The 60,948-nt window shown below is 44.9% G+C and overlaps 1 protein-coding gene across 1 annotated transcript; it reads left to right on the forward strand.

The window, feature by feature from the left end:
• Positions 1-27,831: 27,831 nt before the first annotated feature.
• Positions 27,832-42,015, forward strand: LOC311110302 (uncharacterized protein; the record flags this gene model as incomplete). Its single annotated transcript, XM_084188838.1, has 4 exons — positions 27,832-27,855; positions 27,910-28,336; positions 28,508-28,581; positions 42,001-42,015. The coding sequence occupies 4 exons, from the start codon at positions 27,832-27,834 to the stop codon at positions 42,013-42,015; spliced, it is 540 nt and encodes a 179-aa protein (XP_084044964.1).
• Between the last annotated feature and the right edge of the window lie 18,933 nt (positions 42,016-60,948).

The raw sequence follows: 60,948 nt of genomic DNA on the forward strand, positions 1-60,948 counted from the left end.
ACAATAGCTTAGCCCTTGGTGCAGCCACAGCTCTCGGGCACCTGCGTGAGCACATAGAAACTCACTGTCTAATCAGAGACTTCAACACATTAGTTCCCACAATGAGTTCATCAACCTGCCCATCAACAATAAGCACTGGGACTACATAACAGAAGCCATAAAGTTGAATTTTTAAGTCACACATGCCCACTGGGCTAGTTTGTTCCCACCACAACCCACCAGGATGATGTCTGAAGGAGCTAGAAAGTTCCCCTCTACCACTCCTGCCTCCCTCAACCGAGGTACAATATCTGCGCGCAGAGTAGTAGCCATGGACCCACTATCTAACATCCCCTTCAGCTCAACTTTATCCTGTACTAGCACAGTGGTGTAAAACAAACTGTCATTCTGAGTAATTCTCATTGTGTTCTGAAAAATGACTGTGTTGTTCTTGGGTACTGACTCACAAAAGTAAGAATAAACAGATTGGATATCATCATCAGTGGAGGAAAAATAAGAATGCCCCACATTGCCCTCCTCAGAACGGAGGCTTTCTAGTTTTCCTGAGACCTGCCAGTCTGTCCACATCCAGGGTTCTGTCGCTGCCCAGCCTCACTACAGTCAAAGCTCATGTGGCCCGGAGAAAAGCACTTGACGCACAGCTGGTGCATCTGACAGTGAGCTTTGGTCCAGTGATTAGTGCTTCTACAGTCAGCGCACTCATGCTGACGTTTGTGGAACTGTTTAAGGGGCCCTCTACATTTAACATGTTTAAGTCATCTAGCAGACGCTCTTATCCAGAGCGACTTACAGTTAGTGCATACGTAACTTTTTTTTTTCCATACCCCCCGTGGGAATCGAACCCACAACCCTGGCGTTGCAAACACCATGCTCTACAAACTGAGCCGTCCATTCCCTCCACTACCCTAGGCGACGCTGGTCCAATTGTGCGCCGCCCCATGGGTCTCCCGGTCGCGGCCGGCTACGACAGAGCCTGGATTCGAACCAGGATCTCTAGTGGCACAGCTAACACTGCGATGCAGTGCCTTAGACCACTGCACCACTCACAGACTGAGTATTGCTGACCAGAGCCTTCTCTAACAAAGTCAAAACTTTCTTTAATGTCCCACCCTCAGATACAGATGGTGCCTGGTCTGGTTCACGGCCACATTGAGAAAAAGATGACACATTAGGTCTTTTCACAGGACCCACTCCCTCCCTCCTGAGGGCAGTCAAAAACAGCAGCAACCTGCTGTGAAAGTTGTGTTCTACATGCTTTACGTTCCCTTAACAGTTCATCCAACCGATCCTGTACCTCACTGGCTGTCCAGTCACGAATGGGTTTGCTCTTGAACACTTGGGCCAACTCTTTATCAGGAAAGTTGCGTACAAACATGACTGCCAACTCTGAGCACTGATTGGGTAAGGTCCTGCCCTCACTCACAAGGTACTGTTCGGCTGCCTCTGCAGCTTTGTTAAGCCTAATCCAGAAATCTATTGGACCCTCATTAGCATATGGTTTGATTGAATAGAAATCAGCTAATGGCATACCTGAGCAGACAGTATCCCCAAAGTGTTGCTTGAAAACACTGAACACCGCCTTAACATCTGTGACAACAAGGTTGTTACGCTTCCAGACTTTGGTCACATCCCGTGCCCTCCCCATGAGCCTAGACATCACCTCCCCAACATTCCCAGACCCAGTATAACCCCTCTTCTCTAGGTAGACTTCCATTAACTCCTCCCACTCCAGGACAGAGTACTTATCTGAGCCATCACCCCTAAAAAGAGGTGGAGCACTAACATCTGACTTCACAACCAGATTCAGCTTGGACGCATCAATAAAGGTTGACCCACACTGCTCAGGCAGGGGAAACTGCTGGGGTTGGTGAGGGGGACGGGCAGGAGAAAGACTTGAAACCCCAGGCTGCAGTAAACTCGCTCTGATAGATTCTCCTATCTCTGAACCAATCTGCTTAATAAGGTCACTAAGCTGACTCGGAGGCGTCCCATTATCACCGAGTACTGTGGATGATGGTACATCAAAAGACAGAGGTGGGATACCATGGTCAGGTGGAACAAACAGCCTACCCCTCCCAGTGCTTGCAAACTCAGGACTAGCAAACGCTCTACTCCCAGGAGCTGACTGTACAATTGGTGTAAATGGAAGGACACCCCTCCCTCTACACACATTAAAATCCCCAGCATAACACGTCTTATGGATTTGAGAATCTTCCATGGCTCAACAGAGCACTAAAATACAATGTAATTTAGTGCATTCAAATACCCCAAAAAATAAATGCAATAAACAAATTCATCCAAAACATACAAATAAGCACGAATACCTGTATCTAATGAATATGCTACATTCACTTTCACTGTTTACAGTACATATTCACTTACAGTAAACCATCAACAAATTCACATGCGCAGGTCGTGCACCTCATCCACATGCACAGCTCCGGCGGTCGGCTTGAGCTGACCAGTCGGCAGGTCACGTAATTAGGACACTGCCACAACTGGAATTCTGATGGTTGGATAATTTTTATTCGACCTGCACACGAAGAGACAACACACAATATGTTAGCTCTTGGTGCAGCCACAGCTCTCGGGCACCTTGCTAGTTGAAGGTCAGGCAAAAGAGAACAGGTGCTGCATGCACACATTCAGTGCCTAACAACACACTATACAATACAAGTAAAATGATATACAACATAATTCTGACAAAATAAAAGACATACCTGCACACCACGAGACAACACACAATAGGTTAGCCCTTGGTGCAGCCACAGCTCTCGGGCACCTGCGTGAGCACATAGAAACTCACTCAAACACTGCCCCAAATACTCCCAAATTACAATAGGTACCCAATTAGCGAGCTCGGTGAAAGTTGTTAACATACATCTTTATATTGTCCACATTGTAACAAAACCTGTAGTTGCGTAACAGCACTTTGTGTAACTTTACCACAGTTTCATATTGACAAATTACGGCGCAAAGGACAACATACCTTGCTAGTTGAAGGTCAGGCAAAAGAGAACAATAAGAGGGTACATAAATACAGATAACCCGCGATGGACCAAACCAAAATATACACAACTTTTACAATTAGGTGTATTTGCAATATAGATACATAAAAATGTTTGTACACCAAAAAATAACATTAGCTATGCAGCTGTAATTAAATAAAGAAACCACATTGAATTATTATTATTATTAACTTATTAACATCCCCTCTTGACCTGGCCTACTTGAACTGTCCTTGTGTGCAATTTGGTGCATAATCTAGGGGAACAACATCACACTCCTACACATATAATTCAAGTTATACCTTTATTGTCATTCATGCTCTTATTTTTAACCTAGTAGTTTTGCAAAAGTGTAACCTGCGTCAATTCTAGGAAATATTGGAATAACGTGCTTAAGAGGAGCCCTGACACGCACAACAGGATAACACAACTACCACATTTTCAATTGACAATCATTGATTTAAATGGATGTGGTCAATAGATTTGTATAGGCATATATACTAATTTAATTTAACTTGTAAGCCAAGGTTGGATTAGTAGGTCTATGCAACATGCACCTGGATAACCGCGTCATGAATCGGAACGGGCTCCAACGTCCTCATATACACATTATGACAAAATAAAGATCTTAATATTTCACGAAATAAAGACATAGAAGAAAACAGGTTCTAGAAACTCAATTTCTCCATGGCAATAGAATGTAAACATGTAAATTGCGCCAAACATATCCAAATATCGCCTACAACTCAATTCTCAGCGCAGCATATTGGACGACTCCACAGGCATTGATCATTCGCGACTTTAAGTCATTCCTGTTATCTCTAGAGCATCCCGTATATTTATAGCGCTGCATTTCGTCCCCCTCTGACCATGGATAGGGTTGGGAGCATTCCTGAGTTCACTTATGGTCCCACTAAGGTAATCTTAGGAGATATTCCTTTTGGCATACTGTAAATGCCTGTGCATAATGTACCTAATAAAGCATAATTATTTTAATTATCTTCAAAGGAATTCTGTAGAAGCAGCCTTTATTTTCAGACTCTGCAGGCCTGCTGGGAGGAAGTATATTACAATAAACAGGTAAGATTCATCCCACAAAAACAGTAACCACAGAAAAAATGAGAGAGATTTAATCACAAAACAAGAGTTTTATTTCAAGACAGTTTAGAGAAGATGGTCATAAGAGTTTTTAATATCACTTGCAAATTGTGAGACATGAGCAGTTGTGAAATGTTGCGAGAAGCCCTTCTGAAAGCACATTATATGGTCTTTAGTGGCACGGTCTCACACCTTACCTCATCTTGCAGAAGAAGCTCATGGTCCACTATCTGCTGCTCCAGAGTCGAGGCCAGGTCTCGCCCCATGTCACCATGGAGCACATGAGCGACTGGCTGGTGTCTCAGGGCAAAAAATCCCTTAGGGAGAGGTGAGTACCACGTCAGCTCTCACCTTCACTGCCATTCTCTGTCACCAGCAGCACTCCAGGAGGTGTGGGTAAAATAAACAACAAAAAATAGGAAGCCAGGAAAGTTGAAATGCTTTGTGTTTTATTTGAAGGGTGTGGAAGGAAACCCTGGAGGAGGGGAACGAACTCGCTCGGCTGGTAAGAGAATGAGAGTTAGAGACTTAGACTATCAGTCAGTGAGCTCCTTTCTAGCCTTTCAACAACTAGTCAGTACAGCAGAATATATCTGTTGTGAAATTACACTAATGGGACTTCCTGTTTCCTATGGCAGACCTGGGAAGTAAACACCTGCCTAAAAATGATTGACATGGAGCACAAGGCTGTCTGCAAGCTCCGCCGCTCTATGCACACCACCTCTCCAGCTGGCGCTGACATGTGAGTTCCATGTACTGCCCTGCATACAGCTTGCTCCATTCATCTACACATCTGGAGCTATGCAGTAAATAACTAGGGCAGTGTTCTCTGTGTGAACATTGCACATCGTTTAGCTTTCTCTGCTGCTTTTTGTTGATTTCAGCGACCCCAAGGTCCACATCATCGTGGAGAGAGCTGTGAGGAGCATTCTGGACAAGCTGTCCAATAAGCCCTGTAGCAACCTGCTCAGCCCATCCCAGGTGGTGGTGGAGCTTGTGCCCAGGATCCTCCTGGCCCTGTGGCTTCAGCCAGAGGAAGGCCATTCAGATCACCCCATCCTCCTAAGCGGGATGGCTGTGAGTATGGTGGTGGCCGTAGGGGAGAAGCTCTCCAACACGTTGAAGGCCTCTTCTCCTCACACCCCTTTCTCCCGGGCTGCTGCTTTTGACTCTGTGAGGTCGATCCTCGGGAGAATCAGCCAGTCCTTCTCCCTGGATGACCTCAAGACCCCTTTTTTTATGAGCTCTGTCTGTGCCTTTGTGGCGGACGAGGTGAAAAGCTACTTCCAGCCTACTGCAGACACCCTGCGAGTTCCCCCTGTCCTAGTGGTGGCCTTCTCCGCCACACTACCAGCTGATATCCAAGCAGGTGAGTAGCACTCATAGAAAGCACTCTGACAGATGCCTTTTGTCATGACATCCTGGTGCCTTGTAGTAGTAGAGCCAATCAGGATTTTAATTGTCACCCCTAACACAGATGCAGACCAGGCTTCTTCCCACCTGGAGGTTGTGGAAATCCCCCATAACAAAGAGGCAGACCCAGCTTCTTCCCACCCGGAGGTTGTGGACATCACCCCTAACACAGAGAAAGACCCGGCTTCTGCCCACCTAGAGGTTGAGGGATTCACCCCTAACACAGAGTTTGACCCAGATTCTCCCCACCTAGATGTTGTTGACATCACCCGTAGCAGAGAGGAAGACCCGGCTTATTCCCACATAGTGGTTTTGGACATCACCCCTAACACAGAGGCACACCTGGCTTCTTCCCACCTGGAGGTTGCTGACAAAACCCGTAGCACAGAGGCAGACCCGGTATCTTCCCACCTGGAAGTTGAGGACATCACCCCTAACACAGAGGCACACCTGGCTTCTTCCCATCAGGAGCTTGTGGACATCACCCCAAACACAGAGGCAGACCCGGCTTCTTCCCACCTAGAGATATCGGACATCAACCCTAACAAAGAGGCACACCTGGCTTCTTCCCACCTGGAGCTTGTGAACGTCACCCCTAACACAGAGGCTGAGACGGCTTCTACCCACCTGAAGTTTGTGGACATCACCCCTAACACAGAGTCAGACCCTGCTTCTTCCCACCGTATGGTTGTTGACATCACCCATAACTCAGAGGCAGACCCAGCATCTTCCCACCTGGAGGTTGTGGACATCACCCCTAACACAGAGGCAGACCCGGCTTCTTCTCACCTGGAGGTTGTGGACATCACCCCTAACAAAGAGGCACACCTTGCTTCTTTCCACCTGGAGGTTGTGGACATCACCCCTAACAAAGAGGCACACCTGGCTTCTTCCCACAAGGAGCTTGTGGACATCACCCCTAACACAGAGGCTGAGACAGCTTCTACCCACCTGAAGTTTGTGGTCATCACCCCTAACACAGAGTTAGACCCGGCTTCTTCCTATCAGGAGGTTGTGGAAACCACCCCTAACACAGAGACAGACCCGGCTTCTTCCCACCTGGAGCTTGTGGACATCACCCCAAACACAGAGGCAGACCCGGCTTCTTCCCACCTAGAGATTGCGGACATCAATTCTAACAAAGAGGCACACCTGGCTTCTTCCCACCTGGAGGTTGTGAAAATCACCCCTAACAAAGAGGCAGACCCGGCTTCTTCCCACCTGAAGGTTGTGGACATCAACCCTAACACAGAGGCAGAGCCAGCTTCTTCCCACCTGGAGGTTGTGGACATCATCACTAACACAGAGGCAGACCCAGCATCTTCCCACCTGGAGGTTGTGGACATCACCCCTAACACAGAGGCAGACCCGGCTTCTTCCCACCTGGAGCTTGTGGACATCACCCCAAACACAGAGGCAGATCCTGCTTCTTCCCACCTGGAGCTTGTGGACCTCACCCCTAACACATATGCATACCCTGCTTCTTCACTCTTGGAGGTTGTGGACGTCACACCTGAAGAAAAGCCTCTCATGGTGGCCGTCTACGCCACTCTGCCATCTGACATCCAAGCAGGTGAGTAAGACTTATAGAAAGCACTCTGACAGGTGCCGTTCATCATGATAACATGTAAAGTGTTGGTCCCATGTTTCATGAGCTGAAATAAAAGATCCCATTCAACTGGCCAGTGTTTAGAACCTACGGTTTGCATTTATTTACATTCTGTCCCGCTTTTGTCCCTTTCCAGAGGATGTTGCTGTGGTCACCCTGGACGTCACCCCACACGTCACCAAGGACGTGACCCTGGATGTTCCATGCAGGGCGAGGAGGAAAGGGGCAGTCCAGCGTTTTTTTTGCAGGCTTTGGAGGGCAGTGTGCTGCTGCGCTTGCCACAAGGAAGAGGAGGAACAATATTAATTATTCATTAGACCAGAAACAGGATTGAACCATAGACCATTAAATTCTTTGCATTATAGTTGCCTTCAATTCTGATTTTCTTCTGTTTAATTCTTAATTAATTTCAGAACATTTCTCTAAACTTTGTGGAGTAGGTTGTATAAATAAGTGGGAAACATCCCAATCCCAATTTTAATGCTTTTAATAATTAACTTATTACATTTTTTTAGATGTATTATTTGACAAAAAAGTGGAGGGCGCAACAAAAAAACTTTAATCATCATAGAAAACTCTTGCTCACTATTAAAAATGCATTGTTTTATTTAAGCTAGGTTAAAAGATTAACGTTTCGGCCTAGTCTATGACGATATGCAAGTTGTGTTTGCCCAGTTAAAGGGGGACCCAGACTCACCCTGGTTCTTGAGGGTTGCAGACACTGAATAATTATCATTTGAAATAAATGGCACTTTTCAAGTCTTGACTAAAAATCTTTAATGAATATGAATTTAAATACAATTGACTTGAGGATCAGAGCAGGCAGGCTGACTGGCTTGCCCTGAAGGCCCTCTGCCTCTACCTCTGTGTGGTTAATCTCAGCCAAGAGGTTGTATGGGTTGTCTGTCTCTCTCTGGGTGTGAATCACTATCACTATGACCTCTCGCTCCGCCTGCCCGTTGGCCTGATTAGAAGGCTTCTCCTCTCATTCCTTGTTCACAGGAGCAGGGGTGATGGCATCCGGGGTAACCTCCTCCTCTCCTGTATCTAACCCATCTTTCTGGCTGTGAGTTCGACTGAGGTCACTCGTTCTCTCTCCCAGGGTGTTGGATAGTTTCTCCTCCTCTGTGTCTTGTGTATTTTCTACATTGTAGAATAATAGTGAAGACATCAAAACTATTAAATAACACATATGGCATCAAGTAGTAACCAAAAACGTGTTACACATATCAAAATATATTTCAGATTTGAGATTCTTCAAAGTAGCCACCCTTTGCCTTGATCACAGCTTTGTACATACAGAATAATACGAAATGTTCTGAGACCAGGTTGCGCTTTCACCTCCCCCGGTAAGAGGGGATTAAGGCAATCTCAGAGTTATATTCAAGGATACTTTATTGACACACACGGATGAAATGGACATGGAAAGGTAGTGGAATGATAGTGGTCCTGTAATGGACAGATAACAGCGGTAATGAATATGCACAATAACTGATAGCACAAGTAGAGCAACAACGCTATTAACAAAGGAAGGGCTGTATTAATGGCATAATGCTACCTGCGGAGTATTACACAACACAGTAAAACACAGAGAGGCAACTTACAATAGGCAATGGTAGTAAATATAAAGAACAACAAGTAAGAATGATATACATGTTACAAACTCACTTTGTGCACGTACACTATCCCACGGTATCTCTGTGCATTCAAATTGTCATCGATAAAATGCAATTGCGTTCATTGTCCGTAGCTTATGCCTGCCCATACCATAACCCCACTGCCACCATGGAGCATTCACAACGTTGACATCAGCCAACAGCTCGCCCATACGCTGCTTTACAAGTGGTCTGAAGTCGTGAGGCCAGTTAGAAGTACTGCCAAATTCTCTAAAGCCGCCTTGGCTTATGGTTGAGAAATTAACATAAACGTATCTGTTAACAGCTCTGGTGGACATTCCTGCAGTCCGTAAGCCAATTGCACGCTGCCTCAAAACTTGAAACATCTGTGCATTGTGTTGTGTGACAAAACTGCACATTTTAGAGTGGCATTTTATTGTCCTCAGCACAAGGTGCACCTGTGTAATTATCATGCTGTTTAATCAGCTTCTTGATATGCCATATTTGTCAGGTGGATGGATTATCTTGGCAAAGGAGAAATGCTCGCTTACAGGGATGTAAACAAATTTGTGTACACAATTTGAGAGAAATAAGCTTTTTGTGCGAATGGAACATTTCTGGGATTTTTATTTCAGCTCATGAAACATGGGACCAACACTTTACATGTTGCGTTTATATTTTTGTTCAGTGTAGTTATTAGGTTGGGAGATTGGGATCCTATCTGGGCTAGCTAAAGCCATCTTCATGGTTAGTAGTATGACAGAGAAAATATAACAAGACAAATTTAAACATCACAAATCTGAGGGGGCAAGTGACCCTGTGCCCCCTTTGGGCATGACGTCTCTGCTATCAACCACATCATTCTGTCTCCGTGAATATTCAAAACAGACACATTCATTCAGGTCTGGTACTGGTCCTACCATATAGATCAGGGATGGACAATTCCAGTCCTTGGGGGTCGGAGGGGTGTCACACTTTTTCCCCATCCCTAGCAAACACAGATGATTAAACTTATTGCATTCTAAACTGAAACCCATGAGTACTTGATTATTAGAGTCAAACGTGTTAGCTGGGGCTGGGGAAAAAGTGCAACACCAATCAGGTCCCGAGGACTGGAGTTGCCCATCCCTAATATAGATGCTCTGTTTGCACGCATCGAGGGATGTGGTGAGTGACAGTGGAGACAAGGGAGCACACAGAAACAGCTTTGTCCTTTTAGAAAGTCGTCATAATCCTTAAATAAATATGATATGTATGCAAGAAATGCAGAGCCACTTCCAAAAACATATTGACAGAGTCTAGTATCTAGTAATCTAATCAATTAGTTTTCAACCCCTTTGTTATGGCAAGCCTAAATAAGCTCAGGAGTAAAAATGTGCTTAACAAGTCACATAATCAGTTAGATGGAATCACTATGTGTGCAATAATAGTGATTTTTGAACGACTACATAATCTCTGTACCCCACACATGCAATTATCTATCAGGTCCCTCAGTCGAGCAGTGAATTTCAAACATAGATTCAACCATGAAGACCAGGGAGGTTTTACAATGCCTCGCAAAGAAGGGCACCTTTTGGTAGATGGGTACAAAAAAAGCAGAGATTGAATATTCCTTTGAGCATGGTGAAGGTATTAATTACGCTTTGGATGGTGTATCAATACACCCAGTCACCACAAAAATACAGGTGTCCATCCTAACTCAGCTGCCAGAGAGGAAGGAAAACGCTCAGGGATTTCACCATGAGGCCAATGGTGACTTTAAAACAGCTGCTTTGATAGGAGAAAACTGAGGATGAATCATCAACATTGTAGTTACTCCACAATACTAACCTAATTGACAGAGTATGCACTCACTAACTGTAAGTCGCTCTGGATAAGAGCGTCTGCTAAATGACTAAAATGTAAATGTAAAAGAAGGAAACCTTGTGTTTGCAATCAGGCACTAAAGTAAAACTGCAAATAATGTGGCAAAGAAATGAACTTTATGCCCTGAATACAAAGCGTAATGTTTGGGGCAAATCCAACACAACACATCACTGAGTACAACTCTTCATATTTCCAAGCATGGTGGTGGCTGCATCATGTTATGGGTATGCATGTCATTGGCAAGGACTAGATACTTTTTTAGGATAAAAAGAAACGGCATAGAGCTAAGTACAGGCAGATTCCTAGAGGAAAACCTGGTTCAGTCTGCTTTCCAACAGACACTGGGAGACAAATTCCCTCTTCAGCAGGACAATAACCTAAAACACAAGGCCAAATATTCACTGGAGTTGCTTACCAAGCCGACATTGAATGTTTCTGAGTGGCTTAGTTACAGTTTTGACTTAATTCGGCTTGAAAACCTATGGCAAAAAAAAAATGGCTGTCTATATAATGTATATTGCATATATTTTACAATCCAGTTGTGCAAAGCTCTTGGAGATTTACCCAGAAAGACACAGCTTTAATCGACTCAGGGGTGGGAATAGTTATGTAAATGAGATATTTCTGTATGTAATTTCCAATACATTTGCTAAAATTTCAAAAGCGTGTTTTCACTTTGTCATTATGGGGTATTGTGTGTAGCTGCGTGAGAGAAAATATTATAATTGAATCCATTTTGAATTCAGGCTGTAAGAAAACAACATGTGGAATAAGTTAAGGGGTATGAATACTTTCTGAATGCACTGTATATCTGCAAGAAAGTGATAAATAAGTGACTGTTTGAAAGGGGGTCATATAAACATTGCCTTATTTATATTTTTACACATAACATAAAGTTAATTCTGTCTGAAATAGTCATGCTATAATGGGCGTCGTTTCTCAGACCAAATTTCCATTCTGGCTCAAACAAAGCAATCTGATCATGCTCCAGTCAAAAACAGCTATAGGGAATGCCTATACATTGTCCAATCTCCTTCCACACATTGATTTCATCTTTATTCAGAAAGAAACAAACTTGAAATTAAGTGTTGTTTCAGTGTCTTGTTGCAGGTTGTACAATGTTCAAAAGTGTGTGAGAGAAAAAGCATTAACTTGTGTGTGTGGTGTCAAGTGTGGATGGTCCTATGTATGCAAATAGCCGAGATTGGATATTTCAGCACCATGGACAGCAGCGACATTGGGATAGCGAGATCTGTAATTCAGCAACACATGACACTGGATAGTGGCTGTCTCAGGTGAAGTTGGCATTGGGAAAATCCCATCTAATGGGAAACGAGGCATAGGAGGCAAAAAGACTGAAGGAGAAGACTCCCACAGGAACTCTTGGCTTAACTGTTCTGCCACATTCATTTCAAATGTTACATTTTTCGATTTGTAAATAAAAGGGAACACATTTGCAAATAATGTAAACTGACTTTTCTAACTACACTGTACAGCTTTAGTGTGTCTGTGCGTCATAGGTATAACTGCAAGCAATTCGCTTCTCAAATCCTTCTCAAATGTCTGTTTAATGTGAGAAATAAAATGAAAAACAACTGTTAGACTATTACAATGCGTACTGTCATGAATTATTACTATTCCCAACAAGACAACGAAGTGATGGTCTTTACCCGCCATGGAGACTTATAAAGGCTACTTCCCCCCCACCAAAAGTTCCCACGCTGAGCGATATTGTTTCTACATCATTATGCATATAATTCAAGTCATACCTTTATTGTCATTCATGCTCTTATTTTTAACCGAGTAGCTTTGCAAAAGTGTAACCTGCGTCAATTCAGAGCTAGGAAATAATGAAATAACGTGCTTAAGAGGACCACACCCGTCGCTATGGGCGGGCCATAGGGGGCCGGGCCCGCCCCAAAAAATGCTTGGCACCCCCCACTTGAGGCACAGATCTCTTAAAAAGTGAGGTGGAACTTTCTGAGGTGGAAGTTGGGAGAGTTATATTTCAGTGAAACGTAAGTGAAGGAGGCCCCGCTCTCTCGCTTTCCCAGATGTTTAGTTCATTTCATTCCGATCTCCTTTGCATTATTGTAGCCATTTTCTGTAGCCTGTCAACTATGCGTCTGTCTATCCCTGTTCTCTCCTCTCTGCACAGGCTATACAAACGCCTCACACCGCGTGGCTGCTGCCACTCTAACCTGGTGGTCCCTGCGCGCACGACCCACGTGGAGTTCCAGGTCTCCGGCAGCATCTGGAACTGCCGTTCTGCGGCCAACAAGGCAGAGTTCATCTCAGCCTATGCTACCCTCCAGTCCCTCGACTTCTTGGCGCTGACGGAAACATGGATTACCACTGAAAACACTGCTACTCCTACTGCTCTCTCCTCGTCTGACCATGTGTTCTTGCATACCCCGAGAGCATCTGGTCAGCGGGGTGGTGGCACAGGAATCCTCATCTCTGCCAAGTGGACATTCTCTCTTTTTCCCCTGACCCATCTGTCTATCTCCTCATTTGAATTCCATGCTGTCACAGTCACTAGCCCATTCAAGCTTAACATCCTTATCATTTATCGCCTTCCAGGTTCCCTTGGAGAGTTCATCAATGAGCTTGACGCCTTGATAAGTTCCTTTCCTGAGGATGGCTCACCCCTCACAGTTCTGGGTGACTTTAACCTCCCTACGTCAACCTTTGACGCATTTCTCTCTGCCTCCTTCTTTCCACTCCTCTCCTCTTTTGACCTCACCCTCTCACCGTCCCCCACTACTCACAAGGCAGGCAATACGCTTGACCTCATCTTTACTAGATGCTGTTCTTCTACTAATCTCACTGCAACTCCCCTCCATGTCTCCGACCACTACTTTGTATCCTTTTCTCTCTCGCTCTCCTCCAACACTACTCACTCTGCCCCTACTCAGATGGTAATGCGCCGTCGCAACCTTCGCTCTCTCTCTTCCGCTACTCTCTCCTCCTCCATCCTATCATCTCTTCCCTCTGCTCAATCCTTCTCCCTCCAATCTCCTGATTCTGCCTCCTCAACCCTCCTCTCCTCCCTTTCTGCATCCTTTGACTCTCTATGTCCCCTATCCTCCCGGCCGGCTCGGTCCTCCCCTCCAGCTCCGTGGCTTGATGACTCATTGCGAGCTCACAGAACAGAGCTCCGGGCAGCTGAGCGGAAATGGAGGAAAACTAGACTCCCTGCGGACCTGGCATCTTTTCACTCCCTCCTCTCTACATTTTCTTCATCTGTTTCTGCTGCTAAGGCCACTTTCTACCACTCTAAATTCCAAGCATCTGCCTCTAACCCTAGGAAGCTCTTTGCCACATTCTCCTCCCTGCTGAATCCCCCCCCCCCCCTCCTCCCTCTCTGTGGATGACTTCGTCAACCATTTTGAAAAGAAGGTTGACGACATCCGATCCTCGTTTGTTAAGTCAAATGACACTGCTGGTCCTGCTCACACTGCCCTACCCTATGCTTTGACTTCTTTCTCCCCTCTCTCTCCAGATGAAATCTTGCGACTTGTGACGTCCGGCCGCCCAACAACCTGCCCGCTTGACCCTATCCCCTCCTCTCTTCTCCAGACCATTTCCGGAGACCTTCTCCCTTACCTCACCTCGCTCATCAACTCATCCTTGACCGCTGGCTATGTCCCTTCCGTCTTCAAGAGAGCGAGAGTTACACCCCTTCTCAAAAAACCAACACTCGATCCCTCCGATGTCAACAACTACAGACCAGTATCCCTTCTTTCTTTTCTCTCCAAAACTCTTGAGCGTGCCGTCTTTAGCCAATTCTCTTGCTATCTCTCTCAGAATGACCTTCTTGATCCAAACCAGTCAGGTTTCAAGACTGGTCATTCAACTGAGACTGCTCTTCTCTGTGTCACGGAGGCTCTCCGCACTGCCAAAGCTAACTCTCTCTCCTCTGCTCTTGTCCTTCTAGACCTGTCTGCTGCCTTTGATACTGTGAACCATCAGATCCTCCTCTCCACCCTCTCCGAGTTGGAAATCTCCGGCGCGGCTCACTCTTGGATTGCGTCCTACCTGACAGGTCGCTCCTACCAAGTAGCGTGGCGAGAATCTGTCTCCGCACCACGTGCTCTCACCACTGGTGTCCCCCAGGGCTCAGTTCTAGGCCCTCTTCTATTCTCGCTATACACCAAGTCACTTGGCCCTGTCATATCCTCACATGGCCTCTCCTATCATTGCTATGCAGACGACACAAAACTAATCTTCTCCTTTCCCCCTTCTGATAACCAGGTTGCGAATCGCATCTCTGCATGTCTGGCAGACATATCAGTGTGGATGACGGATCACCACCTCAAGCTGAACCTCCCGGGGAAGGACTGCCTGTTCCATGATCTCGCCATCACGGTTGACAACTCCGTTGTGTCCTCCTCCCAGAGTGCAAAAAGCCTTGGCGTGACCCTGGACAACACCCTGTCGTTCTCCGCTAACATCAAGGCAGTGACCAGATCCTGTAGGTTCATGCTCTACTACATTCGGAGAGTACGACCCTGCCTTACACAGGAAGCGGCACAGGTCCTAATCCAGGCACTTGTCATCTCTCGTCTGGATTACTGCAACTCGCTGTTGGCTGGGCTCCCTGCCTGTGCCATTAAACCCCTACAACTCATCCAGAATGCCGCAGCCCATCTGGTGTTCAACCTTCCCAAGTTCTCTCACGTCACCCCGCTCCTCCGCACACTCCACTGGCTTCCAGTTGAAGCTCGCATCTGCTACAAGACCATGGTGCTTGCCTACGGAGCTGTGAGGGGAACGGCAACTCTGTACCTTCAGGCTCTGATCAGTCCCTACACCCAAACGAGGGCATTGCGTTCATCCACCTCTGGCCTGCTGGCTCCCCTACCTCTGCGGAAGCATAGTTCCCGCTCAGCCCAGTCAAAACTGTCCGCTGCTCTGGCACCCCAATGGTGGAACAAGCTCCCTCACGACGCCAGGACGGCGGAGTCACTCACCACCTTCCGGAGACACTTGAAACCCCAATTCTTTAAGGAATACCTGGGATAGAATAAAGTAATCCTTCTACCCCCCCTTACCTCACCCCACAAAAAAAATAAAAAATAAAAAATGTGTTGTAAAGTGGTTATCCCACTGGCTGTAAGGTGAATGCACCAATTTTGTAAGTCACTCTGGATAAAAGCGTCTGCTAAATGACGTAAATGTAAATGTAAATGTCAAAAAATATATATATATATATTATAATAGTTGCTAATTTTGTGTTGCATTAATGTTGCATTCTTTATCATTAAAACATTAAAAATATAAAGAAACAATGGTGTGATTTTGTTTGATTGATGGGAATCTACACTGCAACAGCCTATCACGGCCTTAATAAAAAGAAAGTTAGGCTACGTACGTGACGTATCCTACGTCAGTGTAGCCGCTCAACAGTTACCGCGCATTTTTGAAAGCTGGATGAGTTTTCGCCGGCTTACTCGCTTCAGTTCGTCATATATATCCGTAAGTGGTTGAAAAGCCCACCAACAGTCTCCTCTGCCAAATTGGATACGACACCGACGCCTCCTGATGTTGTAGTTGGAGAAGGAGACCCTGGACGACAGTCTGAGCCTGATGCTAGTAGCTCCGTGGAGTCCGGGGCAGCATTTGGACCACAACTGCCTGTTGAATCAGTGGGTATGAGTGACCTCGGCATGGACAAACCCAAACAGGTTGTGTTGAGGAAATATTCAGTCAAAATGTTTGGTTAAAAAAAACGATCATTTTCCTCTAGCTGGTATTTGAACAGGGACTGGCTTGAGTACTCGGTGGAAAAGGACTCCGCATTTTGTTATGCGTGCAGGAAATTCAAATCTGTATCATAGGACGCGAACTTCTCCATTAAGGGATTTAATGATTGGAAGCATGCAATTGGAACAGGCAAGGGCTTAAATAAGCATGCAGCTTCAAAAGAACATTTAGCCTGTGAAGCAATGTGGAGAGATTCAGAAAAACGTAGAGAGACAGGAAAAGAGATTTCAGGCAAGGGCTTAAATAAGCATGCAGCTTCAAAATAACATTTAGCCTGTGAAGCAATGTGGAGAGATTCAGAAAAACGTAGAGCAGGGGTGTCAAACGTCCGGCCCGCGGGCCGGATCAGGCCCGCAAACGGGTTTAATCTGGCCCGCGAGATGATTTTGTAAAGTATAACAATGAGCTGCAATTTTTCAATAAAATAAACTGCTGCTCCAATTGTGTCCACTGGATGGCGCAATAGCAATTGTGTTAAGCAAGCAAACTGTTTATACCGGGGCAGAGCAAATAGGTCAAGCAAGTGCAGCCAGTCCGGATGAGCTACTTTGTTTTGCCCGCGATATTTATTACGGCTTCTACTTTTAACATTATGTGCTTTGGCACCCTCATTGCCCCAATATGTCTCTGTCAAAAAAGAGAAAAGTGGACGCAGAATGCAGAGTGTTCCAAGAAAAATTGTCATCCTTCTATTTATTCACGGAATTGAATGGGAAAGCTGTATGTTTGGTGTGTTCACAGCATGTTGCAGTGCTGAAAGAATATAACCTTCGTCGCCACTATGTGAGTCTTCATGCCGACAAATATGACAACTTTCAAGGACAGCGGAGAAGAGAGAAGGTGAATGAACTGTTGGTGGGTCTGAAGAAACAGCAGTCTGTGTTTACTCACAGCCGAGACATCAGTGACGCTGCAGTGAAAGCTAGCTACCTCATTGCTAATGAAATCGCAGTGGCTTCAAAACCATTTAGTGAGGCTGAATTTGTAAAAACATGCATGATGAAGGCAGCAGAGATTGTGTGCCCTGAAAAGCACCAGGCTTTTGCAAATATCAGCCTGACAAGAAACACAGTTGCAGACAGGATTTCCGATCTTTCAGTGGATTTGGACAGCCAGTTGAAGCAAAAAGTAAAGTCATTTATTGCGTTTTCAGTTGCAATTGATGAAAGCACGGACATTACAGATGTTGCACAACTGGCCATTTTCATCCGCGGAGTTGATGACACATTGACCGTCACCGAGGAGTTTGTGGAGTTGGTGCCGATGACAGATACAACGACAGCAGCTGATATTTTCACTGCACTCGTCGGCGCGCTGGACAGGGTCGGAGTGGACTGGTCCCGCGCTGTCAGCCTGGCTACAGATGGTGCGCCCTCAATTATCGGGAAAAAAGCAGGCGTTGTGACAAAGTTCAGAGAGAAAGTGCAATCTGCAAATGGAGGACGTGATTTTTGGACTTTTCACTGTATTTTGCACCAGGAGGCTTTGTGTTGCAAGTCATTAAAGATGGATAACGTCATGAAGGTGGTCATCCAAACTGTTAATTTCATCCGATCCAGAAGCCTGAATCACCGTCAGTTTGACAGCCTTCTCAGAGAGAAAGACCACATCTATGGCCTGCCATACCACACTGAGGTAAGATGGTTAAGCCGAGGTGCTGTGCTGAGGCGTTTCTTTGATTTACGAGAAGAAATTGAACAGTTCATGGAAGAAAAGGGCAAACCATTGTTAGAATTTAATTCCGCAGAATGGATGCAGGACCTTGCATTTATGGTGGATGTTACAGAGCACCTGAATAACTTGAACAAACAGCTGCAAGGGCGCAACAAAGTTGCCACGCAGTATTATGACAGCATACGTTCTTTCAAGTTGAAGCTGTCATTGTGGGAGACGCAACTCGCCGGTGGTGATGCAGCTCACTTCCCCTGTCTGAAAAATGTGTGCGCGACCCAACATGTGGCAGACATAAAGCGGTTCAAAGATAAAATAACGGGACTGTTAAGGGAGTTTGAGCAACGCTTTCAGATTTTTGGTGAACTGGAGAAAGACTTCAACGTTTTTTGTTCGCCATTCACCGTGAATCCCTCTGATCTGCCCGTCAGCATCCAACTTGAAATAATAGACTTGCAGTGTGACTCGGATTTGAAGGGCAAATTTGCCGCAGCTGGCTTGGACACATTTTATCAGAATCTCTTGCCAGGTTACCCCAACTTGACAGCCCTCGCTGCAAAACTGTTGTGCATGTTTGGAACCACATATCTTTGTGAGCAAGTTCTCTGTAATGAGCATAAATAAAACAAAGCTGCGCTCAAGGCTCACGCACAAGCACTTGAATCACATCCTGAAGTTGGCTGCCACTCAGGATGTGACGCCTGATATTGATGCGCTGGTGAAAGCTAAAAGATGCCAGGTATCAGGAGTCAAATAAACTATGCAACCCCACTTAAAGTGCTGCATGAGACACCCTGATATAGTTCTGTGATCTGTGATATACTTCTGTGAATCACTGAGGCATTGTGTGTTTGTGTGTTGTTTGTCCTCAGAATTTCAAATAACTTGAGGTGTTTTATGATTAATAGTGATGTCGGGCTTTTGGACACACTGTCCTCAGGTTCCAGCTTTATGTTTATATGTTTTTATGTTGATGTGCTATTGTTTTTAATTGATTTTATTTTATTTGTATATTTAACCTATTCTTGACTCTGTGGTTCTTGCACTTGTTTGGGGAACAGGATTTCATTATTTGTATCTACATTTCTGCCTGAGAAATGACACCCTGATATAGTTCTGTGATCTGTGAAACAGTTATGTGAATCACTGAGGCATTGTGTGTTTGTGTGTTCTTTTTCTTTAGAATTTTCAAATAAACTTCAGGTGTTTTATGATTAATAGTGATGTTGTGCTTGTACTATTTTGGACACACTGTCCTCAGGCTCCAGCTTTATGTTTTATGTTGATAGTATTAAAACAAAGAAAACAATCTGAAGTTGTTGTTTTTAAGTTATATATACCATGATTTTACCGGTCCGGCCCACTTGGGAATAGATTTTCCTCCATGTGGCCCCTGAGCTAAAATGAGTTTGACACCCCTGACGTAGAGAGACAGGAAAATAGATTTCCACTCTTAAATTTAGAGCAACTGGCTCGCAACAGATACTACATGTCAGCTGTAATTTATATGCTGGAGTTTTTAGTGGTGAATCAATTGCCGTTACGTGGAGATAATGCTGGTTTTGCCAGTGTGCTAGATGATAATAGCTCAATGGGGCTGTTTTTGTCTCTCTTTGAATACACCATGCGCAAAGATCCTGAACTGACACGGATTACAAAAACAATCCCACAGAATGCACGCTATACCAGCCCACAGATACAAAACGAGATTCTCGAAATGATGAGCAAACTCGTGACAGAGGAGATAGTGAGACATGTCGGCGATAGCTGGTATTTAATTAAAGTGGATGGCAAACGGGATCCTTTAAGCCAAGAAAACATATCTGTAGTTGTGCGTTTTGTTGACAAAAACTATGGTCTGTGTGAGCGCCTCTTGGTAATACCACATCTGAGAAAAGTGATGCAGAGGCTCTGACAGGTGTCATCATTGATGAGCTCACCAGCGCCGGACTCAGCACGGACAAAATCCTGAGTCAAGTTTATGATGGCGCATCACTCATGTCTGGCAGGCATGGTGGTGTGCAGAAATTGCTCCAAAACAAGCTGGATCGTAACATACCATATATTCACTGCTTTAATCACCAACTTCATCTGGTTGTGATTCATGCCATGTCCAGTGAAGCAGCTGTCGATGATTATTTTGGAGTATGCAACATACTGTACAACTTCATCAGGAAGCCAACTGTGGCTATTCTGTACAAAGGCGATACCCTGAAACGTCTCTTGAACCAGAGATGGACTGGCCACTTGGCAACGGTCAAAGTTGTGGTGAAGAGTTTTCACGACATATCCACATTACCAGGGGCGGTGTGTTCATTAGGGCGATATGGGCGACGCACTGCCAAACGGGAAAAGGAAGGGATTTTTTTTCTAATCAATTATCACGGCAACAGTAGTTATCAGTGTTCTAATCTAGACGTCTGATCTGCCACTAAATGTCCAATCAGGCTAAAGTCGTGCTTCAAATGGCCCCGCCCGTTTTGGGGCGATTTCAGTCAGGTTGAAAATCGCCCCAGAAGTCTCTCATAGACTCTCATGTAAAATATATTTTTTTTCAAATATCAGAGCTTTCAATACAATCTCTATGGGTTCCGGGAGGGCTTGCACTTACGCGCTTTCGTCATACGTAACATAACCATGAACATAACTAAGAAAAGAGCGGGTAGCAGCGTCAATCAATTCACGTACTACTGTCAAGATGGCTAGCGTTCAGTGCAACTCGATTGTCTCTTTGAAAGAAGTTCCTTTTTGTCGGCGAACAAATCAAGATAAATTGGCAACGAAACAATTAGGACCTCCCAGACCAAATTTAATAATTCAACAGGTTTCTACTAAAGGGGGAAAGTCCTACACCCGAGGATTTTCCAAAAATTGGTACGAACGAAAAACCTGGCTAGCAGGCTGCGATGTAGCTAATGCAGTCTTCTGCTACCCCTGCTTACTCTTTCACCCTGAAGGCGGCACGGCAGACAGCACCGCTTGGACAGCGACTGGTGTAACGGACATGCACCATCTTTCAGAAAAGATTAAGAAACATGAGCTGTCAAAGACCCACATGGATAGCTGTTTGAGATTGTCTGCTTTGGGGAGAGTGAACATTGCCACTCAACTGGATGAGGGATACAGGCTAGCTGTCCGCCGCCACAACGATGAGGTTAGCAAGAACCGCCACATCCTCAGCCGGCTAATCCAGTGTGTGAAGTTTTGCGGAGTGTTTGACTTAGCTTTGCGAGGCAAAGATGAAACTGAGGGCTCCACCAACCCTGGTATTTTTCTTGGACTTGTCAACTTTGTGGCACAATTAGATGAGGTGTTTGATGACCATCTTAAAAATGCTAAAGTTTTCAAGGGCACATCAAAGACCATTCAAAACGAGCTACTGGAGTGTATGCTAGCGGTCATGAGGGAACATATTGTGGAGGAGGTGAAGTCGGCGAACTTCGTAGCTATCCAAGCTGACGAGACCACGGACGTTTCTACACAGACACAGCTGGTGCTTGTGCTGAGGTACATAGATAGCAACCACAAAGTGCAGGAGCGCTTTTTTGAGTTCCTTCCCATCTCGGAATCAACCTCAGTCTCAATCGCCAGTGTGCTTTTGGAGAGACTGAACGGTCTTTTTGCCGACGACGAGAAAGTCAAACTCATTGCGCAAGCTTACGATGGAGCCAGGGTGATGAGGGGAGAGAAGGCTGGTGTGCAGCAAAAGGTGCGTGAGCATTTCAAGAATGCCCATTACGTGCATTGCTATGCGCATCAGCTGAATTTGATCATGCAGCAAGCTACTTCTCGCATCAAAAAAGTGAACATTTTCTTTTCCGATCTGAGCGGGATTGCAACTTTTTTTTCCCGGTCACCCAAACGCACCAGCATTCTTGACCAGACTGTTGCACGAAGACTGCCCAGACCTTCATCCACATGGTGGAACTTCAACAGCAGAGTCGTGAACACTGTCTACGAGAATCGAGACGACCTCATAGAATGTTTTGAAGCCATCCGGACGGGTTCATTGGGTTCATTTGACCAGCCCACCGTGAGAGAGGCATCTGGCTACGTGAGGATGCTACATGATGAAGATTTTATTTTTTTCCTGGGGCTTTTTCACAAAATCATGCCCCACGTCGACATTCTGTACCAGAAGCTACAGAAGAAGGACATCGATGCTGTCTTCATCAAACGTGCCCTCGACAGCTTCACAAGCAGTGTGCAGGCCATAAGGTAAGATTAAACAATATCATTCGATCTTTCTCAAAGCAGAGCTTTATTTGAAAATGTATGCATGAAAGGAGACTGCATTTGTGTTTGAAATTACATTATTCTCATTATATATGGCCAGTGGTGTAATCTAGCTTATTTTATATACTATGTGTACTGTACAGTGGTGCTCATAAGTGTATGAACACATTCTAAAGTTGACTAAAAAGAGGAATACAAAAATAAAAAAATCATCTTTTGGAAATTGATCTTAATGACTTAATTAAAAAAGTTGGAAAATCCAACCTTTAAGGACACCAATTTTCTTTTCTTTTTTATTCCTCTTTTTAGTCAACTTTAGCATGGGCTCATAAGCTTATGAGCACCACTGTATACTGTGCTGAACATCCAGGCTATGTGAGACACAAAGGCTAACTTAAACACTAAAGACTTTATGCATCCCTGCCCATTTTAAGTGGAACTGAAGTATTTGTACTATACATGGATACATTGCATATACCTGTGCATCACATAGACAACAATACTGTACAAAGCCAACAAACACATTGGTCTGTTTGCCTTCAGGGACTCCTCTCAACAGCAGCTACAAGAAGCAACAGGAGCCAAAAGACCCAGAACAGCTTTGAGAGAAGAGGAGAAGCAGAGGCTGTCTGAAGAGGTCTGCAACACCATCCTGGATCACACCAAAGAAAGGTTCTCTTTCTCTGGCCACCTTGTGAGTGCTACCTTACTGCAAGCAGACATGTTTGAAAGGTACTGCCATTCATTTCCTGATGAGGCTCTGAATGCCACTGTGAATGCATACCCCATGCTGAGCAAGGCAAAGCTCAAGACATAACTATCTCTGATCTATGAGAATCCTGAATTCAAGGGCTGCTGTGGTGCACTGGCACTGTACCAGGTTCTCATGAGCTACAACCTCCAGGAGACGTTCTCTAAGACTGTGACTCTGTTGAACATCCTCATAACTACTCCCATGACAACAGCTGAAGCTGAGAGATGTTTCTCAACTTTGACACGAGTTAAGACATTCCTGCGAAATTCAATGGGCCAGGAACGTCTGAATGCACTGGCCATGCTTTCCATGGAGAGGGAACTAGTCCTCAGCATGCCTGATTTCAATGAGAAAGTCATTGACCGCTTTGCTGCATTGAAAGAGAGAAGAGAACAGTTTCAGTACAAGTAATGTAGCCTCTCTCTCTCTTTGTCCCTCCCTGTCTGTCTCTTTAACACACACACGCCCAAATCAGTTCAGAGTTGATGTTGTTTAAAATAGTTATTTTTCATTAAAAACAAAGTAAAAAAAAAAAAAAAATCTGTTCATGTTCATTTTTACAAATCTATACAATTGGCCAGAATATGGTTGTTCATATTTACAAATCTATACAATTGGCCAGAATATGGTTGTTCATTTTTACAAAGCCATACAGATAGCTGTGTTTACCTTTTCTATAAATTATTTTCAAATTCTGTTTTCAGGCAAAATGTCTATCACTGTTCATTTTCACAAATCTATACAAGAGGGCAGAATATGGAAGTCTATAAAAATTTATTATTACCAATAACTTGCATCAATGTTTTCAGTAGCCTCTATCAAAAGCTCCTGCTTGCTTGTTGTGAATTATGCTCAGGTGCACATATTTCCAATTCAACCATGAGGCCTTTTTGAAGCAAGTAATGTGTATATCAGTATTGACTTATATGCTGCCCCTGTCTTCATGTTGTTGCTGGACATATCTTTTTTAAAATGTGTGTAGGTCACCTAAATCATCAGAAAAATTGCCCCCCCTGAGAATTTTTTCAGGAGCCGCCACTGCACATTACTGACCGAGGTGGAAAACACACGAGGCCTTGGAGCGGAGGTGCGCGTCGAGGCTACGGGGCTGCTTCGTGCCATTACGCAGCGCAGTTTTCTTTTCATTGCGCACCTTGTTATGAAACTGTTGTCACTTTTCGAGCCGCCTAACAGACTACTACAGGCCGAAGATATGGACTTGTTCACTGCGGTGACACTTGTGAACAGCGCTTCTGACTGCGTGAAGACAATGCGCGCAGAAAACGAGTTTTCTGCACTGTGGGATCTCTGCGCTCCTCCAGCATCGGCCACCGAGGCTGTGTCGGTGACCGACCCTGGTCCAAGCAAGAGAAGACGCACAATTAATAAGAACCTCCGCGGATTTGCAGTTGAAGAAACAGTTGGTCAGCCACAAAGTGACACAGATGAAAAGACTGAGTTCATGAGATTGTTTTACAGTGTTGTCGATGCTGTGCAAGGAGAGATGAATGCGCATTTTGGAGAGCGCAGTAGCGAGCTCATTGGCGCACTGGCTGCTTTGAACCCAGAGGCCGAGGATAATTTCCTGGACCCATCAAAGGTAACCCCTCTCCTGGTATTAGCTGGAACTGATGTGGTTGAATCTGAATATACTGTGGCTCATTAGTGCCTGGTGAAGAAAATAACTGACACCCCGGTTCCCCCCGAAGATGGAAAATGGACAATAGCCAACATCCTCAGCACATTCAACTGTTGACTCCAGGCTATGTCGACTGTTTTCACAGCCTACACACTTGCCCTAACCTTAGGAGCTTCCACAGCAATGTGTGAAAACTCATTTTCCACGCTCAAAAGCGTCTTCTCAGCGCATCGGCGCAGTATGCTGCACAGACGCAAGGCCCAGCTGATTCAGCTTGCTTTTGAAAAGGACCTCACTCACAAGTTTAAGTCCGAGTGGAAGGATACTTTGATGAGGAGGTTCTGCTCGGAGAAACGCCGCCTCCCGCTGTACTGACAGGAGGGACTGGAGAGAGGACAGCGCTGCCTCCACTCAAAGTACCGGTAGGTTCAAAGTCTCTGTGTGTGTGTGTATATGTGTGTGTGTGTGTGTCTCATGGCAATGCATATCCCTCTGTTGACTGCTTTAAAATGCAATGTTTGAGAGATGCTTCTGGTGTTACATCTAATATGTTGTATAGTCAAGTGTTTTATGGATATTCATAACATTGCTTCTATGTAATGTGGTGTAGGCTATAGGCTACCTGGTCATATTGCTTTTGGTTATGTTTAATGTGATGATTAGGTGTTGCGCAAATAGAGTATACGATTATTATAAATATACGTACTGTAGGCTAATAATAATTGTGCCCTGCCCTCCCATGCATTTCATATGCCCCCCTTAAGACTTAGGTCTGGCGACGGGTCTGAAGAGGACCCCTGACACGCACAACAAGATAACACAACAACCACATTTTCAATTGACAATCATTGATTTAAATGGATGTGGTCAATAGATTTGTATAGGCATATATACTCATTTAATTTAACTTGTAAGCCAAGGTTGGATTAGTAGGTCTATGTAACATGCACCTGGATAACCGCGTCATGAATCGGAACGGGCTCCAACGTCCTCATATACACATTATGACAAAATAAAGAGCTTAATCTTTCACGAAATAAAGACATAGAAGAAAACAGGTTCTAGAAACTCAATTTCTCCATGGCAATAGAATGTAAACATGTATGTTGCGCCAAACATAACCAAATATCGCCTACAACTCAATTCTCAGTGCAGCATATTGGACGACTCCACAGACATTGATCATTCGCGACTTTAAGTAATTCCTGTTATCTCTAGAGCATCCCGTATATTTATAGCGCTGCATTTCGTCCCCCTCTGACCATGGATAGGGTTGGGAGCATTCCTGAGTTCACTTATGGTCCCACTAAGGTAATGTTAGGAGATATTCCTTTTGGCATACTGTAAATGCCTGTGCATAATGTACCTAATAAAGCATAATTATTTTAATTATCTTCAAAGGAATTCTGTAGAAGCAGCCTTTATTTTCAGACTCTGCAGGCCTGCTGGGAGGAAGTATATTACAATAAACAGGTAAGATTCATCCCACAAAAACAGTAACCACAGAAAAAAAGAGAGAGATTTAATCCCAAAACAAGAGTTTTATTTCAAGATAGTTTAGAGAAGATGGTCATAAGATCACTTGCAAATTGTGAGACATGAGCAGTTGTGAAATGTTGCGAGAAGCCCTTCTGAAAGCACATTATATGGTCTTTAGTGGCACGGTCTCACACCTTACCTCATCTTGCAGAAGAAGCTCATGGTCCACTATCTGCTGCTCCAGAGTCGAGGCCAGGTCTCGCCCCATGTCACCATGGAGCACATGAGCGACTGGCTGGTGTCTCAGGGCAAAAAATCCCTTAGGGAGAGGTGAGTACCACGTCAGCTCTCACCTTCACTGCCATTCTCTGTCACCAGCAGCACTCCAGGAGGTGTGGGTAAAATAAACAACAAAAAATAGGAAGCCAGGAAAGTTGAAATGCTTTGTGTTTTATTTGAAGGGTGTGGAAGGAAACCCTGGAGGAGGGGAACGAACTCGCTCGGCTGGTAAGAGAATGAGAGTTAGAGACTTAGACTATCAGTCAGTGAGCTCTTTTCTAGCCTTTCAACAACTAGTTAGTACAGCAGAATATATCTGTTGTGAAATTACACTAATGGGACTTCCTGTTTCCTACGGCAGACCTGGGAAGTAAACACCTGCCTAAAAATGATTGACATGGAGCACGAGGCTGTCTGCAAGCTCCGCCGCTCTATGCACCCCACCTCTCCAGCTGGCGCTGACATGTGAGTTCCATGTACTGCCCTGCATACAGCTTGCTCCATTCATCTACACATCTGGAGCTATGCAGAAAGAAACTAGGGCAGTGTTCTCTGAGTGAACATTGCACATCGTTTAGCTTTCTCTAATGCTTTTTGTTGATTTCAGCGACCCTAAGGTCCACAGCATCGTGGAGAGAGCTGTGAGGAGCATTCTGGACAAGCTGTCCAATAAGCCCTGTAGCAACCAGCTCAGCCCATCCCAGGTGGTGGTGGAGCTGGTGCCCAGGATCCTCCTGGCCCTGTGGCTTCAGCCAGAGGAAGGCCATTCAGATCACCCCATCCTCCTAAGGGGGATGGCTGTGAGTATGGTGGTGGCCGTAGGGGAGAAGCTCTCCAGCATGTTGAAGGCCTCTTCTCCTCACACCCCTTTATCCCGTGCTGCTGCTTTTGACTCTGTGAGGTCGATCCTCGGGAGAATCAGCCAGTCCTTCTCCCTGGATGACCTCACAACCCCTTTTTTTATGAGCTCTGTCTGTGCCTTTGTGGCGGACGAGGTGAAAAGCTACTTCCAGCCTACTGCAGACACCCTGCCAGTCCCCCCTGTCCTAGTGGTGGCCGTCTCCGCCACACTACCAGCTGACATCCAAGCAGGTGAGTAGCACTCATAGAGAGCACTCTGACAGATGCCTTTTGTCATGACATCCTGGTGCCTTGTAGTAGTAAAGCCAATCAGGATTTTAATTGTCACCCCAAACACAGATGCAGACCTGGCTTCTTCGCACCTGGAGGTTGTGGACATCACCCCTAACAAAGAGGCTCACCTGGCTTCTTCCCACCTGGAGCTTGTGGACATCACCCCTAACACAGAGTTAGACCCGGCTTCTTCCTATCAGAAGGTTGTGGAAACCACCCCTAACACAGAGGCAGACCCGGCTTCTTCCCACCTGGAGCTTATGGACATCCCCCCTAACACAGAGGCAGACCGGGCTTCTTCTCACCTGAAGGTTGTGGACATCACCCTTTACACAGAGGCAGACCGGGCTTCTATCCACCTAGAGGTTGAGGACATCACTCCTAACACAGAGGCAGACCTGGCTTCTTTCCACCTAGTTGTTGTGGACATCACTTTTGACACAGAGGCAGACCCGGCTTATTCCCAGCTGGAGGTTGTGGAAGTCACCCCTAATATAGAGGTAGAACCTGTCTCTTCCCACTTGGAAGTTGTGGACATCACACCTTACACAGAGGCAGACCCGGCTTCTACCCACCTGAAGGTTGTGGACATCACCCCTAACACAGAGGCAGACCCGGCTTGTTCTCAGCTGGAGGTTTTGGACCTCTCCCCTAACACAAATGCATACCCGGCTTCTTCACTCTTGGAGGTTGTGGACGTCACACTTGAAGAAAAGCCTCTCATGGTGGCCGTCTCCGCCACTCTGCCATCTGCCATCCAAGCAGGTGAGTAAGACTTATAGAAAGCACTCTGACAGGTGCCATTTGTCATGATAACATGTAAAGTGTTGGTCCCATGTTTCATGAGCTGAAATAAAAGATCCCATTCAACTGGCCAGTGTTTAGAACCTACGGTTTGCATTTATTTACATTCTGTCCCGCTTTGTCCTTTTCCAGAGGATGTTGCTGTGGTCACCCCGGACGTCACCCCACACGTCACCAAGGACGTGACCCTGGATGTTCCATGCAGGGCGAGGAGGAAAGGGGCAGTCCAGCGTTTTTTTTGCAGGCTTTGGAGGGCAGTGTGCTGCTGCGCTTGCCACAAGGAAGAGGAGGAACAATATTAACTATTCATTAGACCAGAAACAGGATTGAACCATAGACCATTAAATTATTTGCATTATAGTTGCCTTCAATTCTGATTTTCTTCTGTTTAATTCTTAATTAATTTCAGAACATTTCTCTAAACTTTGTGGAGTAGGTTGTATAAATAAGTGGGAAACATCCCAATCCCAATTTTAATGCTTTTAATAATTTACCTATGACATTTTTTTTAGATGTATTATTTGACAAAAAAGTGGAGGGCGCTCAACCAACGTTGAGTCGAGGTGCAACCAAAAACCTTAATCATAATCTAAAAGGAAAAGCGCAACTCTTTCTCACTATTAAAAATGCATTGTTTTATTCAAGCAAGGTTAAAAGATTAACGTTTAGGCCTAGTCTATGACGATATGCAAGTTGTGTTTGCCCAGTTAAAGGGGGACCCAGACTCACCCTGGTTCTTGAGGGTTGCAGACACTGAATAATTATCATTTGAAATAAATGGCACTTTTCAAGTCTTGACTAAATATCTTTAATGAATATGAATTAAACATTTTATTTCATTTTTTTATTTAACCTTTATTTAACCAGGTAGGCCAGTTTAGAACAAGTTCTCATTTACAACTGCGACCTGGCCAAGATAAAGCAAAGTAGTGCGATAAAAACAACAACAACACAGAGTTACACATGAGATAAACAAAACATACAGTCAATAACACAATAGAAAATCTATATACAGTGTTTGCAAATGTAATAAGTTATGGAGGTAAGGCAATAAATAGGCCATAGTGCAAAATAATTACAATTTAGTATTAACACTGGAGTGATAGATGTGCAGAAGATGATGTACAAATAGAGATACTGCGGTGCAAATGAGCAAAATAAATAACAATATGGGGATGAGGTAGTTGGGTGGGCTAATTACAGATGGGCTGTGTACAGGTGCAGTGATCGGTAAGCTGCTCTGACAACTGATGCTTAAAGTTAGTGAGGGAGATAAGAGTCTCCAGCTTCAGAGATTTTTGCAGTTCTTTCCAGTCATTAGCAGCAGAGAACTGGAAGGAATGGTGGCCAAAGGAGGGGTGATATACCTGCTGGAGCACATACCACGGGTGGGTGTTGCTATGGTGACCAATGACTTCAGATAAGGCTGGGATTGATGACCTGGAGCCAGTGGGATTGGCGACGAATATGTAGTGAGGGCCAACCAACGAAAGCGTACAGGTCACAATGGTGGGTAGTATATGGGGCTTTGGTGACAAAACGGATGGCACTGTGATAGACTACATCCAATTTGCTGAGTAGAGTGTTGGAGGCTATTTTGTAAATGACATCGCCGAAGTCAAGGATCGGTAGGATAGTCAGTTTTACGAGGGCATGTTTGGCAGCATGAGTGAAGGAGGCTTTGTTGTGAAATAAGAAGTTGATTCTAGATTTAACATTGGATTGGAGATGCTTAATGTGAGTCTGGAAGGAGAATTTACGGTCTAACCAGACACCTAGGTATTTGTAGTTGACCACATATTCTAAGTCAGACCCGCCAAGAGTAGTGATTCTAGTTGGGCGGGCTGGTGCATGCAGCGTTCGATTGAAGAGCATGCATTTCGTTTTAATAGCGTTTAAGAGCAGTTGGAGGCTACGGAAGGAGTGTTGTATGGCATTGAAGCTGGTTTGGAGGTTTGTTAACACAGTGTCCAATGAAGGGCCAGATGTATACAAAATGGTGTCGTCTGCGTAGAGGTGGATCTGAGAGTCACCAGCAGCAAGAGCGACATCATTGATAAACACAGAGGACAGAGTCGGCCGAGAATTGAACCCTGTGGCACCCCCATAGAGACTGCCAGAGGTCCAGACAACAGGCCCTCCGATTTGACTCATTGAACTCTATCTGAGAAGTAGTTGTTTGAGAAACCAAGGCTATTTAGTCTGCCAATAAGAATGCGGTGATTGACAGAGTCGAAAGCCTTGGCCAGGTCGATAAAAGACAGTACTGTCTTTTATCGATCGCGGTTATAATATCGTTTAGGACATTGAGCGTGGCTGAGGTGCACCCATGACCAGCTCGGAAACCAGATTGCATAGCGGAGAAGGTACGGTGCGTTTCGAAATGGTCGGTGATCTGTTTGTGAACCTGGCTTTCAAATACTTTCGAAAGACAGGGCAGGATGGATATAGGTCTGTAACAGTTTGGATCTAGAGTGTCACCCCCTTTGAAGAGGGGGATGACTGCGGCAGCTTTCCAATCTCTGGGGATCTCAGATGATACGAAAGAGAGGTTGAACAGGCTAGTAACAGGGGTTGCTACAATTTCGGCGGCTAATTTTAGAAAGAAAGGGTCCAGATTGTCTAGCCCAGCTGATTTGTAGGGGTCCATATTTGGGGGGGGGGTTCATGAGCAAGTTGCAGAGCTGGTGGCCGGGGTAGGGATAGCCAGGTGGACAGCATGGCCAGCCGTAGCAAAATTCTTATTGAATTTCTCGATTATCGTAGATTTATCGGTGGTGACAGTGTTTCCTAGCCTCAGTGCAGTGGGTAGCTGGGAGGAGGTGCTCTTATTCTCCATGGACTTTACAGTGTCCCACATTTTTTTGGAGTTAGTGCTACAGGATGCAAATTTCTGTTTGAAAAAGCTAGCCTTTGCTTTCCTAACTGATTGTGTATATTTGTTCCTGACTTCCCTGAAAAGTCGCATATCGCGGGTGCTGTTCGATGCTAATGCAGTACGCCACAGGATGTTTTTGTGCCTGTCAAGGGCAGTCAAGTCTGGGATGAACCAGGGGCTATATCTGTTCTTAGTTCAGAATTGTTTGAATGGGGCATGCTTATTTAAGATGGAGAGGAAAGCACTTTTAAAGAACAACCAGGCATCCTCTACTGACGGAATGAGGTCAACTACAATTGACTTGAGGATCAGAGCAGGAAGGCTGACTGGCTAGCCCTGAAGGCCCTCTGCCTCTACCTCTGTGTGGTTCATCTCAGCCAAGAGGTTGTATGGGTTGTCTGTCTCTCACTGGGTGTGAATCACTATCCCTATGACCTCTCGCTCCGCCTGCCCGTTGGCCTGATCACAGGAGCAGGGGTGATGGCATCCAGGGTAACCTCTTCCTCTCCTGTATCTAACGCATCTTTCTGGCTGTGAGTTCGACTGAGGTCACTCGTTCTCTCTCCCAGGGTGTTGGATAGTTTCTCCTCCTCTGTGTCTTGTGTATTTTCTAAATTGTAGAATAATAGTGAAGACATCAAAACTATTAAATAACACATATGGCATCATGTAGTAACCAAAAACGTGTTACACATATCAAAATATGTTTGAGATGTGAGATTCTTCAAAGTAGCCACCCTTTGCCTTGATCACAGCTTTGTACATACAGAATAATACGAAATGTTCTGAGACCAGGTTGCGCTTTCACCTCCCTCGGTAAGAGGGGAATAAGGCAACCTCAGAGTTACATTCAAGGATACTTTATTGACACACACGGATGAAATGGACATGGAAAGGTAGTGGAATGATAGTGGTCCTGTAATGGACAGATAACAGGGCTAATGAATATGCACAATAACTGATAGCACAAGTAGAGCAACAACACTATTAACAAAGGAAGGGCTGTATTAATGGCATAATGCTACCTGCAGAGTATTACACAACACAGTAAACACAGAGAGGCAACTTACAATAGGCAATGGTAGTAACTATAAAGAACAACAAGCAAGAATGATATACATGTTACACAAACTCACTTTGTGCACGTACACTATCCCACGGTATCTCTGTGCATTCAAATTGTCATCGATAAAATGCAATTGGGTTCATTGTCCGTAGCTTATGCCTGCCCATACCATAACCCCACTGCCACCATGGGGCATTCAAAACGTTGACGTCAGCAAACAGCTCGCCCATATGCTGCTTTACAAGTGGTCTGAAGTCGTGAGGCCAGTTAGAAGTACTGCCAAATTCTCTAAAGCCGCCTTGGATTATGGTTGAGAAATTAACATAAACTTATCTGGCAACAGCTCTGGTGGACATTCCGGCAGTCAGTAAGCCAATTGCACGCTGCCTCATAACTTGAAACATCTGTGGCATTGTGTTGTGTGACAAAACTGCACATTTTAGAGTGGCCTTTTATTGTCCTCAGCACAAGGTGCACCTGTCTAATTATCATGCTGTTTAATCAGTTTCTTGATATGCCACATTTGTCAGGTGGATGGATTATCTTGGCAAAGGAGAAATGCTCGCTTACAGGGATGTAAACAAATTTGTGCACAAAATTTGAGAGAAATAAGCTTTTTGTGCGAACGAAATATTTCACGCTTTTATTTCAGCTCATAAAACATGGGACCAACACTTTACATATTGCGTTAATATTTTTGTTCAGTGTAGTTATTAGGTTGGGAGAATGGGATCCTATCTGGGCTAGCTAAAGCCAACTTCATGGTTAGTAGTATGACAGAGAAAAAATAACAAGACAAATTTAAACATCACAAATCTGAGGGGGCAAGTGACCCTGTGCCCCCTTTGGGCATGACGTCTCTGCTATCAACCACATCATTCTGTCTCCGTGAATATTCAAAACAGACACATTCATTCAGGTCTGGTACTGTTCCTACCATATAGATCAGGGATGGACAATTCCTGTCCTTGGGGGCCGGAGTGGTGTCACACTTTTTCCGCACACTCTAGGAGCTCAGATGCAATAATTTAATAACCTAATAACCAAAGTTTCGACAGACAAGCTGTCTTCATCAGGGTATCCTGACGTTGGTTATTAAGTTATTAAATTATTGCATCTGAGCTCCTAGAGTGTGCGGCTCTCCTTTTCTTTTTCAAGTGTTCTACTCCGATAGCCAGCACCTCGCCTAAATAGGTGTGCGTTTCTTTCGCCTCCATATTAATCTGGTACTGGTCCTACCATATAGATCAGGGATGGACAATTCCAGTCCTTGGGGGTCGGAGTGGTGTCACACTTTTTCCCCATCCCTAGCAAACACTGCTGATTAAACTTATTGCATTCTAAACTGAAGCCCATGAGTACTTGATTATTAGAGTCAAATGTGTTAGCTGGGGCTGGGGAACAAGTGTAACACCAATCAGGTCCCGAGGACTGGAGTTGCCCATCCCTGATATAGATGCTCTGTTTGCACACATCGAGGGATGTGGTGACAGTGGAGACAAGGGAACACACATAAACAGCTTTGTCCTTTTAGAAGGTCGTCATAATCCTTACATAAATATGATGTGTATGCAAGAAATGCAGAGCCACTTCCAAAACATATTGACAGAGTCTATTATCTAGTAATCTAATCAATTAGTTTTCAACCCCTTTGTTATGGCAAGCCTAAATAATCTCAGGAGTAAAAATGTGCTTAACAAGTCACATAATCAGTTAGATGGACTCACTATGTGTGCAATAATAGTGATTTTCAAACGACTACATAATCTCTGTACCCCACACATACAATTATCTATAAGGTCCCTCAGTCCAGCAGTGAATTTGAAACATAGATTCAACCACAAAGACCAGGGAGGTTTTCCAATGCCTCGCAAAGTAGGGCACCTTTTGGTAGATGGGTACAATTAAAGCAGACATTGAATATTCCTTTGAGCATGGTGAAGGTATTAATTACGCTTTGGATGGTGTATTAATACACCCAGTCACTACAAAAATACAGGCGTCCTTCCTAACTCAGCTGCCGGAGAGGAAGGAAAACTATCAGGGATTTCACCATGAGGCCAATGGTGGCTTTAAAACAGTTAGAAAGTTTAATGGCTTTGATAGGAGAAAACTGAGGATGAATCATCAACATTGTAGTTACTCCACAATACTAACCTAATTGACAGAGTATGCACTCACTAACTGTAAGTCGCTCTGGATAAGAGCGTCTGCTAAATGACTAAAATGTAAATGTAAAAGAAGGAAACCTGTACATGCATTGTGTTTGCAATAAGGCACTAAAGTAAAACTGCAAATAATGTGGCAAAGAAATTAACTTTATGTCCTGAATACAAAGTGTAATGTTTGGGGCAAATCCAACACAACACATCACTGAGTACCACTCTTCATATTTCCAAGCATGGTGGTGGCTGCATCATGTTATGGGTATGCATGTCATTGGCAAGGACTAGAGACTTTTTTAGGATAAAAAGAAACGGAATAGAGCTAAGTACAGTCAGAATCCTAGAGGAAAACCTGGTTCAGTCTGCTTTCCAACAGACACTGGGAGACAAATTCCCTCTTCAGCAGGACAATAACCTAAAACACAAGGCCAAATATTCACTGGAGTTGCTTACCAAGATGACATTGAATGTTCCTGAGTGGCTTAGTTACAGTTTTGACTTAATTCGGCTTGAAAACTTATGGCAAAAAAAAAAAAATGGCTGTCTATATAATGTATATTGCATATATTTTACAATCCAGTTGTGCAAAGCTCTTGGAGACTTACCCAGAAAGACACAGCTTTAATCGACTCAGGGGTGTGAATACTTATGTAAATGAGATATTTCTGTATTTCATTTCCAATACATTTGCAAAAATTTCAAAAACGTGTTTTCACTTTGTCATTATGGGGTATTGTATGTAGCTGCGTGAGAGAAAATATTATAATTGAATCCATTTTGAATTCAGGCTGTAAGAAAACAACATGTGGAATAAGTTAAGGGGTATGAATACTTTCTGAATGCACTGTATATCTGCAAGAAAATGATAAATATGTGAATGTTTGAAAGGGGGTCATATAAACATTGCCTTATTTATATTTTTACAGACAATATTAAGTGAATTCTGTCTGAAATAGTCATGCTATAATGGGCATAGTTTCTCAGACCAAATTTCCATTCTGGCTCAAACAAAGCAATCTGATCATGCTCCAGTCAAAAACAGCTATAGGGAATGCCTATACATTGTCCAATCTCCTTCCACACATTGATTTCATTATTCGCATCTTTATTCAGAAACAAACAAACTTGAAATTAAGTGCTGTTTCAGTGTCTTGTTGCAGGTTGTGCAATGTTCAAAAGTGTGTGTGATATTAGCATTAACTTGTGTGTGTGGTGTCAAGTGTGGATGGTCCTATGTATGCAAATAGCCGAGATTGGATATTTCAGCACCATGGACAGCAGCGACATTGGGATAGCGAGATCTGTAATTCAGCAACACATGACACTGGATAGCGGCTGTCTCAGGTGAACTTGGCATTGGGAAAATCCCATCTAATAGGAAACGAGGCATAGGAGGCAAAAAGACTGAAGGAGAAGACTCCCACAGGAACTCTATGCTTAACTGTTCTGCCACATTCATTTCAAATGTTACATTTTTCGATTTGTAAATAAAAGGGAACACATCTGCAAATAATGTAAACTGACTTTTCTAACTACACTGTACAGCTTTAGTGTGTCTGTGCGTCATAGGTACAACTGCAAGCAATTCGCTTCTCAAATCCTTCTCAAATGTCTGTTTAATGTGAGAAATAAAATGAAAAACAACTGTTAGACTATTACAATGCGTACTGTCACAAATTATTACTATTCCCAACAAGACAACGAAGTGATGGTCTTTACCCACCATGGAGACTTATAAAGGCTACTTCCCCCCCACCAAAAGTTCCCACGCAGAGCGATGTTGTTTACTACATCATTATGCATATGTAGCGTGGTTCGTTCTGCGTTGTGTACTTTTAATTAGGACACTGCCACAACTGGAATTCTGATGGTTGGATAATTTTTATTCGACCTAAACACGAAGAGACAAAAAAAAGATGTTAGCCCTTGGTGCAGCCACAGCTCTCGGGCACCTGCGTGAGCACATAGAAACTCACTCAAACACTGACCCAAATAATCCCGAGTTACAATAGGTACCCAAATTAGCGAGCTTGGTGAAAGTTGTTAACATAAATCTTTATATTGTCCACATTGTAACAAAACCTATAGTTGCGTAACAGCACTTTGTGTAACTTTACCACAGTTTTATATTGACAAATTACGGCGCCAAGGACAACATACCTTGCTAGTTGAAGGTCAGGCAAAAGAGAACAATAAGAGGGTACATAAATACAGATAACCCGCGATGGACCAAACCAAAATATACAAAACTTTTACAATTAGGTGTATTTACAATATAGATATATAAAAATGTTTGTACACCAAAAAATAACATTAGCTATGCAGCTGTAATTAAATAAAAACCACATTGAATTATTATTATTATTAACTTATTAACATCCCCTCTTGACCTGGCCTACTTGAACTGTCCTTGTGTGCAACTTGGTGCATAATCTAGGGGAACAACATCACACTACTACATTCACCCCTACTGTTTTACACTAGATTATAAACACAAAACAAAACACATTACCTCGAAGGTAACAAAGCAAAGAAAGAAAAAAAACATTTCACACCCACAGGGCGACAGAGTAACCCAGTGTAGTCCCTTAATTCTAGACCCACAAATGGTCGATCAGCTGGAAAGCTATCCCGTGAAGGATTAGGAAAAATAAGAGGTAGCTAATCCCTTATTCAACCCTATACAAAAAATGCCAAATACATTTTATGCTGATGAACTACACACAAAGTTACATGAATTGTCAAAAATATTAGACAAACCCACAAATCACTCTAAGACCCACTTAGATTACCACATACACACAACAAAGAAAAGGTAGGCAATATCCTACCGTCACTGAGAAACCAAGAATTGTTTCATTTCCTGTGTAGACATAGTTTGGATTAGCCTATTCACTGGCTTAATAAATCTACCTAGTCTAGTCCGAACACCCTCACCCAAAAACCTAGCAGGAATGTCACGGACAGCACCAACCGTGCTCAAAGGTCTAACCTCAGGTTGGGGAGTACTACAGATCGGCATATCCGGAGCCAGCACACTTTCAATTTCCGACTCAACACTAGTAGTGTCAGACGACTGATCAGAATCCTGGTAGATTGTCACAGACCAGACTGACAAAGCATCTTCAACCAAGTTAACAACATCAGGCACAGCACCATCCCAGCTGAGTGGAGTTTCACTATCAGAATTCTTGTAGGCTTTGGGGATCTCAGCCCCGAAACCTGAAGGATCTGGAGAAGGTCTGTATGGAGGAGCGGGCCAAAATCCCTGCTGCAGTGTGTGCAAACCTGGTCAAGACCTACAGGAAACGTATGATCTCTGTAATTGCAAACAAAGGTTTCTGTACCAAATAATAAGTTCTGCTTTTCTGATGTATCAAATACTTATGTCATGCAATAAAATGCAAATTAATTACTTAAAAATCATACAATGTGATTTTCTGGATTTTTGTTTTACATTCCGTCTCTCACAGTTGAAGTGTACGTATGATAAAAATTACAGACCTCTACATGCTTTGTAAGTAGGAAAACCTGCAAAATCGGCAGTGTATCAAATACTTGTTCTCCCCACTGTATGTACTGGATATCATTTTTATTTTACATTTTTAGTCATTTAGCAGACGCTCTTATCCAGAGCGACTTACAGTTAGTGAGTGCATACATCATTTTTATTTTTCATACTGGCCCCCCGTGGGAATCGAACCCACAACCCTGGCGTTGCAAACGCCATGCTCTACCAACTGAGCAACATCCCTGCCGGCCATTCCCTCCCCTACCCTGGACAACGCTGGGCCAATTGTGCGGCGCCCCATGGGTCTCCCGGTCGCGGCCGGCTACGACAGAGCCTGGATTCGAACCAGAATCTCTAGTGGCACAGCTAGCACTGCGATGCAGTGCCTTAGACCACTGCGCCACTCAAAGGGTGCCAGCTTTGCAACCCATCTCTGCTCGCATGCATCGTCTCGGCTTTGTAAGAATATATTTGAGTGGATTGTTGTCGGTCCACACAGTAAACTTATGCCCTCGCAGCCAATGGCTGAATTTATCATGAATGGCCCATTTCATGGCTAGAAATTCCAGCCGGTGAGCAGGATACTTGGATTGTGCATGATTAAGAGATTTACTAGCAAAAGCTATCGGCCTGGCTATGTCCTTCCCATCTTGCACTTGTGATAGTACAGCTCCCAAACCACTAGTAGATGCATCCACGGAAAGTAGAAATGGCTGAGAAAAATCTGGATGAACCAGCAGTGCCTGGTCAACTAGTGCTGATTTCAAAGCTTCAAAAGCGAGTCGACATTCGGCAGTCCAGTCTGCAGCAGTGAGCCTGCGAGGGGGACCAGGCCTCTTCCTACCCTTGCCTCTCCTAGGCTTCTTCTGACCTGTAGTTAGCTGAAACAATGGCCTAGCAACCATGGAACAATTCTCAATATAGTGCTGATAGTATACTACCATACCAAGGATATAACCTATTTTGATAGGAGACGGTGTGACACCATCAGCTTCCATTATCTCACTCTCAGTCACATTCAAAATGGTTTGAACTTTAGCAGGGTCAGTGGCTACACCCTCCTGAGAAATGATGTGGCCCAAAAACTTTACAGACCTCCTCAGAAACTTGCACTTAGACGGAGACAGTTTAAGGTTGTGCTCCTGCAACCGCTGAAAAACCATCTCAAGTCTCTGCAGACTATCTTCCTCCGTCTTAGCAAAAACCATCAGATCATCCAAGTAACAAAGGAGACTTAGAACGTTTTGGTCACCAAAGATGGTCAGCATCATTCTCATAAAAGTAGCCGGGCTGTTGCAGAGGCCCTGAGGTAACCGATTGTACTCGTGCAGACCTAAAGGGGAGGAAAAGGCAGTGTATTTCTTGTCCTCTTCATGCAGTGGCACGTTGTAATACCCTGACGTCAAATCCATTGTGCTGAAGAAGGCATTACCTCCCAGCGCGGCCAGTACATCAGCCTGATGAGGCAGGGGATGAGCATCCTTTACTGTGCGGGCATTTAACCACCTGAAGTCAGTACATAGGCGCAAGTCCCCATTCTTTTTCCATACCAGCACCAATGGTGAGGCATACTCGCTGCTGGATTTTCTGACGATTTCCTTTTCCTCCATATCATCCAGTGTTTCCCTGAGTTTTTGGTAATGAGCTGGAGACAGCCTACGATAAGGTCATCGAAATGGGCGGTCATCAGTCAGCCGTATGCGAAGGCAGAACTCCTTTGCCTCGCCACAATCTAGGCTATGTCTAGAGAACACTGTGTCATACTTCCCAATTAAGTTGACAAGTTTATCTTTCCAGAACTGTGAAACTGGACACTCCTCAACAGACAGGCCTTGAAGTCCAAGATTCCTCAGTGTACTGTTGCCATTATCTACACTGCCACCAACTGAACTCTTAGCTGTCAGACTGCCATGTGATCTGTCACATTGAGCCTTTGCCACATTCTGATGAGCTGCTTGCTGCTTGACATCATTAAAATACTCCAATGCAATGCAAGGGTACACATCCGCCACTTTAGCATTTCGTCTCAGGGTAACTGGCGATGTTGTTGGATTCACAGGGAGCCATCCATCCCCCCACAGAGGCGTAACTACTCTCCCCACTAGTATGTGTCGATTCACACAACGAGACGTGCTGGGCTCGACAACAACAGTACTGCCCACAGAGAGTTTTGTCTTTGGGGGTAGGCGGCCCCACACCAGATGCTCACTCATGGGTTGGAGCGTTACTGCTCTCTTCAACTTAATGGTGCCCACTTTATCTGGGATGGAGTCTCCTCTCCATCTCTCCAGATTTGACATCACACTGGCTAGAGGAACCTGGTGTACCCGCCACCCGCCAGTAGCTGTCATTTGATTTGAACTGTCTAATCAGAGACTTCAACACATTAGTGCCCACAATGAGTTCATCAACCTGCCCATCAACAATAAGCACTGGGACTACATAACAGAAGCCATAAAGTTGAATTTTTAAGTCACACATGCCCACTGGGCTAGTTTGTTCCCACCACAACCCACCAGGATGATGTCTGAAGGAGCTAGAAAGTTCCCCTCTACCACTCCTGCCTCCCTCAACCGAGGTACAATATCTGCGCGCAGAGTAGTAGCCATGGACCCACTATCTAACATCCCCTTCAGCTCAACTTTATCCTGTACTAGCACAGTGGTGTAAAACAAACTGTCATTCTGAGTAATTCTCATTGTGTTCTGAAAAATGACTGTGTTGTTCTTGGGTACTGACTCACAAAAGTAAGAATAAACAGATTGGATATCATCATCAGTGGAGGAAAAATAAGAATGCCCCACATTGCCCTCCTCAGAACGGAGGCTTTTTAGTTTTCCTGAGACCTGCCAGTCTGTCCACATCCAGGGTTCTGTCGCTGCCCAGCCTCACTACAGTCAAAGCTCATGTGGCCCGGAGAAAAGCACTTGACGCACAGCTGGTGCATCTGACAGTGAGCTTTGGTCCAGTGATTAGTGCTTCCACAGTCAGCGCACTCATGCTGACGTTTGTGGAACTGTTTACGGGGCCCTCTACATTTAACATGTTTAAGTCATCTAGCAGACGCTCTTATCCAGAGCGACTTACAGTTAGTGCATACATTACTTTTTTTTTTTCATACCCCCCGTGGGAATCGAACCCACAACCCTGGCGTTGCAAACACCATGCTCTACGAACTGAGCCGGCCATTCCCTCCACTACCCTAGGCGACGCTGGTCCAATTGTGCGCCGCCCCATGGGTCTCCCGGTCGCGGCCGGCTACGACAGAGCCTGGATTCGAACCAGGATCTCTAGTGGCACAGCTAGCACTGCAACGTAGTGCCTTAGACCACTGCGCCACTCACAGACTGAGTATTGCTGAGTATTGCTGACCAGAGCCTTCTCTAACAAAGTCAAAACTTTCTTTAATGTCCCACCCTCAGATACAGATGGTGCCTGGTCTGGTTCACGGCCACATTGAGAAAAAGATGACACATTAGGTCTTTTCACAGGACCCACTCCCTCCTGAGGGCAGTCAAAAACAGCAGCAACCTGCTGTGAAAGTTGTGTTCTACATGCTTTACGTTCCCTTAACAGTTCATCCAACCGATCCTGTACCTCACTGGCTGTCCAGTCACGAATGGGTTTGCTCTTGAACACTTGGGCCAACTCTTTATCAGGACAGTTGCATACAAACATGACTGCCAACTCTGAGCACTGATTGGGTAAGGTCCTGCCCTCACTCACAAGGTACTGTTCGGCTGCCTCTGCAGCTTTGTTAAGCCTAATCCAGAAATCTATTGGACCCTCATTAGCATATGGTTTGATTGAATAGAAATCAGCTAATGGCATACCTGAGCAGACAGTATCCCCAAAGTGTTGCTTGAAAACACTGAACACCGCCTTAACATCTGTGACAACAAGGTTGTTACGCTTCCAGACTTTGGTCACATCCCGTGCCCTCCCCATGAGCCTAGACATCACCTCCCCAACATTCCCAGACCCAGTGTAACCCCTCTTCTCTAGGTAGACTTCCATTAACACCTCCCACTCCAGGGCAGAGTACTTATCTGAGCCATCACCCCTAAAAAGAGGTGGAGCACTAACATCTGACTTCACAACCAGATTCAGCTTGGACGCATCAATAAAGGTTGACCCACACTGCTCAGGCAGGGGAAACTGCTGGGGTTGGTGAGGGGGACGGGCAGGAGAAAGACTTGAAACCCCAGGCTGCAGTAAACTCGCTCTGATAGATTCTCCTATCTCTGAACCAATCTGCTTAATAAGGTCACTAAGCTGACTCGGAGGCATCCCATTATCACCGAGTACTGTGGATGATGGTACATCAAAAGACAGAGGTGGGATACCCTGGTCAGGTGGAACAAACAGCCTACCCCTCCCAGTGCTTGCAAACTCAGGACTAGCAAACGCTCTACTCCCAGGAGCTGACTGTACAATTGGTGTAAATGGAAGGACACCCCTCCCTCTACCCACACTAAAATCCCCAGCATAACACGTCTTATGGATTTGAGAATCTTCCATGGCTCAACAGAGCACTAAAATACAATGTAATTTAGTGCATTCAAATACCAAAAAAAATTAATGCAATAAACAAATTCATCCAAAACATACAAATAAGCACGAATACCTGTATCTAATGAATATGCTACATTCACTTTCACTGTTTACAGTATGTATTCACTTACAGTAAGCCATCAACAAATTCACATGCGCAGGTCGTGCACCTCATCCACATGCACAGCTCCGGCGGTCGGCTTGAGCTTACCAGTCGGCAGGTCACGTAATTAGGACACTGCCACAACTGGAATTCTGATGGTTGGATAATTTTTATTCGACCTGCACACGAAGAGACAACACACAATATGTTAGCTCTTGGTGCAGCCACAGCTCTCGGGCACCTTGCTAGTTGAAGGTCAGGCAAAAGAGAACAGGTGCTGCATGCACACATTCAGTGCCTAACAACACACTATACAATACAATAAAATGATATACAACATAATTCTGACAAAATAAATGACATACCTGTACACGAAGAGACAACGCACAATAGCTTAGCCCTTGGTGCAGCCACAGCTCTCGGGCACCTGCGTGAGCACATAGAAACTCACTGTCTAATCAGAGACTTCAACACATTAGTTCCCACAATGAGTTCATCAACCTGCCCATCAACAATAAGCACTGGGACTACATAACAGAAGCCATAAAGTTGAATTTTTAAGTCACACATGCCCACTGGGCTAGTTTGTTCCCACCACAACCCACCAGGATGATGTCTGAAGGAGCTAGAAAGTTCCCCTCTACCACTCCTGCCTCCCTCAACCGAGGTACAATATCTGCGCGCAGAGTAGTAGCCATGGACCCACTATCTAACATCCCCTTCAGCTCAACTTTATCCTGTACTAGCACAGTGGTGTAAAACAAACTGTCATTCTGAGTAATTCTCATTGTGTTCTGAAAAATGACTGTGTTGTTCTTGGGTACTGACTCACAAAAGTAAGAATAAACAGATTGGATATCATCATCAGTGGAGGAAAAATAAGAATGCCCCACATTGCCCTCCTCAGAACGGAGGCTTTTTAGTTTTCCTGAGACCTGCCAGTCTGTCCACATCCAGGGTTCTGTCGCTGCCCAGCCTCACTACAGTCAAAGCTCATGTGGCCCGGAGAAAAGCACTTGACGCACAGCTGGTGCATCTGACAGTGAGCTTTGGTCCAGTGATTAGTGCTTCCACAGTCAGCGCACTCATGCTGACGTTTGTGGAACTGTTTAAGGGGCCCTCTACATTTAACATGTTTAAGTCATCTAGCAGACGCTCTTATCCAGAGCGACTTACAGTTAGTGCATACGTAACTTTTTTTTCTTCCATACCCCCCGTGGGAATCGAACCCACAACCCTGGCGTTGCAAACACCATGCTCTACAAACTGAGCCGGCCATTCCCTCCACTACCCTAGGCGACGCTGGTCCAATTGTGCGCCGCCCCATGGGTCTCCCGGTCGCGGCCGGCTACGACAGAGCCTGGATTCGAACCAGGATCTCTAGTGGCACAGCTAACACTGCGATGCAGTGCCTTAGACCACTGCACCACTCACAGACTGAGTATTGCTGACCAGAGCCTTCTCTAACAAAGTCAAAACTTTCTTTAATGTCCCACCCTCAGATACAGATGGTGCCTGGTCTGGTTCACGGCCACATTGAGAAAAAGATGACACATTAGGTCTTTTCACAGGACCCACTCCCTCCCTCCTGAGGGCAGTCAAAAACAGCAGCAACCTGCTGTGAAAGTTGTGTTCTACATGCTTTACGTTCCCTTAACAGTTCATCCAACCGATCCTGTACCTCACTGGCTGTCCAGTCACGAATGGGTTTGCTCTTGAACACTTGGGCCAACTCTTTATCAGGAAAGTTGCGTACAAACATGACTGCCAACTCTGAGCACTGATTGGGTAAGGTCCTGCCCTCACTCACAAGGTACTGTTCGGCTGCCTCTGCAGCTTTGTTAAGCCTAATCCAGAAATCTATTGGACCCTCATTAGCATATGGTTTGATTGAATAGAAATCAGCTAATGGCATACCTGAGCAGACAGTATCCCCAAAGTGTTGCTTGAAAACACTGAACACCGCCTTAACATCTGTGACAACAAGGTTGTTACGCTTCCAGACTTTGGTCACATCCCGTGCCCTCCCCATGAGCCTAGACATCACCTCCCCAACATTCCCAGACCCAGTATAACCCCTCTTCTCTAGGTAGACTTCCATTAACTCCTCCCACTCCAGGACAGAGTACTTATCTGAGCCATCACCCCTAAAAAGAGGTGGAGCACTAACATCTGACTTCACAACCAGATTCAGCTTGGACGCATCAATAAAGGTTGACCCACACTGCTCAGGCAGGGGAAACTGCTGGGGTTGGTGAGGGGGACGGGCAGGAGAAAGACTTGAAACCCCAGGCTGCAGTAAACTCGCTCTGATAGATTCTCCTATCTCTGAACCAATCTGCTTAATAAGGTCACTAAGCTGACTCGGAGGCGTCCCATTATCACCGAGTACTGTGGATGATGGTACATCAAAAGACAGAGGTGGGATACCATGGTCAGGTGGAACAAACAGCCTACCCCTCCCAGTGCTTGCAAACTCAGGACTAGCAAACGCTCTACTCCCAGGAGCTGACTGTACAATTGGTGTAAATGGAAGGACACCCCTCCCTCTACACACATTAAAATCCCCAGCATAACACGTCTTATGGATTTGAGAATCTTCCATGGCTCAACAGAGCACTAAAATACAATGTAATTTAGTGCATTCAAATACCCCAAAAAATAAATGCAATAAACAAATTCATCCAAAACATACAAATAAGCACGAATACCTGTATCTAATGAATATGCTACATTCACTTTCACTGTTTACAGTACATATTCACTTACAGTAAACCATCAACAAATTCACATGCGCAGGTCGTGCACCTCATCCACATGCACAGCTCCGGCGGTCGGCTTGAGCTGACCAGTCGGCAGGTCACGTAATTAGGACACTGCCACAACTGGAATTCTGATGGTTGGATAATTTTTATTCGACCTGCACACGAAGAGACAACACACAATATGTTAGCTCTTGGTGCAGCCACAGCTCTCGGGCACCTTGCTAGTTGAAGGTCAGGCAAAAGAGAACAGGTGCTGCATGCACACATTCAGTGCCTAACAACACACTATACAATACAAGTAAAATGATATACAACATAATTCTGACAAAATAAAAGACATACCTGCACACCACGAGACTACACACAATAGGTTAGCCCTTGGTGCAGCCACAGCTCTCGGGCACCTGCGTGAGCACATAGAAACTCACTCAAACACTGCCCCAAATACTCCCGAGTTACAATAGGTACCCAATTAGCGAGCTCGGTGAAAGTTGTTAACATACATCTTTATATTGTCCACATTGTAACAAAACCTGTAGTTGCGTAACAGCACTTTGTGTAACTTTACCACAGTTTCATATTGACAAATTACGGCGCAAAGGACAACATACCTTGCTAGTTGAAGGTCAGGCAAAAGAGAACAATAAGAGGGTACATAAATACAGATAACCCGCGATGGACCAAACCAAAATATACACAACTTTTACAATTAGGTGTATTTGCAATATAGATACATAAAAATGTTTGTACACCAAAAAATAACATTAGCTATGCAGCTGTAATTAAATAAAGAAACCACATTGAATTATTATTATTATTAACTTATTAACATCCCCTCTTGACCTGGCCTACTTGAACTGTCCTTGTGTGCAATTTGGTGCATAATCTAGGGGAACAACATCACACTCCTACACATATAATTCAAGTTATACCTTTATTGTCATTCATGCTCTTATTTTTAACCTAGTAGTTTTGCAAAAGTGTAACCTGCGTCAATTCTAGGAAATATTGGAATAACGTGCTTAAGAGGAGCCCTGACACGCACAACAGGATAACACAACTACCACATTTTCAATTGACAATCATTGATTTAAATGGATGTGGTCAATAGATTTGTATAGGCATATATACTAATTTAATTTAACTTGTAAGCCAAGGTTGGATTAGTAGGTCTATGCAACATGCACCTGGATAACCGCGTCATGAATCGGAACGGGCTCCAACGTCCTCATATACACATTATGACAAAATAAAGATCTTAATATTTCACGAAATAAAGACATAGAAGAAAACAGGTTCTAGAAACTCAATTTCTCCATGGCAATAGAATGTAAACATGTAAATTGCGCCAAACATATCCAAATATCGCCTACAACTCAATTCTCAGCGCAGCATATTGGACGACTCCACAGGCATTGATCATTCGCGACTTTAAGTCATTCCTGTTATCTCTAGAGCATCCCGTATATTTATAGCGCTGCATTTCGTCCCCCTCTGACCATGGATAGGGTTGGGAGCATTCCTGAGTTCACTTATGGTCCCACTAAGGTAATCTTAGGAGATATTCCTTTTGGCATACTGTAAATGCCTGTGCATAATGTACCTAATAAAGCATAATTATTTTAATTATCTTCAAAGGAATTCTGTAGAAGCAGCCTTTATTTTCAGACTCTGCAGGCCTGCTGGGAGGAAGTATATTACAATAAACAGGTACGATTCATCCCACAAAAACAGTAACCACAGAAAAAAAGAGAGAGATTTAATCACAAAACAAGAGTTTTATTTCAAGACAGTTTAGAGAAGATGGTCATAAGAGTTTTTAATATCACTTGCAAATTGTGAGACATGAGCAGTTGTGAAATGTTGCGAGAAGCCCTTCTGAAAGCACATTATATGGTCTTTAGTGGCACGGTCTCACACCTTACCTCATCTTGCAGAAGAAGCTCATGGTCCACTATCTGCTGCTCCAGAGTCGAGGCCAGGTCTCGCCCCATGTCACCATGGAGCACATGAGCGACTGGCTGGTGTCTCAGGGCAAAAAATCCCTTAGGGAGAGGTGAGTACCACGTCAGCTCTCACCTTCACTGCCATTCTCTGTCACCAGCAGCACTCCAGGAGGTGTGGGTAAAATAAACAACAAAAAATAGGAAGCCAGGAAAGTTGAAATGCTTTGTGTTTTATTTGAAGGGTGTGGAAGGAAACCCTGGAGGAGGGGAACGAACTCGCTCGGCTGGTAAGAGAATGAGAGTTAGAGACTTAGACTATCAGTCAGTGAGCTCCTTTCTAGCCTTTCAACAACTAGTCAGTACAGCAGAATATATCTGTTGTGAAATTACACTAATGGGACTTCCTGTTTCCTACGGCAGACCTGGGAAGTAAACACCTGCCTAAAAATGATTGACATGGAGCACAAGGCTGTCTGCAAGCTCCGCCGCTCTATGCACACCACCTCTCCAGCTGGCGCTGACATGTGAGTTCCATGTACTGCCCTGCATACAGCTTGCTCCATTCATCTACACATCTGGAGCTATGCAGTAAATAACTAGGGCAGTGTTCTCTGTGTGAACATTGCACATCGTTTAGCTTTCTCTGCTGCTTTTTGTTGATTTCAGCGACCCCAAGGTCCACATCATCGTGGAGAGAGCTGTGAGGAGCATTCTGGACAAGCTGTCCAATAAGCCCTGTAGCAACCTGCTCAGCCCATCCCAGGTGGTGGTGGAGCTGGTGCCCAGGATCCTCCTGGCCCTGTGGCTTCAGCCAGAGGAAGGCCATTCAGATCACCCCATCCTCCTAAGCGGGATGGCTGTGAGTATGGTGGTGGCCGTAGGGGAGAAGCTCTCCAACACGTTGAAGGCCTCTTCTCCTCACACCCCTTTCTCCCGGGCTGCTGCTTTTGACTCTGTGAGGTCGATCCTCGGGAGAATCAGCCAGTCCTTCTCCCTGGATGACCTCAAGACCCCTTTTTTTATGAGCTCTGTCTGTGCCTTTGTGGCGGACGAGGTGAAAAGCTACCTCCAGCCTACTGCAGACACCCTGCGAGTTCCCCCTGTCCTAGTGGTGGCCTTCTCCGCCACACTACCAGCTGATATCCAAGCAGGTGAGTAGCACTCATAGAAAGCACTCTGACAGATGCCTTTTGTCATGACATCCTGGTGCCTTGTAGTAGTAGAGCCAATCAGGATTTTAATTGTCACCCCTAACACAGATGCAGACCAGGCTTCTTCCCACCTGGAGGTTGTGGAAATCCCCCATAACAAAGAGGCAGACCCAGCTTCTTCCCACCCGGAGGTTGTGGACATCACCCCTAACACAGAGAAAGACCCGGCTTCTGCCCACCTAGAGGTTGAGGGATTCACCCCTAACACAGAGTTTGACCCAGCTTCTCCCCACCTAGATGTTGTTGACATCACCCGTAGCAGAGAGGAAGACCCGGCTTCTTCCCACATAGTGGTTTTGGACATCACCCCTAACACAGAGGCACACCTGGCTTCTTCCCACCTGGAGGTTGCTGACAAAACCCGTAGCACAGAGGCAGACCCGGTATCTTCACACCTGGAAGTTGAGGACATCACCCCTAACACAGAGGCACACCTGGCTTCTTCCCATCAGGAGCTTGTGGACATCACCCCAAACACAGAGGCAGACCCGGCTTCTTCCCACCTAGAGATATCGGACATCAACCCTAACAAAGAGGCACACCTGGCTTCTTCCCACCTGGAGCTTGTGAACGTCACCCCTAACACAGAGGCTGAGACGGCTTCTACCCACCTGAAGTTTGTGGACATCACCCCTAACACAGAGTCAGACCCTGCTTCTTCCCACCGTATGGTTGTTGACATCACCCATAACTCAGAGGCAGACCCAGCATCTTCCCACCTGGAGGTTGTGGACATCACCCCTAACACAGAGGCAGACCCGGCTTCTTCTCACCTGGAGGTTGTGGACATCACCCCTAACAAAGAGGCACACCTTGCTTCTTCCCACCTGGAGGTTGTGGACATCACCCCTAACAAAGAGGCACACCTGGCTTCTTCCCACAAGGAGCTTGTGGACATCACCCCTAACACAGAGGCTGAGACAGCTTCTACCCACCTGAAGTTTGTGGTCATCACCCCTAACACAGAGTTAGACCCGGCTTCTTCCTATCAGGAGGTTGTGGAAACCACCCCTAACACAGAGACAGACCCGGCTTCTTCCCACCTGGAGCTTGTGGACATCACCCCAAACACAGAGGCAGACCCGGCTTCTTCCCACCTAGAGATTGCGGACATCAATTCTAACAAAGAGGCACACCTGGCTTCTTCCCACCTGGAGGTTGTGAAAATCACCCCTAACAAAGAGGCAGAACCGGCTTCTTCCCACCTGAAGGTTGTGGACATCAACCCTAACACAGAGGCAGAGCCAGCTTCTTCCCACCTGGAGGTTGTGGACATCATCACTAACACAGAGGCAGACCCAGCATCTTCCCACCTGGAGGTTGTGGACATCACCCCTAACACAGAGGCAGACCCGGCTTCTTCCCACCTGGAGCTTGTGGACATCACCCCAAACACAGAGGCAGATCCTGCTTCTTCCCACCTGGAGTTTGTGGACATCACCCCTAACACAGATGCAGACCCGGCTTCTTTCCACCTAGAGGTTGTGGACATCACCCCAAACACAGAGGCAGATCCTGCTTCTTCCCACCTGGAGCTTGTGGACCTCACCCCTAACACAGATGCATACCCTGCTTCTTCACTCTTGGAGGTTGTGGACGTCACACCTGAAGAAAAGCCTCTCATGGTGGCCGTCTACGCCACTCTGCCATCTGACATCCAAGCAGGTGAGTAAGACTTATAGAAAGCACTCTGACAGGTGCCGTTCATCATGATAACATGTAAAGTGTTGGTCCCATGTTTCATGAGCTGAAATAAAAGATCCCATTCAACTGGCCAGTGTTTAGAACCTACGGTTTGCATTTATTTACATTCTGTCCCGCTTTTGTCCCTTTCCAGAGGATGTTGCTGTGGTCACCCTGGACGTCACCCCACACGTCACCAAGGACGTGACCCTGGATGTTCCATGCAGGGCGAGGAAAGGGGCAGTCCAGCGTTTTTTTTGCAGGCTTTGGAGGGCAGTGTGCTGCTGCGCTTGCCACAAGGAAGAGGAGGAACAATATTAATTATTCATTAGACCAGAAACAGGATTGAACCATAGACCATTAAATTCTTTGCATTATAGTTGCCTTCAATTCTGATTTTCTTCTGTTTAATTCTTAATTAATTTCAGAACATTTCTCTAAACTTTGTGGAGTAGGTTGTATAAATAAGTGGGAAACATCCCAATCCCAATTTTAATGCTTTTAATAATTAACTTATTACATTTTTTTTAGATGTATTATTTGACAAAAAAGTGGAGGGCGCAACAAAAAAACTTTAATCATCATAGAAAACTCTTGCTCACTATTAAAAATGCATTGTTTTATTTAAGCTAGGTTAAAAGATTAACGTTTCGGCCTAGTCTATGACGATATGCAAGTTGTGTTTGCCCAGTTAAAGGGGGACCCAGACTCACCCTGGTTCTTGAGGGTTGCAGACACTGAATAATTATCATTTGAAATAAATGGCACTTTTCAAGTCTTGACTAAAAATCTTTAATGAATATGAATTTAAATACAATTGACTTGAGGATCAGTGCAGGCAGGCTGACTGGCTTGCCCTGAAGGCCCTCTGCCTCTACCTCTGTGTGGTTAATCTCAGCCAAGAGGTTGTATGGGTTGTCTGTCTCTCTCTGGGTGTGAATCACTATCACTATGACCTCTCGCTCCGCCTGCCCGTTGGCCTGATTAGAAGGCTTCTCCTCTCATTCCTTGTTCACAGGAGCAGGGGTGATGGCATCCGGGGTAACCTCCTCCTCTCCTGTATCTAACCCATCTTTCTGGCTGTGAGTTCGACTGAGGTCACTCGTTCTCTCTCCCAGGGTGTTGGATAGTTTCTCCTCCTCTGTGTCTTGTGTATTTTCTACATTGTAGAATAATAGTGAAGACATCAAAACTATTAAATAACACATATGGCATCAAGTAGTAACCAAAAACGTGTTACACATATCAAAATATATTTCAGATTTGAGATTCTTCAAAGTAGCCACCCTTTGCCTTGATCACAGCTTTGTACATACAGAATAATACGAAATGTTCTGAGACCAGGTTGCGCTTTCACCTCCCCCGGTAAGAGGGGATTAAGGCAACCTCAGAGTTATATTCAAGGATACTTTATTGACACACACGGATGAAATGGACATGGAAAGGTAGTGGAATGATAGTGGTCCTGTAATGGACAGATAACAGGGGTAATGAATATGCACAATAACTGATAGCACAAGTAGAGCAACAACGCTATTAACAAAGGAAGGGCTGTATTAATGGCATAATGCTACCTGCGGAGTATTACACAACACAGTAAAACACAGAGAGGCAACTTACAATAGGCAATGGTAGTAAATATAAAGAACAACAAGTAAGAATGATATACATGTTACAAACTCACTTTGTGCACGTACACTATCCCACGGTATCTCTGTGCATTCAAATTGTCATCGATAAAATGCAATTGTGTTCATTGTCCGTAGCTTATGCCTGCCCATACCATAACCCCACTGCCACCATGGAGCATTCACAATGTTGACATCAGCCAACAGCTCGCCCATACGCTGCTTTACAAGTGGTCTGAAGTCGTGAGGCCAGTTAGAAGTACTGCCAAATTCTCTAAAGCCGCCTTGGCTTATGGTTGAGAAATTAACATAAACGTATCTGTTAACAGCTCTGGTGGACATTCCTGCAGTCCGTAAGCCAATTGCACGCTGCCTCAAAACTTGAAACATCTGTGCATTGTGTTGTGTGACAAAACTGCACATTTTAGAGTGGCATTTTATTGTCCTCAGCACAAGGTGCACCTGTGTAATTATCATGCTGTTTAATCAGCTTCTTGATATGCCATATTTGTCAGGTGGATGGATTATCTTGGCAAAGGAGAAATGCTCGCTTACAGGGATGTAAACAAATTTGTGTACACAATTTGAGAGAAATAAGCTTTTTGTGCGAATGGAACATTTCTGGGATTTTTATTTCAGCTCATGAAACATGGGACCAACACTTTACATGTTGCGTTTATATTTTTGTTCAGTGTAGTTATTAGGTTGGGAGATTGGGATCCTATCTGGGCTAGCTAAAGCCATCTTCATGGTTAGTAGTATGACAGAGAAAATATAACAAGACAAATTTAAACATCACAAATCTGAGGGGGCAAGTGACCCTGTGCCCCCTTTGGGCATGACGTCTCTGCTATCAACCACATCATTCTGTCTCCGTGAATATTCAAAACAGACACATTCATTCAGGTCTGGTACTGGTCCTACCATATAGATCAGGGATGGACAATTCCAGTCCTTGGGGGTCGTAGGGGTGTCACACTTTTTCCCCATCCCTAGCAAACACAGATGATTAAACTTATTGCATTCTAAACTGAAACCCATGAGTACTTGATTATTAGAGTCAAACGTGTTAGCTGGGGCTGGGGAAAAAGTGCAACACCAATCAGGTCCCGAGGACTGGAGTTGCCCATCCCTAATATAGATGCTCTGTTTGCACGCATCGAGGGATGTGGTGAGTGACAGTGGAGACAAGGGAGCACACAGAAACAGCTTTGTCCTTTTAGAAAGTCGTCATAATCCTTAAATAAATATGATATGTATGCAAGAAATGCAGAGCCACTTCCAAAAACATATTGACAGAGTCTAGTATCTAGTAATCTAATCAATTAGTTTTCAACCCCTTTGTTATGGCAAGCCTAAATAAGCTCAGGAGTAAAAATGTGCTTAACAAGTCACATAATCAGTTAGATGGAATCACTATGTGTGCAATAATAGTGATTTTTGAACGACTACATAATCTCTGTACCCCACACATGCAATTATCTATCAGGTCCCTCAGTCGAGCAGTGAATTTCAAACATAGATTCAACCATGAAGACCAGGGATGTTTTACAATGCCTCGCAAAGAAGGGCACCTTTTGGTAGATGGGTACAAAAAAAGCAAAGATTGAATATTCCTTTGAGCATGGTGAAGGTATTAATTACGCTTTGGATGGTGTATCAATACACCCAGTCACCACAAAAATACAGGTGTCCATCCTAACTCAGCTGCCAGAGAGGAAGGAAAACGCTCAGGGATTTCACCATGAGGCCAATGGTGACTTTAAAACAGCTGCTTTGATAGGAGAAAACTGAGGATGAATCATCAACATTGTAGTTACTCCACAATACTAACCTAATTGACAGAGTATGCACTCACTAACTGTAAGTCGCTCTGGATAAGAGCGTCTGCTAAATGACTAAAATGTAAATGTAAAAGAAGGAAACCTTGTGTTTGCAATCAGGCACTAAAGTAAAACTGCAAATAATGTGGCAAAGAAATGAACTTTATGCCCTGAATACAAAGCGTAATGTTTGGGGCAAATCCAACACAACACATCACTGAGTACAACTCTTCATATTTCCAAGCATGGTGGTGGCTGCATCATGTTATGGGTATGCATGTCATTGGCAAGGACTAGATACTTTTTTAGGATAAAAATAAACGGCATAGAGCTAAGTACAGGCAGATTCCTAGAGGGAAACCTGGTTCAGTCTGCTTTCCAACAGACACTGGGAGACAAATTCCCTCTTCAGCAGGACAATAACCTAAAACACAAGGCCAAATATTCACTGGAGTTGCTTACCAAGCCGACATTGAATGTTTCTGAGTGGCTTAGTTACAGTTTTGACTTAATTCGGCTTGAAAACCTATGGCAAAAAAAAAATGGCTGTCTATATAATGTATATTGCATATATTTTACAATCCAGTTGTGCAAAGCTCTTGGAGATTTACCCAGAAAGACACAGCTTTAATCGACTCAGGGGTGGGAATAGTTATGTAAATGAGATATTTCTGTATGTAATTTCCAATACATTTGCTAAAATTTCAAAAGCGTGTTTTCACTTTGTCATTATGGGGTATTGTGTGTAGCTGCGTGAGAGAAAATATTATAATTGAATCCATTTTGAATTCAGGCTGTAAGAAAACAACATGTGGAATAAGTTAAGGGATATGAATACTTTCTGAATGCACTGTATATCTGCAAGAAAGTGATAAATAAGTGACTGTTTGAAAGGGGGTCATATAAACATTGCCTTATTTATATTTTTACATATAACATAAAGTTAATTCTGTCTGAAATAGTCATGCTATAATGGGCGTCGTTTCTCAGACCAAATTTCCATTCTGGCTCAAACAAAGCAATCTGATCATGCTCCAGTCAAAAACAGCTATAGGGAATGCCTATACATTGTCCAATCTCCTTCCACACATTGATTTCATCTTTATTCAGAAAGAAACAAACTTGAAATTAAGTGTTGTTTCAGTGTCTTGTTGCAGGTTGTACAATGTTCAAAAGTGTGTGAGAGAAAAAGCATTAACTTGTGTGTGTGGTGTCAAGTGTGGATGGTCCTATGTATGCAAATAGCCGAGATTGGATATTTCAGCACCATGGACAGCAGCGACATTGGGATAGCGAGATCTGTAATTCAGCAACACATGACACTGGATAGTGGCTGTCTCAGGTGAAGTTGGCATTGGGAAAATCCCATCTAATGGGAAACGAGGCATAGGAGGCAAAAAGACTGAAGGAGAAGACTCCCACAGGAACTCTTGGCTTAACTGTTCTGCCACATTCATTTCAAATGTTACATTTTTCGATTTGTAAATAAAAGGGAACACATTTGCAAATAATGTAAACTGACTTTTCTAACTACACTGTACAGCTTTAGTGTGTCTGTGCGTCATAGGTACAACTGCAAGCAATTCGCTTCTCAAATCCTTCTCAAATGTCTGTTTAATGTGAGAAATAAAATGAAAAACAACTGTTAGACTATTACAATGCGTACTGTCATGAATTATTACTATTCCCAACAAGACAACGAAGTGATTGTCTTTACCCGCCATGGAGACTTATAAAGGCTACTTCCCCCCCACCAAAAGTTCCCACGCTGAGCGATATTGTTTCTACATCATTATGCATATAATTCAAGTCATACCTTTATTGTCATTCATGCTCTTATTTTTAACCGAGTAGCTTTGCAAAAGTGTAACCTGCGTCAATTCAGAGCTAGGAAATAATGAAATAACGTGCTTAAGAGGACCACACCCGTCGCTATGGGCGGGCCATAGGGGGCTGGGCCCGCCCCAAAAAATGCTTGGCACCCCCCACTTGAGGCACAGATCTCTTAAAAAGTGAGGTGGAACTTTCTGAGGTGGAAGTTGGGAGAGTTATATTTCAGTGAAACGTAAGTGAAGGAGGCCCCGCTCTCTCGCTTTCCCAGATGTTGAGTTCATTTCATTCCGATCTCCTTTGCATTATTGTAGCCATTTTCTGTAGCCTGTCAACTATGCGTCTGTCTATCCCTGTTCTCTCCTCTCTGCACAGGCTATACAAACGCCTCACACCGCGTGGCTGCTGCCACTCTAACCTGGTGGTCCCTGCGCGCACGACCCACGTGGAGTTCCAGGTCTCCGGCAGCATCTGGAACTGCCGTTCTGCGGCCAACAAGGCAGAGTTCATCTCAGCCTATGCTACCCTCCAGTCCCTCGACTTCTTGGCGCTGACGGAAACATGGATTACCACTGAAAACACTGCTACTCCTACTGCTCTCTCCTCGTCTGACCATGTGTTCTTGCATACCCCGAGAGCATCTGGTCAGCGGGGTGGTGGCACAGGAATCCTCATCTCTGCCAAGTGGACATTCTCTCTTTTTCCCCTGACCCATCTGTCTATCTCCTCATTTGAATTCCATGCTGTCACAGTCACTAGCCCATTCAAGCTTAACATCCTTATCATTTATCGCCTTCCAGGTTCCCTTGGAGAGTTCATCAATGAGCTTGACGCCTTGATAAGTTCCTTTCCTGAGGATGGCTCACCCCTCACAGTTCTGGGTGACTTTAACCTCCCTACGTCAACCTTTGACGCATTTCTCTCTGCCTCCTTCTTTCCACTCCTCTCCTCTTTTGACCTCACCCTCTCACCGTCCCCCACTACTCACAAGGCAGGCAATACGCTTGACCTCATCTTTACTAGATGCTGTTCTTCTACTAATCTCACTGCAACTCCCCTCCGTGTCTCCGACCACTACTTTGTATCCTTTTCTCTCTCGCTCTCCTCCAACACTACTCACTCTGCCCCTACTCAGATGGTAATGCGCCGTCGCAACCTTCGCTCTCTCTCTTCCGCTACTCTCTCCTCCTCCATCCTATCATCTCTTCCCTCTGCTCAATCCTTCTCCCTCCAATCTCCTGATTCTGCCTCCTCAACCCTCCTCTCCTCCCTTTCTGCATCCTTTGACTCTCTATGTCCCCTATCCTCCCGGCCGGCTCGGTCTTCCCCTCCAGCTCCGTGGCTTGATGACTCATTGCGAGCTCACAGAACAGAGCTCCGGGCAGCTGAGCGGAAATGGAGGAAAACTAGACTCCCTGCGGACCTGACATCTTTTCACTCCCTCCTCTCTACATTTTCTTCATCTGTTTCTGCTGCTAAGGCCACTTTCTACCACTCTAAATTCCAAGCATCTGCCTCTAACCCTAGGAAGCTCTTTGCCACATTCTCCTCCCTGCTGAATCCTCCCCCCCCCCTCCTCCCTCTCTGTGGATGACTTCGTCAACCATTTTGAAAAGAAGGTTGACGACATCCGATCCTCGTTTGTTAAGTCAAATGACACTGCTGGTCCTGCTCACACTGCCCTACCCTATGCTTTGACTTCTTTCTCCCCTCTCTCTCCAGATGAAATCTTGCGACTTGTGACGTCCGGCCGCCCAACAACCTGCCCGCTTGACCCTATCCCCTCCTCTCTTCTCCAGACCATTTCCGGAGACCTTCTCCCTTACCTCACCTCGCTCATCAACTCATCCTTGACCGCTGGCTATGTCCCTTCCGTCTTCAAGAGAGCGAGAGTTACACCCCTTCTCAAAAAACCAACACTCGATCCCTCCGATGTCAACAACTACAGACCAGTATCCCTTCTTTCTTTTCTCTCCAAAACTCTTGAGCGTGCCGTCTTTAGCCAATTCTCTTGCTATCTCTCTCAGAATGACCTTCTTGATCCAAACCAGTCAGGTTTCAAGACTGGTCATTCAACTGAGACTGCTCTTCTCTGTGTCACGGAGGCTCTCCGCACTGCCAAAGCTAACTCTCTCTCCTCTGCTCTTGTCCTTCTAGACCTGTCTGCTGCCTTTGATACTGTGAACCATCAGATCCTCCTCTCCACCCTCTCCGAGTTGGAAATCTCCGGCGCGGCTCACTCTTGGATTGCGTCCTACCTGACAGGTCGCTCCTACCAAGTAGCGTGGCGAGAATCTGTCTCCGCACCACGTGCTCTCACCACTGGTGTCCCCCAGGGCTCAGTTCTAGGCCCTCTTCTATTCTCGCTATACACCAAGTCACTTGGCTCTGTCATATCCTCACATGGCCTCTCCTATCATTGCTATGCAGACGACACAAAACTAATCTTCTCCTTTCCCCCTTCTGATAACCAGGTTGCGAATCGCATCTCTGCATGTCTGGCAGACATATCAGTGTGGATGACGGATCACCACCTCAAGCTGAACCTCCCGGGGAAGGACTGCCTGTTCCATGATCTCGCCATCACGGTTGACAACTCCGTTGTGTCCTCCTCCCAGAGTGCAAAAAGCCTTGGCGTGACCCTGGACAACACCCTGTCGTTCTCCGCTAACATCAAGGCGGTGACCAGATCCTGTAGGTTCATGCTCTACTACATTCGGAGAGTACGACCCTGCCTTACACAGGAAGCGGCACAGGTCCTAATCCAGGCACTTGTCATCTCTCGTCTGGATTACTGCAACTCGCTGTTGGCTGGGCTCCCTGCCTGTGCCATTAAACCCCTACAACTCATCCAGAATGCCGCAGCCCATCTGGTGTTCAACCTTCCCAAGTTCTCTCACGTCACCCCGCTCCTCCGCACACTCCACTGGCTTCCAGTTGAAGCTCGCATCTGCTACAAGACCATGGTGCTTGCCTACGGAGCTGTGAGGGGAACGGCAACTCTGTACCTTCAGGCTCTGATCAGTCCCTACACCCAAACGAGGGCATTGCGTTCATCCACCTCTGGCCTGCTGGCTCCCCTACCTCTGCGGAAGCATAGTTCCCGCTCAGCCCAGTCAAAACTGTCCGCTGCTCTGGCACCCCAATGGTGGAACAAGCTCCCTCACGACGCCAGGACGGCGGAGTCACTCACCACCTTCCGGAGACACTTGAAACCCCAATTCTTTAAGGAATACCTGGGATAGAATAAAGTAATCCTTCTACCCCCCCTTACCTCACCCCACAAAAAAAATAAAAAATAAAAAATGTGTTGTAAAGTGGTTATCCCACTGGCTGTAAGGTGAATGCACCAATTTTGTAAGTCACTCTGGATAAAAGCGTCTGCTAAATGACGTAAATGTAAATGTAAATGTCAAAAAATATATATATATATTATAATAGTTGCTAATTTTGTGTTGCATTAATGTTGCATTCTTTATCATTAAAACATTAAAAATATAAAGAAACAATAGTGTGATTTTGTTTGATTGATGGGAATCTACACTGCAACAGCCTATCACGGCCTTAATAAAAAGAAAGTTAGGCTACGTACGTGACGTATCCTACGTCAGTGTAGCCGCTCAACAGTTACCGCGCATTTCTGAAAGCTGGATGAGTTTTCGCCGGCTTACTCGCTTCAGTTCGTCATATATATCCGTAAGTGGTTGAAAAGCCCACCAACAGTCTCCTCTGCCAAATTGGATACGACACCGACGCCTCCTGATGTTGTAGTTGGAGAAGGAGACCCTGGACGACAGTCTGAGCCTGATGCTAGTAGCTCCGTGGAGTCCGGGGCAGCATTTGGGCCACAACTGCCTGTTGAATCAGTGGGTATGAGTGACCTCGGCATGGACAAACCCAAACAGGTTGTGTTGAGGAAATATTCAGTCAAAATGTTTGGTTAAAAAAAACGATCATTTTCCTCTAGCTGGTATTTGAACAGGGACTGGCTTGAGTACTCGGTGGAAAAGGACTCCGCATTTTGTTATGCGTGCAGGAAATTCAAATCTGTATCATAGGACGCGAACTTCTCCATTAAGGGATTTAATGATTGGAAGCATGCAATTGGAACAGGCAAGGGCTTAAATAAGCATGCAGCTTCAAAAGAACATTTAGCCTGTGAAGCAATGTGGAGAGATTCAGAAAAACGTAGAGAGACAGGAAAAGAGATTTCAGGCAAGGGCTTAAATAAGCATGCAGCTTCAAAATAACATTTAGCCTGTGAAGCAATGTGGAGAGATTCAGAAAAACGTAGAGCAGGGGTGTCAAACGTCCGGCCCGCGGGCCGGATCAGGCCCGCAAACGGGTTTAATCCGGCCCGCGAGATGATTTTGTAAAGTATAACAATGAGCTGCAATTTTTCAATAAAATAAACTGCTGTTCCAATTGTGTCCACTGGATGGCGCAATAGCAATTGTGTTAAGCAAGCAAACTGTTTATACCGGGGCAGAGCAAATAGGTCAAGCAAGTGCAGCCAGTCCGGATGAGCTACTTTGTTTTGCCCGCGATATTTATTACGGCTTCTACTTTTAACATTATGTGCTTTGGCACCCTCATTGCCCCAATATGTCTCTGTCAAAAAAGAGAAAAGTGGACGCAGAATGCAGAGTGTTCCAAGAAAAATTGTCATCCTTCTATTTATTCACGGAATTGAATGGGAAAGCTGTATGTTTGGTGTGTTCACAGCATGTTGCAGTGCTGAAAGAATATAACCTTCGTCGCCACTATGTGAGTCTTCATGCCGACAAATATGACAACTTTCAAGGACAGCGGAGAAGAGAGAAGGTGAATGAACTGTTGGTGGGTCTGAAGAAACAGCAGTCTGTGTTTACTCACAGCCGAGACATCAGTGACGCTGCAGTGAAAGCTAGCTACCTCATTGCTAATGAAATCGCAGTGGCTTCAAAACCATTTAGTGAGGGTGAATTTGTAAAAACATGCATGATGAAGGCAGCAGAGATTGTGTGCCCTGAAAAGCACCAGGCTTTTGCAAATATCAGCCTGACAAGAAACACAGTTGCAGACAGGATTTCCGATCTTTCAGTGGATTTGGACAGCCAGTTGAAGCAAAAAGTAAAGTCATTTATTGCGTTTTCAGTTGCAATTGATGAAAGCACGGACATTACAGATGTTGCACAACTGGCCATTTTCATCCGCGGAGTTGATGACACATTGACCGTCACCGAGGAGTTTGTGGAGTTGGTGCCGATGACAGATACAACGACAGCAGCTGATATTTTCACTGCACTCGTCGGCGCGCTGGATCGGAGTGGACTGGTCCCGCGCTGTCAGCCTGGCTACAGATGGTGCGCCCTCAATTATCGGGAAAAAAGCAGGCGTTGTGACAAAGTTCAGAGAGAAAGTGCAATCT

The sequence above is a fragment of the Coregonus lavaretus genome (genome assembly GCF_964263955.1).
Source record: "Coregonus lavaretus genome assembly, contig: SUPER_35_unloc_3, whole genome shotgun sequence".
NCBI lineage: Eukaryota > Metazoa > Chordata > Actinopteri > Salmoniformes > Salmonidae > Coregonus > Coregonus lavaretus.